At 33.6% G+C, this 72,089-nt stretch overlaps 3 protein-coding genes and 2 long non-coding RNA genes across 10 annotated transcripts; 4 read left to right on the top strand and 1 right to left on the bottom strand.

Moving 5' to 3' along the window:
- Positions 1-14,653: 14,653 nt before the first annotated feature.
- LOC140862546 (uncharacterized) lies at positions 14,654-17,119 on the bottom strand. Its single transcript, XM_073265574.1, has one exon. The coding sequence runs from the start codon at positions 17,117-17,119 to the stop codon at positions 14,654-14,656; it is 2,466 nt and encodes an 821-aa protein (XP_073121675.1).
- A 4,463-nt stretch (positions 17,120-21,582) lies between these two features.
- On the top strand, positions 21,583-25,455 carry LOC140867088 (uncharacterized). Its single transcript, XR_012145040.1, has 3 exons — positions 21,583-21,700; positions 21,805-22,416; positions 22,980-25,455. It is a non-coding gene; the product is annotated as an uncharacterized lncRNA (long non-coding RNA).
- A 9,031-nt stretch (positions 25,456-34,486) lies between these two features.
- On the top strand, positions 34,487-42,214 carry LOC140862809 (shikimate kinase, chloroplastic). 6 transcript variants are annotated; one of them, XM_073265853.1, is made up of 13 exons: positions 34,487-34,636; positions 34,728-34,848; positions 35,237-35,315; positions 35,504-35,726; positions 36,800-36,858; positions 37,097-37,151; positions 37,252-37,324; positions 37,945-38,032; positions 38,785-38,867; positions 38,960-39,089; positions 39,700-39,778; positions 39,942-40,006; positions 40,086-40,474. In XM_073265853.1, exons 4-13 carry the CDS (start codon positions 35,513-35,515, stop codon positions 40,134-40,136), a joined length of 897 nt encoding a protein of 298 aa, XP_073121954.1. In that variant the 5' UTR covers positions 34,487-34,636; positions 34,728-34,848; positions 35,237-35,315; positions 35,504-35,512; the 3' UTR covers positions 40,137-40,474. The 6 variants fall into 6 exon arrangements, with proteins under 6 accessions (XP_073121954.1, XP_073121953.1, XP_073121951.1 ...); XM_073265852.1 differs by lacking the exon at positions 35,237-35,315 and having other exon boundaries at positions 34,737-34,848; XM_073265850.1 differs by lacking the exon at positions 35,237-35,315 and having other exon boundaries at positions 34,488-34,636.
- Positions 42,215-47,573: 5,359 nt separating this feature from the next.
- Positions 47,574-48,439, top strand: LOC140894612 (uncharacterized). Its single transcript, XR_012153876.1, has 3 exons — positions 47,574-47,775; positions 47,915-48,072; positions 48,219-48,439. It is a non-coding gene; the product is annotated as an uncharacterized lncRNA (long non-coding RNA).
- A 9,357-nt stretch (positions 48,440-57,796) lies between these two features.
- LOC140862545 (uncharacterized) lies at positions 57,797-59,949 on the top strand. The gene is made up of 4 exons (XM_073265573.1): positions 57,797-57,870; positions 58,046-58,588; positions 58,946-59,039; positions 59,122-59,949. Exons 1-4 carry the CDS (start codon positions 57,797-57,799, stop codon positions 59,947-59,949), a joined length of 1,539 nt encoding a protein of 512 aa, XP_073121674.1.
- Positions 59,950-72,089: the final 12,140 nt, after the last annotated feature.

Below are 72,089 nucleotides of genomic sequence, written 5' to 3'. Positions count from 1 at the left end.
CCTTTTATTTAAATACTCCTTGTCTGATTAAATTCAATTTGCGTATATTTTAAGGGGGAATGTTGTTATCTTACTAGTTTATCCCATTGCAGTTTACCAGAAATAAGCATCATATCTTGACAGACATCAATTGGAGAACAATGGAAAACAAAGAAAAATATTTTATTTATTTAATAACGGCCCATTACAATGTCAACTTCAAACTCCATGGACATTTTCCAGAAGAACAGATGCTCTTCCAGCGGGCCATTCTCCAGCTCCTCCAATCCATGGAAAAGAGTCAACACCCTCAAATGCTTCTTCAGGAGCAGAAGCTTTATGCCCTCATGACTAAGGACATAAGCAGGGTCGTTGATTCCTAGCACCTTTTTATAATTTTCAATGCTTCACAACTCCTCAGGACCAACGGCTCCTAACCCTCAAAACTGCATCCGAAAAAGTTTTACCCATAGTTGAGCCAGTTTCTCTTCAACAAAGTTCTCATGAGCTATTCTCCAATTCTCCATTTTTTTGTTGTTGTTGTTGTTTCTTGTTTACTTGATGCATAAATGATCTAACTTTGTTTCCTTCTTATAGTGCAAAAGTTCGCCAATCGAAGCGTCTCGTACATTTAATATCCTGATTATTTTTAACTCTGCAATTTCTTTTATATCAGAAATATGAAGAGTCACTTACGTGTATTTCACGAAAATAAGACATCTTTTATGATAAAATCTCTGAAATTTGATAGCATGTAATAATTGTCTGCTATCATCGATATCCGTGATTTTTCTTACGTATTGCAGTTTACTTATGTTAAACTTAGTAGCTAAACTGAAACAGTTTAAATCAACAGTTCATAACCAAACTCAGTTTAGTAAACCTTCCCTTATTATTAAAAAGGAGTTTAAGCACAACTATTACACATGCCTAATATTCCTCCTCATGAAAAAAATCTCAAAACTCCAGTTCATCTCCCAGGCTCGAAGAGGGGCAACTGAAGGATCCATAAGCTCATCTGATGCAATGCAAACCAATGATACATACTCTTTGCCGAGCATCATTTAGACAACATTTTTATCCTTAAAAATGTCTATGGGATCAACTGAATCATGTGCTATCATGTAGTACATTTTTCTTTGAGCTATCTCTTCAGCCTCCTCAAACTTCCTTGGGGGAAACTGAGCATGATGATACATATGAAGTTCCTAAATCTTCAACCAAACCTTCATAACCTTCTCATAAACTCTTTCCTCAATCCTCTTCTTCTCAACCTCAAAGTAATTCTCTTTGCATGCCTCACATGCCACGTAGGGGTCGCGACCAAAATCGAACAAGGGAATTTTGTTACTCATTCTTTTTGCTCGAACAACTGAAATGATAAAATCTCCAAGTATTTTAGCTCATTATTTATAGTAGTAATAAGTGAAAATTTAGAGGGAAATGTATGTACTATCTCCCGCGCTGATTTGTACTATTTATTTTGAATTTCAAACTTTTATATGTGCCATGTCAGTCACTTGTCGTATTGTCCAAGTCACACTCTACACCATTTCAGTTTATTGTCAAACCTAATCTATACTAACTTCATCTAAATTTTTCTATTGATTCACAGAAACTTCTTCCATGGCTACTTCATCTACAATATACATTCTCAACGCCCTCGCTGTCGATTTTGAATCCCTATATGGGTTGAATAAACCAGGTATCACCGAAATTTGCACAGCCCTTGAACAATATGGGCTTTGGTATTTTCTGGATATCAAAGATCTGGACTTCTATAAAAAGGATTTGGCATCATTATACCACAACTGTGAGACTAAAGGCGATGGCCAACTCTTAATTTCTCTTGGAGGACATTCAGTTCAAATCAGTGAAGAATTCTTTGCCAACACCTTCAGTTTACCTACTTCAGGTACCATTGACTTCAGTGTTATATCCACTACTGATATCACTGAAATGCAAAATGCATTATCTGGCTCAACTCAACCAATATCTCTGTCTGGATTCAAACGAGTCTTAAAGCTTGAATATCAACTACTAGCTGATATTGTTGCTAAGAGTATTTTGGCCAAAGGAGGATCCTTCGCCAGGTTAACTGTTGAAAAATTCAAGGTGATGACAGCAATCATGAAAGGTGTAAAGATCAACTAGAGTAATCATTTCTTCAAAAATTTTGTTCAAATGATGACTCCTACCAAGCAGTCCTCAGGCTATGTGTTACAAGTCAGTCGAATTTTTGAAAATCTGGGAGTTACTCTTCAAGAACCCTCTCAACTGCACAAGTTTCGAGTCATGAATGTTGAATATTTGGCAAATTTTCACTCCAGGGAATCAACTGATTTAGTCATCTCAAGAGTGAAGCCCCAAACTAATCGGACAAGAACTTTACAGACAAAGGCTATCAAATCTCCCTCTAAACTAATCATTTCTGTGCTTCCCAAACAAATGGATGTGGCCTCCAATGAAGACACACACTCTTTTGATGAAGCAGTTGATGAGCAAGTTCATCAAGACAAAACTGATCTCAAGGGTAAACAACCAATGATGGCGGAACCTATTCAAAGTCTACAACCTTCTCAAGAAACTCCACCAAATAAAGATTCGGAAGACTTTGTTAAAATTAAAAAATCCCCATTGAAATCGATATCACAGCTAGTAGTCTTGCCTCCAGCCATCCCTATAGGTGGTTTATCTTCAAAACAACTTTTTGAGTGCACTCACTCAAACCTGATTTGGCAACAGGAAGTTCTCAGATTGCCTCTTATTTAGATCCTAACAGAGCTTCAAATGCAATCCAATTGCAAATAGACCTCACCATGGACGAAGTACTGGAATATGCTGAAAAACCTACCGATTAAATCTTTGATACTTGGCATAAATACAGGACTTCTACACTGGCCAGACATCTCACCAAGAAGAACGAGTTGTCTAAATTTGTTAAAATTGAAGAAATCGTGTTGAAGGTTGTCAAAACTGCCAATATTCAAGAAGCCTTGGCAAGAAGAAAATACTTCTATGATCTTTTACGGATCAAGAAACTTAGTGAAATTGTTGCTGACTTTCAAAGAAATTATGATCCACGTGCCAGAACTTCTTATGAAGATCACTCAATTTTTTCCCAACTTCAACTTGATCTTATCAATATTCAAATGGGAGTTAAGTTTTGGAAAACTAATAAAAATTTGGAGATTCCAGAAACATTTGATTGGAAAAAAACACAAATCTCATTCCAAGTCGAGATCCAAACACAAGAAAAGAAAAAAGGGTAATACTACCACTAAATCTTCCAACCATTCAGTTGATCAGGAAATTTGAAAAGCTACAAAAAGAAGCTTCAGTTGCTCAACACACAACCGACACATCCATTGAGCAGCAACTTCATACCTCAGGCACTGAAACTGCCTTACCTGAACTCCAATTAATGAACTTTGATGAAGTAATGCCTCAATTAGAAGATGAAGATCAACAACTTCCTCTCTTGACAGACACCTATTTTGAAGAAATTGTTTCTCTAAACACTCATCAAGAGGAGCTTGAAGAACCTCAACCGATCCTTGTGGAAACACCAACTCCTCAAACTCATGTACATGGAGATGAGACCTTAACTCTGTCTCATATGGAATCTGCAGAATAGCAAACTACTCCAATGGAAGATTTACCTCCTCCAAATCCTACTGCACAAGCACTGACAGAATCAAAGTAAGCTTTGGTTTCTCTGGAGATCCCATCTCAAATTGATGGCATTCCTGCTTCATCAAGTTGACTTAGGGAAGAAGTACCTCAACCATCTAGTGCAACTGTTGTTTTACCAGCTATACCTTCTCTTGTCATTGATGACCAGCTCAAAGAACCTTCAACTGAAGCACCAACACGTTCATAGAACAGCAGAGCTCTAACTCATGATGATACTGCAATTGAGATTGAGACTCAGTATCTAACTCTTGCACAAATCTGTTCACTCTGTCCCTGCCTCTTCATCACATCAACAAAAAAGAAAGGAGAAAATTGAGATAACCTCCACTTCACATTCATCTCCCCCTAAAGGTCAGAAGACAAAATTTCAATACACTAATCTTTCCTTCAGTGGAAAAGATATGCCATCCTCCAAATCCGATCAAGAAGAATATTGTTGTGAATCGATATCTCGGATGGAAGCTTCAGTCTACACTATGTCCAAAGCTATCACTGCTCTCAAAGAAAATCAACAAGAGACCACAAGCAATGTTTTTTTTTTCTGAGACAGTCAATGCATGCAGAGTTAATCAAAATTCAAGAAAACGTTGCGCTATTGGACAAAGTATTATTGGATTCTAGTCAACTGACCAGTTCATTGTCTCAACTACAACATTCTCATCAGTCTCTGGAGACAAAAGTTGACAATTTGAATGGATTTGTTCAAACTTGGCACAACTCAATTCAATACAATTTTCACGGACTCTCCAAGCAACTTACAAACTTGACCAATCTCTCTCAGAATATGTTGCGAACACAGTACGAAGCTCAAGCATCAGGATGTCACACGTCGGCAACTCATCCACCATCTCGCAGCTCTTCAATGCACAGATCATCATCCAATCTACGATGACTCATTTTGTGTCATCACACACTTCTTATGTTATCTACACTTGTATCTTCACCTCAAGATCTTTATTGTTGTTTTATCAAAAAGGGGGAAGATTTAGAAGAACTGAAACTGAATATCTTTGACAAAATATCAGTTTATATTGAATATCAGTTTATCGCGCAATATTTCAAAGTTTTGATAAACACCAAAAAGGGGAAAATTGTTGGAAAATTTAGTTTTGGTGTTTACAAATACAAAGATTAAAATAAGGTCAAACTAATCAAACAACTAAGGCGCTAAACTGATACATGGAGCTAAACTACTTCACGCTCAACTGGCCGAAGATGCTAAACTGACTTCATCAGTTTACACTCGCTAAACTATCAGTCTACTATCTTGCCACTTCTGGATAAGTTCGTCCGTACTCTGACAACCTCTGCAGAAGGTAGTGTCGCGATGCAAAGGGCAATGTCGGCTCCAAAATTTGTTGCTAATAGTGGCAAATCCAACGAAAACAATTCAAAACTCTATCTGAAGATTCAATTTGAATTTCTGACCGTTATCAATCCAAGGGTATAAATAAAGATCTTGATCAAACAAAGGAACTCTCTCACACTCTGCAATTTCGGCAATTTTACAAGAATTTCTTAAAGTCTTACACGCTCAAGAATTGATCAAGAAACTCGAAGCACAAATGCCGAAGTGTCATTCTGATCATTGAAGGATCAATTTTGTGCTAAGAAGTTCGAGTTGTAATCATATTTATTCTTTTATCAGTCTAGGACTGAAACTGAAGTGTTGTACTAGGAGTTCTTGTTTAGGCAGTGTTAAGTCCTAAACCGGATTTGGGTTTTGCAAATTGTTTGTAAAATTCAAAGTCTTCTGATGATATCCTTTCGAGGTGACAGAAGGGGTGACTTAGGAGTTGTTGAAATCTCCGAACATCCATAAACAATTGATTGCGTTATTTCAGTTTACCCACCATCATCACCTAACCTAAACTGATATCTACTCAGTGTTCAAATCTGTAATTTGACATATTTCCGCACATATTTTGTTTGTCAAATTACATCAGACACTAAGATAATCCTCGAACTCAGTCACTAAACCGATCGAGTTCAATTATTCTTACTAAACTGCTTGAAAGTATATTCACCCCCTCTACACTTTCAACTGATCCTAACAATTTCCAAATCACATAATATTTTCTAAATTAAAATAGTTTTTTTTTTAATATAGGTTTATTATAAAACTATTTTCGTATATGTATAACTCGAAACATTATGTTTATAATTATACTCGTTTCGGTAATTTTGTCAATAAAAAGATATCATAATACAAAACATATTAATATCTTTAAATTGTTTAAAATAAGTTTACCCAAACAATTATTTTTAAAATAAGTTCTAACAACTTATAAGAACATAAAACAACTTTTAAGATCTTTTTATTAAGTTTAGTCAAACACACTCTTAATCATTTGCACAAATAATATTGATGTTGCTGAAAAATGTGATATCTTGGTTAAGCTGAATGCTTCTTCCGACTCGATATTGGCTGAGGCCGTGCTGAGCGGAATGTAGATTCCTGACCTAGGGGTGGCCTAAAATTATGAGCAAGAGTGTTAGAAGGGGACCGAAAAATATTTCTGGCGTATCTCCTCTGACGCTCAAGTCAGGTATGGGAATAGGGAGATCAACAAGTGTTGTGTGAATGAGAGGTGAGATCCCTAACAATGAAATCAAACCTGATATTATATGAGATCTTGATTGAATTCTCCCGTAAAGATGGAAGGTTAAATCCTCCAAATGATTTTGCAGGGACGAAGCTAGAAATAAATTAAATAGTGGCTAAAATTTTTTAAATATCAATGTATTTATAAAATTTATATCATATATCAAAAATAATAAATCAATATAAGCTGAGAAATAATCATTTTAAGCTAAAGACATAAAGAATTTGTTTTAAAAAAACAAGATATATATCTAGTTTGAGCCAAAGCATGTCTGAGCTGTAATTTGGTTTAAAAAACAAGATATATATCTAATTTGGGCCAAATCAGGCCTGGGCTACAGTCCAGGCCTGCCACCCCCTCCATCCGCCCATGTGATTTTGTATCATTCATCTGACCTGAGACCCTAGCCGACTTGATAAGTGGCGACCTACCATCCAGTTAACCTAAGAACTTGTTAGTGCGGCCGTGTGGGAGCTATGTTAACATGCTGTTAGAACCTTATGGGGGGAAATTTAGTTTCTATTGACAACTTTAGCAATTTAAAGTGATTATGCAAGCACGCAAGTGGAATAGTACATAAAGCAATCAAAATAAATGCGGTAAATAAATGCGTAAATTAAATAAAGCGGTAAAGTGATAAGAGTTGTTTATGAAAGTTCGACGATAAATCGTCTACGTCTCCCCTTTTTGGTTAAGGTCGATTAACCAAGGATCCACTAGCACTTCAACGTCTTGGCCTTGATGGCTCCAAGGATAGCCGTACAACAACACTATCACCACGCCGATAACTTTACAACTCCTCATTATTTCGTTAAAATTTCTGGATATGTGCTGATAACCCGCATCTCTTAGCCCTTATACTCCCAAATACATAAATTGTTTATACCATTTTAAAAACATCCTTCTTACAAAGTAAGATCATATATTTCAAATTACTTCACTCCAAAACATGTTAAATATGTCATATCATAGATGTTAAAAGCGCGCACATTGCACTGGGGTATGACACAAGGCCTGGTGATAGTGCCCTTGTACCTCTAAGAACCATGTTAATTGACCAAATATAAAAGAGCAATACTTCAAATTCACGGACACATTGTAACGTACACAGCACAAGAAGTGGACAAGAGCCGACAATATACTATTCTAATTCACAAAAAATCAGTGAGTTGATAAAATTTTTCAAGGGAGTTCTACAACACAAGTTAATGAGAGGGAGACAAATTTGATGACGAAATTCTTGCAACTCAAAAGACAAACATGCATCCCTCCGATTGGTATCCTTAACTATGTCCAACATAAAAAGTTTCACCAAATTGAAGATGAATATTGATGATGTCGAAATTTTACCTCGGGTTCGGTCTGGTAGAATGGATCCTCCAATTCTTTTATATAGCAGGTCGGGTCGGGTATGACGGAACTGCACAAGCAACAGCTAGGTCAAAGGGACGCCGAAGGTGTTTTCGGCGTGACCCCTCCGATGCCTAAGTCAGTGTCTTGAAGGCAGAGGGTGTGATTAATGCGAAAACTGAGAGTTATGAGTGTGTGAATGTAAAAGTGAGTAATGAATAATTAATAAAACCATAGCAGCACCTGTATTTATAGGAGAAAATAGAATAAGTTACCTAGTAGAATTATAACACATCCTGGACTAGGACTCTTCATCTATTGGACCCTTCTTAAGTTTATCTCTATCTTGTGAATATTTGAGAAGATCCAGACTTATCCCACATGTATCAGAGTCTCACTCGAATTATAAAAGAGATGCGTACAGCATACCGGGCCCAGCACTGGTCGGCCCATTGAAACATAACCTAGCTCGGCCCCTTATGACCATCCCAGGTCATGACGAAGCCCAACATAGCTTTGGACTGGACTGGACCCTACCACCTTGGGCTATGCTAGGTAAACCCGTTATAAACGGGCTCAGGTAGAAATATTTTATCGGGGTAACAATAGTACCTCCCTAACTGGTCTAAAAGAAGAATGAGTTTAGACCAATTACTCAGTCATGACCCCGTGCTATACAAGCTTTGTACAGACAGCCAGGAATTGAATCCACGAGATGTGTTTCTTTGAACGGTCCAGATCAAGATCCGCGTGATGTGCTTTTAATGGACGACTCAGATGTCGTAGGATGGTTCATCTCCCGAAGCCTTAGTGGCTCTGACCTGTCCCGTCCCGAACCGTAGATCAAGAAACTAATCGACGGCTTAGATCATCTCACCTCCTCTATAAATAGGTCAGTAAAAATTTTGTTTTTTACTTTTCACTTTTGTACTGTCACGCTGCCAAAATTTCAAGAGCTTCCCCGACCCGGACTACTTGCTCCCGACCTGCTTATTTTCTTACCGAGCTTCAAATTTCCCACCTGTAAGTCTTCCTTTCACTAGATTAGTTAACATGTCTTCCCCAGATGAGACCTCTATTAGAGAAATAGTAGAATTTGTTGACGCACCCAGCTCTCCCCTTAACAACCCCGAGTCCTCCGACTCGGATAATCCAAGCTCCGACCTGGATCTGTCGGAGACTCGTATAGAAAAATTAAAACGATTGCACAAACTCAGGTCGGATGAGGCCCGATTATCTGCCAAAGGGAAACAATGGTATGAAGTCCTGGCCTCCCATCTAAGTCCAGACCTAGGTCCATTCATTAGGGAGAGATTGGGCATGCCCGATACCTACGATCTTATAATCCCAGTCCGTAAAGACCGGGCTCACAGACCCCCTCCTAATTTCTTGAGCTTCAGCCTAGATCAAATCAAGATGGGTTTAAGATTTCCAGTCCCGAACTGCATTTCCTACTTATGTCAATATTTTTGTGTGTGCCCGAGTCAATTATCCCCGAACTCTTTTAGTTCAATTCTATCATTAGGTGTACTTTTCTGCTTCTTCCGAATTCCCTTAGACATAGGAAATTTCACTTACTTCTTGCAAATTAAGAAAACCGCCCCGGGCCGCTTCTATATTTCCATGCGACCCGAATACCCCTTTTTGAAGGGTAAGCCGAGCTCCCACAAAGGCTGGACAAACAGATACTTTTTTGTCAACCCCAACCAGCCATGGGAATGCCGGTCTAACTGGGCTATGAACTTTACCAGTCCTGAACTGCCAGCTTTACCTACTCATAACTTTACCAATTTTATCAATATCATGTCTGCGCAAACCTTTGATATTGAGAGCCTGATTGAAGAGGATCTGCTCTGTCATTATGGCTTCAGTGGGAAGGGAGTAGAGATCCAAGGGGATATAGGTAGTACCCCTGTACCCATGCTATCCTTATCTTAGACTGATTCCCCTTATTCCTTTGATTTACCGTATTTTTATCTATGTATACATTTTTCATTTTCAGACGACAGGATCAAATCTGCCGCTATGCCTGCCAACTTTAGAGCTGCACTGAAGAACTTGAAGAGGAATAAAACAGAGGACAGTGAGGCCAGAGCTCATCCCGAACCTCCTCCCCCTAAACAGTCAAAAAAGAAAGCTTCCAAAACCAAGGAAAAGCCCAGCGCCAATCTTCCCGAGCTTGAGCAGCCGTCCATTGTTTCCTCGTCCAGAGCCCGTGGCAAAGAACCCATAATCGAGTTCGGGTCCTTACCTGACGCTGAACCTCAAGGAATGCCAGATCAGCCCGGGGTCCCAGAGATGTCATTTTTCTCAAAGCCCGACCCCCAAGGGTGCCTCGGCATTATGCAGAACCTGATTTCTCGTTCTGATTTAAAAATCCTTCAAGGAGTGCCTACCTTGGAGGCTGAACAGAACTTCGCCCTTGCATCCCTGCAGGTTTTTTGCATTTTTTGATCTTACCTTATATACGAGCTGTCATGTACCGAGCTGGGTTTTAACCTTCATGTTTTCACAGGATCTAGCTTGGGGAGGGGAGATCACCAGCCGAGCTTTCAAAGACCGGGAGGAACACAACCTGAACCAGGAGGCCTTCGTTGCTCGGATTTCTGAGCTCACACGAAAAACCCGGGAAATGAAGGCTGATCATGATGAAAAGGTGACCGAGATGAGGGTGGAGACTGAATCCATACGGGATGCTCTGGAGGCTGCTCATAAAAAGACTGCCGAGCTGGAAGTGGACAAGATTGAATTAAAAAACCAAGTACGGGCCCTGACTCGGGAACTTGAGGCTGCGAAGGAGGTCGGGAAAAGAGAATTCTTGAATTCCGTTGATTTTGCGAACGCCGTAGCTGAGAAGGCAGCTACTTTTTTTGACGAGGGTTTTAAGGGGTGCTTAGCCCAGTTCAGGGCTAACGGGTATTCAGAGACCGAGCACCCCGCCCTTTTCCTGGACTGTTCCAAGGCCCTAGATGACATGCCCGATGAGGATTCCGAGGAGGCCGAGCCGGAGAGAACAACAAGTCCCGGCCAGAGCTCGAGGCCACAGGATGCCCCCACCCCTTGATTATTTCTTCTTCTTGTCTAAAAACATGATATGAATGATACCCTGCGTGGTCATCAATTTTTGTTATTGCCCAGGTCGGGCTGATACATTGTTGCTATGAATGAACGTTTATTTCTTATTCTCTTTTTAGTTCGGGTTTCTTTACGAAATGCAAGAAATTTTACCAAGTCCGACTGTTTTAAGGCCCCGATCTGCGTGTGCCCGGACTGTTCTAATAACTGAAACCAAACTTATCATGCAAGTTTATAAGGTCCCGACCTATATATGCCCGAACTGACTTAATAACTGAGCAAACTTATGCAAGTTTATGAAATCCCGGCCTATATATGCCCGAACTGACTTAATTACGACAGGGCGATAATGAATTTGTTCAACCTTAATTCAGCCCTTGAGATCGATTCCTATTTAAACTTTTAAGTTCTAAGTACCGTTAATGGAAATTGTTTTGATGCTAGACCTGCTTACTACCGAAGTAGTTGATGTGCTGGATCTGCTCAGCTATTAGGCTTTGAGACCACTGATGTGGATTTTGAGTGCCAGACCTGCCTGGGCTTTGAGACCACTGATGTGGATTTTGAGTGCCAGACCTGCCTGGGCTTTGAGACCACTGATGTGGATTTTGAGTGCCAGACCTGCCTGGGCTTTGAGACCACTGATGTGCATTTTGAGTGCCAGACCTGCCTGGGCTTTGAGACCACTGATGTGGATTTTGAGTGCCAGACCTGCCTAGGCTTTGAGACCACTGATGTGGATTTTGAGTGCCAGACCTGCCTGGGCTTTGAGACCACTGATGTGGATTTTGAGTGCCAGACCTGCCTGGGCTTTGAGACCACTGATGTGGATTTTGAGTGCCATACCTGCCTGGGCTTTGAGACCACTGATGTGGATTTTGAGTGCCAGACCTGCCTGGGCTTTGAGACCACTGATGTGGATTTTGAGTGCCAGACCTGCCTGGGCTTTGAGACCACTGATGTGGATTTTGAGTGCCAGACCTGCCTGGGCTTTGAGACCACTGATGTGGATTTTGAGTGCCAGACCTGCCTGGGCTTTGAGACCACTGATGTGGATTTTGAGTGCCAGACCTGCCTGGGCTTTGAGACCACTGATGTGGATTTTGAGTGCCAGACCTGCCTGGGCTTTGCAAGGTATGTTTCAAAAAATTGTTTTATAAAAAACAGACCAAAACTTTTCAGCGCCATATTTCCAAAATAAAATTGACACTAGACAGGAATGATCCTAATGTAAACAAGAAAACTTCAAAAATATAAATAACTGGTTAAGTGCCAGTTTAGTGAAAAATAGATAACATGATGAGGCCCGAACTGCGCTGTTAGGGATAATATTTTTTCAAGTGCTGCGCGTTCCATGGCCTTTTTCCCTTTTTACCTTGAGCATCTTCCAAGTAATATGCGGCTACTCCGGCTTTTCCTATCACTTTGAATGGACCTTCATACTTAGCTTCTAACTTTCCTCGTTCCCCTTGATGTTGTATTTTTCGCATAACTAGGTCTCCCTCTTGGAAAACCTTGGGGTATACTCTTTTGTTGTATGCTTGGGTCATTCGTTTGCGATAGGCTGCTAGCCTAATTGCAGCTCGGGACCTATTTTATTCGAGTAAATCTAGATCCATTGCTCGTAATTCTTGATTGTTTTCCCCATACGCCATGATTCTTGCACTCTCTTGCCCTATCTCTGCTGGGAGCACAGCTTCAGTCCCGTATACCATGCTAAAAGGGGTTTCACCTGTACCGGACCGAGTTGTAGTTCGGTAGGACCACAATACGGAAGGGAGCTCATCTGCCCACTTGCCCTTAGCCGCATCCAGTCGTGTCTTGAGAGCTTGGACTATCGTTCTATTGGTAACTTTGACCTATCCATTCCCCTGTGGATACGCGACCGAGGTGAAAACCTGTTCAATCTTCATTTCTTGACACCATGCTCGGACTTTAGATCCACAGAACTGTCGCCCATTGTCTGATACTAGCCTGCGAGGGATCCCAAAGTGACATACTATATTTTTCCATAAAAAATTGAGCACTTCATTCTCCGTAATCTTCGCAAGGGGTTCGGCCTCCACCCATTTGGAAAAGTAATCGACTGCGACCAACAAGAATTTCCTTTGTCCTGTGCTAACAGGGAATGGCCCTACTATGTCCATCCCCCATTGGTCAAAAGGGCAAGCAGCCACCACTGCCTTCATGTATTCTGCAGGTCTCCACTGTAAGTTAGCGTGTCTTTGGCAATTATAGCACGAATGAACCAGATCTGAAGAGTCTTTGCGCATAGTAGGCCAGAAGAAACCAGCAAGAAGAGCTTTGCGAGCTAGGGCCAGACTGCCCAGGTGACTTCCGCAAGATCCCTCATGAATTTCTCGTAATACGTAATTTGCCTCGTCAGGGCCTAAACACTTTAACAAGGGCTGAGAGAAAGATCTCTTGAACAAAATTTGATCGATCATGACGAAGCGAAGAGCCCTTCTTTTTACTTCCTTGGCCTTTTTGTTATCATTTGGTAATTCCTTTTTAGTCAGATATGTGTGTATGTCATATCTCCAATCCCCTTCTGGTACTTGAGTTAGCATATCATCCAGAGTCTCCAACTGAGACACAAGTTCCCGACCTGCAACAATGGGATCAGGTCGATCATTCAATGCACTAGCTAGGCGAGCCAAATGGTCTGCCTTGATGTTCTCAGCTCGGGAGATTAGCTCTAAATTCAGCTCGGTGAATCCTTCCTTAGCTGTGTCTAATGCCTTAGCATATTTCCTCATTTTATCATCTTTGATCTCAAACTTTCCGTTGCTCTGCTGAATAGCTAGTTGGGAATCGGAATATAGAGTAGCCTGGGAGATACCCAAATTCCGTGCTGCCTTAAGTCTGAGTAGCAATGCCTCATATTCTGCTTCATTGTTAGAGGCTCTGAAGTCCAATCTGATTGATATATTAGTTTCTTCACCCCAAGGTGAGATGATCACGATTCCAGCTCCGCTCCCTGACTGACATGATGACCCATCTACAAAAATCTTCCATAGCTCTTCTTGTTCTAGCTGGACTGTCTCTGCCAAGAAGTCAGCCAGGGCTTGAGCTTTTATAGTTGTTCGAGGCTCAAACTTGAGATCGTACTCACTCAATTCTGTGATCCATCTGACCAGTCTACCTGATGCATCTGGATTAGTTGCAATTTTTCCCAGGACGCTATTGGTGAGCACGGTGATGGGATGCGACAGGAAGTAAGGCCGTAATTTTCTTGCGGTGATTACCAGAGCTAAGGCAAGTTTTTCTTGGGTTAAATAATTGAGCTCGGGTCCCTTCAAGACATGACTCACAAAATAAACAGGCTGATGATTTGCCCCGTCCTTCTTGACCAGGACTGAACTGGCTGCTCGGGGTGTGACTGCCAGATATAGGAACAACTCTTCCCCTGGAATAGGCTTATTCAGCACGGGCAATTGTTTTAAATAGGTCTTCAAATCCTGGAAGGCCTTCTCACTTTCCTCATTCCATTCGAAATTTTTGGTCTTTCGCAATGCCTTGAAGAAGGATAAACTTTTATCTGCTGATCTGCTTATAAACCGGGCTAATGCGGTAATTCTTCCTGTTAGCCTTTGTACTTCCTGTACATTTCTGGGCGAGCTCATAGAAATGATAGCTTGGACTTTTTCAGGATTTTCCTCAATTCCCCTTCTCGTAACCATATAACCTAGGAATTTACCAGCCCGGACTCCAAAAGTACACTTGCTAGGGTTTAGCTTCAATTGATAATTTCTCAATGTCTGGAATGTCTGAGCCAGGTCGGTGATGAACTGGCCTGCCGTTCAGGTTTTGATCAGGATATCATCAACGTATACCTCAATGGTTTTCCCAATTTGTTGCTCGAACACTTTGTCTATTAGTCTCTGATATGTTGCCCCGGCATTTTTTAGTCCAAACGGCATGACCACATAGCAATAAGTTCCAGTTTATGTGACAAAACTCACTTTGTCTTTGTCCTCTTTTGCCAAGGGAATTTGGTGATATCCCTGATAAGCATCCAAAAAACTGAGTAATTCATGCCCTGCAGTTGAATCAACCAGCTGATCGATTCTAGGTAGGGGGTAACAATCTTTAGGGCATGCTTTATTCAAATCTCGAAAATCTACACACATGCGCCATTTTCCCGTAGGCTTTGGAACTAGGACTATGTTGGACAACCAGGTCGGGAAGTGGATTTCTTCAATGTTCCCCGCCTTGAGTAACTCGTCCACCTGCTCCTTTATTACTGCATCCTTTTCAGGACCGAAGTATCGCTTCTTTTGAATAATAGGGCGATAACCCTTTATCACATTGAGCTTGTGTTCTGATATTTCCCGACGGACCCCTACCAGGTCTGAAACTGACCATGCAAAGATGTCTTTATTTTTTTGTAAGCATTCCAACAGTGTTCGCTTCAACTCTGTTTCCAGGGTTCGAGCAATTTTTACTACCCCGAAAGGAGGGTATATTATTACTTCTGCAGTTTCTTCTTCAGTGGTGACAGATGTATCTTCTATCAAGTTGATTTTTTCCATGCCAGAAATTCCAGGTCGGTCGACGTTATCAGTCCTAGCTACTTTTTGCTCTATTCTGACCTCCTCCACATAACACTTGCGCGAAATAACTTGATCACCTTGCATCTCCCCAACCTCATTACCCACTGAGAATTTAATTTTCTGATGCAGAGCTGATGCCACAGCCATGAAAGTGGTCATGGCAGGCCTGCCTAGTATAGCATTATAAGCGGATGGGGCGTCCACTATAATGAAACTTACAATTCGGGTTTTGCGAGTGTTGTTTTTTCCAAGAGTTAAGGGTAGGTGGACTAATCCAACAGGTTGGATGGCATGACCCGTGAAACCAAAGAGTGATGTTACCACAGGCTCCATCTTGTACTGTCCCAAATCCATTTGATTTATTGCTTCTTGGAATAAAACATTGACTGAACTGCCTGAATCCACGAATATCCGAGCTACGTCATAGTTTGCGACTATGGCCCTTATTACCAGCGCATCGTTATGGTTGCTGGAAACCCCTTTCAAATCTTCTGGACCAAAGGAGAGGGTTGGGCCAGTATGGAAGATTTGATTCCCAATCTCCATATTTATTAATTTTCTACTGCTAGTTTTCCTAGCTCGATTGGAATCTCCGTCAGTAGGGCCTCCAGAAATCATGTTTATAATTCCTCTAGCCGGCGGAGCTGGTCTTTGATGAGCTCGGTCATCGTCGGGCTGGCCCTGATTCGGGTGATTGAAATCTTCATGGGGAGGAGCAGTCCTGGCTCTTGGCCTCGGTCTTTCTTGCTGTCTCTTGTTCGGGCGATATCCCTCTTGACGGGTCAATATATTTTTTAACTCAGCATGTTGTTGTATTATTCTTTCAATCTCTTGATCTAATTGACGATAGTTCTCAGTAATATGCCCATACTCATTATGAAAGAGACAATATTTATCTGGCTCCCTGTTCCGAGGTCCCTTCTCAGTCCATGGAGGCCTTTGTGTGAGCTTCCGATCATCACAAATTTGGAGGGCTCGAACTTTACTCATGCGCAAAGGAGTGAAAGAGCTGAATTCTCCCAACAGAGCAGGTCGGAATGGTTGTCCCATTCCTGTCCCATTGCTCGGAACCCTATTGCCCTTTGGACTTTTTGGTCGCTCCCTCTTCACAGCTGCTCGCGAGACCTGAATCTCTTCCATGTTGACATATTTCTCAGCTCGGGCAAGTAATTCCTCATACGTCTCCGGCGACCTTTTTATTAAAGATTTAAGAAAATCTTTTGTATCCAGCCCTTGCATGAATGCGCTGATGAGCAGGTCTGGGGTAGCCATGGGTACCTCGAGAGCCAAGGCACTAAACCTTCGAATATATGCCCTCAAATTTTCATGTTCCCGTTGTTTGATTGCAAAGAGACTGAAAGTAGTGGTAGGATGCTTTTTGCTACTAGCAAAGTGATGCAAAAAGGATTTGCTAAAATCCTTGAATTCCTTGATCTCCCCAGCGCGTAACGTATTGAACCATTGCTGGGCTGGTCCTATGAGAGTAGTAAGGAAAGCCCTACACTTGATCGGATCCGAATATTTATGCAGCAGCGCTGCATTCTCGAAGCGTGCTAAATGTTCCTCTGGATCGCCTTTACCATCGTACTCCCCGACGTGGGGCAATTTAAATTTTTTGGGAAGGTCAGCGTCCAATATCTCCTGAGTAAAAGGAATGTTTCTGATTGTGGTAGCTAGGTACCCGGCCTGCTTCTTCCTGAGCTGCTCCATTTCTTCCTTCAATTTTTTGATCTCCTCAAGGTGGGCATTATGATCGGGGTGCGGAATATTTGCCTCATCCCTCTCTGCCAAAGCCCTCTGAACAGCCTGAGCTATTAACAACTCTAAATTAGGATGATTTCCATTCTGATCAGCCATCGAAACTCTTTTTCTTCAAATTCCCACAGACGGCGCCAATTGATCATGTCGAAATTTTACCTCGGGTTCGGTCTGGTAGAATGGATCCTCCAATTCTTTTATATAGCAGGTCGGGTCGGGTATGACGGAACTGCACAAGCAACAGCTAGGTCAAAGGGACGCCGAAAGTGTTTTCGGCGTGACCCCTCCGATGCCTAAGTCAGTGTCTTGAAGGCAGAGGGTGTGATTAATGCGAAAACTGAGAGTTATGAGTGTGTGAATGTAAAAGTGAGTAATGAATAATTAATAAAACCATAGCAGCACCTGTATTTATAGGAGAAAATAGAATAAGTTACCTAGTAGAATTATAACACATCCTGGACTAGGACTCTTCATCTATTGGACCCTTCTTAAGTTTATCTCTATCTTGTGAATATTTGAGAAGATCCAGACTTATCCCACATGTATCAGAGTCTCACTCGAATTATAAAAGAGATGCGTACAGCATACCGGGCCCAGCACTGGTCGGCCCATTGAAACATAACCTAGCTCGGCCCCTTATGACCAGCCCAGGTCATGACGAAGCCCAACATAGCTTTGGACTGGACTGGACCCTACCACCTTGGGCTATGCTAGGTAAACCCGTTTTAAACGGGCTCAGGTAGAAATATTTTATCGGGGTAACAAATATCATTCAGGCCACTTTGAATGGTAGATAAATATGCAAGATTCAATTTAGGAATCTGATACTGGTGCAAAATTACAACGTACCTGCTTTAGATGATGTGGATATGGAGTTCGCTTAAGTAGAAATGTAATAAACAATAACTGATAGGTGCAAAGGATTGATTTTCTCCATTAACAAGGTTAAAGATAAGAAAAGTACAACTGAAGACATGGAAACATGATATCTTTTCATCAGAATTTTTTATTAAAAGACGACGTTGACAAGCATGATATGATGTACTTTCAGTAAGCCCAGATGATGGGCGGTTGCTTTGTTCTTCTGAGTCATTGCCTTCTGAAATGCGGAGAGGAAATACATTTTTCCAGTTCTTAAAACGCCATGAATATTATAATAAAATTGGCCCAAAACAAAACATACGAAAACAAGTCAAATATTTAACTTTCCAACCCTGAGTCGTCCAACCCACCTAAAAATAACTATCTAATGAAGAAAAATTCAGAGTGAACCCCACTCAGTAAAAGTTGGATAAGAGTACATAATTGTGAGTCTATCTCTGAATATCACATTATCAGTAGCAACACAGAGAAATTCAGTTAAACTGGTGTTCATATTTCATCAAGAGGATTGATAAACACAAAGCCGATCCTAATAATTTTTGGGCCTGAGTCTAACTTTTAAAAGAGGCCCCTAAATCGTAATGTGGTTCATATTTTTTTAAACTAATAACAAATTTTTCGATTTAAAAAATGTGCAATAGTCAAAATATTTCTATTTTAATTGAGTAATAAGATCAAACACGTACAAAATGATTACTATAAAACAATTCGTCTAACAGTTTAGAGCTAACATATTGATCCAATTGTTCAGAGATCCTTTTTCTCAATTAATAACATAACCAATTTATTCAATCTTTTCTTGTGACATGATATATTGAGAAAATGTTTTGAAAAGCTTTATATTTGAAAAATTTTGTTTTGCCCTTATAACTATAAAAATTATAGTCAACAAGATTTTATATTGAGAAATATCTATACAGTGTTTTCATAACCGGACCGGTGATCGAACCGGTCTATCTAAAAAAAATGGTCCAACCGGTCGGACCGTTTTAACCGGACGGTCGAACCGAAAAACCGTTTATATAATATAATCTAATAAATAATATATTTTGAATTTTAAAAACTCAAAAATATATATAAATAGACAAAAAATATATATATTTGTCATAGTTTGAAAGCTAAATAAATATGTAAATATACTCAAAATGTCAATTAACTTCTAAATTATTTAATTTTTAAAAAATCAATAATTATTAAAATAATTTTTTAATGAAATACAAATTCCAAATAATCATGTATATATATAAAAATATATTAAATTTAAAGTTTTTAAAATAAAAAAATTCAAATTTTCAAAAAAAAAATAAAAAAAATTGAAAAACCGGTTGAACCGGTTGAACCGGTTTTCCTGTTATTGACCGGTCCAACCGGTTCTTGACCGGTTGGACCGGTTTTACGGTTCCCGGTGAAGTTCCAGACCGGACCGACGATCGGTTCCCGGTCGAACCGATCGAACCGGCCGGTCCGGTCCGGTTTTAATAACATTGTATCTATATATATTTTTCAAGTAATTCACTACATCCATTGCCGATTTTGTTTTTTTTGGTAATGAAAACTTCAAAAAATTCAACTTCGAAAATAAATCGTCCTCATTAATATCAGAACAACCCTTATGAGTCATAAAATATGTTTTTATATTGGTCCAATTACACTAATATATAATAAATATAGAGAATAAAAAATGTTTTTTGTTTATATTGGGCAGGAAAAAATTAATTTATATTTGAAAAAAATTATCATGAGACCTTGGAATAATAAACTTCATAAATAAATTTATCAATAGACCCACAAATAATAAAAAAAAGTTTATATTATGCAATAGATAAGGGAAAAAATAATTTCCTGAAATATGAATGAAAAAAACCCAAAAAGAATTAATTATTTATTGGATCAATTTACACTTTTATATAATAATTTTTTTTCAAAATTATGGCCCAAAAAAAAATGGGCTCGAGTCGGACGACTCTTCTGCCTCCAAATATGAACGACCTGGATAAACATCAAGTGAATGCTAAATAATAATATCTGAGAAAAATCAACCTTACATTGAACAATTACATAGTCGCATCGATTTTTCAGCCTCGCTTCGCTAATAACACAAAAATCTACGAATTTCTTTCTCACATATCACAAATAAAATCAGCTAAAAGACCAAGAAAAAAACGAAACCACTTCCTTAAGTAAAAAGACGCAAACATCGATTGAAAAATGATTTTTACAAAAATCTCGATCATTTGCTTCTCATAAGCATTTCAATTACCTCATCTTCGACGTCTTTGATCTTTTGCATGATAGTGGCCATTGTTTCCGCCAAGATAGGAAATGAGGAGCTGCAAACGATGACGTACAGGCTCTGGGCGGTGCGAATAAGCCCTCAAATCGGAGCTGATACCTTGTGCTTTGCCGGAGTTGGGGAAAGCAAAAGAAACCCAAATTCTTCTCAGCTTGGGCTGGGCTGGGAGACTCGATTGGGCCTGTTATTTATTGTGCTCTACTTTATGGGCCTATGCCGACCTTTTCGGACGAATGATTTCCATTTAAAAAACACACAGATCTATGTTATATTGATTAAACATTGACACATATGATTGATCGGTTGGATCCTTATAATAATTTAAAGGAGATAATTTTTTTCCAAAACAATAAAATAGAAATAAAAAAATATGAAATATTAGTGGGATGGTTGAGAACATACTAATAATTTAAAAAACTTATCAAAAGTTTATTGTTAGGAGTTTAACTTTAATCAATAAAATATTTATGATAAATTATGCTGTAAATGGCCACCTAACGCTTGGAATTGGATGATATTGTGTAAGACTTGAGATTGGATTTGAGACAGCTTGAAGACCACAACTATGTATTATAAAATTGAAAAATGATTCCAATTGATAAGGTTGGTGAAATTTAACATCAGAGATTTAAATTTCATGATTAAATCAGATGGATTAAAAATAAATAAATTATTAACGTAGTTTTTGTGCTTAATATGTATTTTATTGAAGTACGGTTATGTTGAGTTGATTAAATTGACTCAGCCTCAACCCCATTTTTAAGAGTAATTTCTCTAAAACAACAACAACAAAAAAACTCTTGTGAAATGGATTTAACGGATTAATTTTGTGAGGAATCTATTATTTGGGTTAATCGTAAAAAAACTATTAAATTCATGATAAAACTATTACTATTATAAATATGGACAAAATTTTCTCATCTATAGAAAAATTGATGGATGTATCGCAAGAGACTTACTCCTAAAACCATGCTTAAATAATTAAAGTTTGAAATCCATAAAATATTATATGATCCTTTTTTATTTACATGGGAGGTAATTTTTTGGAGACGAAAAATAGAATAGAAGTGAGGGAAAAGAAAAATGTTGATGCCATCGAACAAATACATGTGATAATAAAGGAGAGATGTTTATTGTTTACTGGGTTATTATGGTCCGCTTGATAGGTGTGACGAGATTAATAATATTAAGATTATGAACGAGATTGCAATGTGCTAAATAAGAATATTTAGTACAACTCAAAGATAGCATACATGTTTGGTTCGTGTGTTTGTAACTCGGACAAGGAGTGTGTAATATAAACAAATTTTCATATTTGTCCCTTGACCAATTCTATTTTACTAAATAACTGTGGTTCAACACATAACAAAAGAGAATGCAGATGTCCATTCGACAGCATTTCTTCATTCCTTAGTTCCTGTCACTCGACGATGGACGTTGGAGAGTCGAAGAAGTTTGCATTTGGAACAAATCCACAGCAAATCCGTGGATTACGATCGACACAGGTGAAACCCCTCTACGAATTAGTATGCTTGTTACTGTAATAGTTGCAGATCTGTAAGATCTTCGAAAATTTTCTTGTTCACTCATCCTCTTCGTTATGCCTCAGATTTCTTGGTCAGTTTGTCGTTCATTCCCTGGTGGACATAGTACAAGCTGCTAGGGCACTGCAAATCAAAGGCACCCACCACCTACTCCAGTTTCAGAATGAGTCCATGGTGATTTATGTAAAAGGGGTTGGCAAGATATACCGTCATTGGCTGGATTTCAAAGAAAAATAGCCGCGACATCCATTTTTTCAACCATGCACCCATTCTCACATTTGGGACCAAACACATCGAGAAATGAGAAAACATAAGTAGGGGAAAGGGTAGTTTGGACATTACTTCTCTTTTTATCGGTATTGTTCAAAATCGGACTACTAATACATGGGGTCCTCCCTAGGATTTATTTCCCCATCTTTTCAAGGACAAACAGTGCAGATATCACGGGCCTTGGGTTATCATGAGAGAACCAAAAAACGAGTCAAACGCTGGACTATAAGCATTATCCCACCACAATCCCATGAACCAAAACACAACGTAATATGATATAAATACTTTCACCTTTGGAAGTTGGAGTTGAAATCCACCTACCACAAATTCCACGTATATAAGATATGAGCATGCTGACGGCTTCAGAGGAAATTCGCCACCAGCCGCACTGTTTCTTACAATTTCGGGTAAGTAAATGCTTCTGTATGCTTCAATTTTATGCTATATATGCTGGCATTTTCCGCCCGTGAATCTCTTGTTTGTTTCTGTATTTACATATGTGGGCGGAGCTTTTCTGTATTGACATCATTTTCTTGTAACGAAGGAGATTTTTTGTGATGTTTTGACCTGATTTGAGGAAAATTTGGTTTTGTTTTGTCGTGTTGAGTGATGGATTTTTTTGGTAAATTGGGCAACTTTTGTCTTTGGTTTTACTGCTGTTTTTCATGGGTTCATCAAACTTTTCTACTTTGGTTTTGTTTTTTAATGTTTGAATGGTGTTGATCGTGAGTGTCTTGTATATTAATTAAAATGGTGATCATTGGAGTGAAAAAATATTCGAACTTTGTAGTTTTCTAGTGATTATTTTTCTGGTGTATATTATAAAAAGTGAAATCTCTGATCGTGCGTGTCTCTAACACTGAAAGAAAATCTTGACTCAAAATTTCTTGGGATTGAGTTGTTGTATGGTGATTGGTAAATCAAAAATTTCCTTTTCTTTGAAACTGATTAGTGTATTTTGAAAAAATAGGAGAGATACATGGAGGCAAAAGTTTCTCAGAGCTTACAATTGTCTGCAAGAATAAGCTCTGAAAAGATTGCAAGAAAATCAAGTAATTATTTGCAGTTTTTGCGAAGAATTGGGGATCGAAAGTCGTATCTGGATCCTGCTTCTGTTAATCTGCTGGCTAGAGAAGGAAGAATTCAGGGCCCAATTGTGTTAAAGGTTTTGTTCTCCACTGGAAATGTTCCAGGTGATTATGAATAAATGTGTTATCATTTGGTTTGAAACTTGTATGGACCACTGTTATAACAATATTGTTTTCTTTTTGTTGCAACATCAATATTTCATAGTTTAAATTTTGCTGCTGATTGTAACTACAAAATGATTTCAATCGGATCCTTCTGGTTTTGTTGTTCAGTTAAAAGAAGATGACTTGTCTAATTATTGTAAAGTGATTCATTAAAATTGGTCAATTATGTATTCTTTTTTTTTTTTTTTATCAAAGATTACCTGAATGGTTGGCAGAGTTGATAAGATGAATAACATTTTAGTGTCATCAGTTTGAGAATTGAAGCAAACAAGTAATATATTTTCCATATATGCGCGCCTATTTTGTACCCTTCTCACGCCTGAAAAGATATTAAATCGTCTTTCAAATTATTGAAAGTAAGTGCCATTCTTTGGGGACAGTAACACATTGTATGGCTGGGAAAACAGTTTTCCCCACATTTGTTTGCTTTGAATTTCAAGCTTCAGAATTTCATCTTCTAAAATAGTAGTATTTAGAATAAAATAGTGAAATATGTGATCTTGATTTAGTAGTCAACATTTTTTATATTTTATTGAAAAAAGTCTCTGTTTTGCGGTATAGATGATATAAAAGTTAACATTTGTTTACTTCAAGCATATGTAAAGACAAATATTGCAAATATTGTGCAGTGACAATGTTATGCAGCATAGAGTCATATGACTATTACATTGTATTTCCACACATGAAAACTATATCATAGGAATGTCATGGCTGCTTGAAATTTCAAGACTGTGAACTTCATATTGTTGATATTTGGGAATAATCTTATTTGCTTGTGTCGAACCATTTCCTACGTTTTTTTTCCATCCCGCGCAGTTCTTTTATTCTCTCATAACTTAGCTCATCGTCAATGTTGAGTAAATACATAATTTTATCTTCTATTAAATTGTTCATGTATGTTGAAGTATGCTTCTATCGGATTGAATAAGAATAGAGAAGAGATCAGATCAAATAGTGCAGATCAGATGAGTTCAGTGATCAGATGAATTCATGGTCAGATCAAATACTGAGATCAGATCGAAGTGATGATCAGATGAGTCTTTGGATGAGTTCATGCAGATTGATTGCTCGAGTACTGTGACTTGGTTAGAAGTTAGGTGAAGTGTCCGAGAAGCTGGAATCTTGAAGGCAGATCAATGCAGATCGAAGTACGAGAGCAGATCAGACTGATGAATGAAGGCTTATCGAGTTGGACCATGTTGAATTTATAATTGGACCGTAAGCTGGTGTTGCCCTAAAGCCCAAGATGAAAGTCGGTTTATTTATTTATATAAGCAGATGGAAGCTGGCCGCAATGAACATAACATAAAATCAAATTCTTCAGAATATATTGAGTGAAGAAAAGAGAGATTTCGGAGGAAAAAACTTGGGCGCAGATTGAGACGGGAAAATTCAAGGATTAAAGCTTGAATCGTGTCTGTATCTAGCATTAATAGTTTTCTGTTCTATCTCTGTAATAAGCTCTGGTTATTGAGCTTGGATTTGTTCTGTTGGTGATTAATAAAGTGGTTGTGTTGCTCTCCCGTGGATGCAGACAAATTCCTTGCCGAACCACGTAAACACTTGTTTCGTTTATTTGCGTTCGCGTGAGTGTTGAGTTTGATCTGTGTGCGTTGGTTTTATCTGTTCACTGGGATTATGTTCTTGTGTATTCGTTTGTCTGGTAATTCTCGGAATATTGAACTCTTACGGATTGATTCCTAACAAGTGACGCCGTATGTGGAAAACTAAGCAAAGATGGTGGGATCAATGAAGTTTGATATTGAGAAGTTTACAGGCAAGAACGATTTCTCGCTCTGGAGAATTAAGATGCGTGCAATCCTGATACAACAAGGATTGGTGGAAGCTCTTAAGAAGAAGGAGGAGATGTCTGATGATATAAAGAAGAAGGATGAATTACTCGAGAAAGAACACAGTGCAATTATTCTCTATCTGGGTGATAGACCTCTTCGTGAGGTGGACAGAAAAGAATCTGCAACGGCGGTGTGGCTTAAACTCGAGAATTTATACATGACGAAATTCCTAGCTAACCGTCTGTACATGAAACAGAGGTTGTACTCCTTTGTGATCAAGGATGAGAAGAACCTTGAAGACCAGATCAAAGAATTCACCAAGATATTGGATAACTTGGAGAATATTGAAGTAAAGCTTGAGGATGAAGATCGGGCTTTGATACTTCTGAATGCTCTTCCAAAAGCGTATGAAAATTTCAGAGATTCTTTGCTCTATGGAAGAGAACAGACAATAACCTAATAAAACTTCTATGTGAAATAGAATAACGAAAACACAGTAAGGAGAAAAATAATGTTGAAGCCAAAATCAAACGAGCAGCACACTTCTTGATCTCCAATCTTCAAGTGTTCTACACGGCTTCAAGTTTGCACAGCTTCAACTAAGCTTCAGAGAGATCTTCAGCTTTCGCACCATGTACGTACTTAGGTTCTCACGTATTTTTCTCTCTATCAATCTCCCTTCCTTGTGTACGCCTATCTCAAATAAATAGACCAAGAATCTTTCTTCAATATGTTTTCTTGTAGGCGTAGGATTTCTTTTATTTGATCATATCAAATCTACACAAATAAAGAAAGATAAATATTAGATATGCTCATGTCCAAAAAAAACAAAAGATATTAAATAAAATCTTTTTAAAATTAAGAGATTTTAAGAAATAAAATATTCTTTTCAATTTGAATTTCAGGTTTAATTTACTGTTTCCATGACCTTGAAATAAGAAATGCCAAGATTCGTTTTTGACGTGCCCTGCCTGGATATATCTATTATAGTCATGTCCCATATCAATAGCAGTTTGTTACCTCTTAAATCTAAATCCTCTCATCTCTTGGAAACTTTAAAATAAATTTCATAGATCATGTCCACTATGCGCTCTCACTCACTTTTATGTTTCCGTTTTCGTAAGTTCCACTTGAACCCATCTGATCTATATTCTCCATGCATGAATTTTTCATCCCCTTCCTCTCTAAGCCGCACTTACACGCGCGTCAACCCCACACTCAGATTTAAAAAGCCATTTTATGTTTAAGCTTTTGATCGACTCTTTGAAGACAGTCGCAAGCAAAAAGCTCTCACCATTACTAATCACTTAACACATGTCAAATCCACTAAAAAACCTCAAGCATTTGTTCATTCCTCATATCTCATGGTTTTTCAGACACCCAAATCAGATCATTGCTTTATATCGATCCCAAGCTGCTTCTATTTGATGTTGAAAGGATTCTTAAACCAAAGCTTGTATATTTTCAAGAACTTGGTGTCTCAAGTCCTCATCTGGCTAAGTTCATTTCCAGAAACCCGCTGCTTCTTGCTAGCAGTTTGGATAAAAAGTTGAAGCCTGGTATCGAGCTCATCAAGAAAATTCTTGAGCTCAACCGATCGGACAACAGTAAATGTAATATTAAGGGAAAATAAGTTTTTTGGTCCATCAACTTGTCGTTGTTTTGGTTTTGGTCCATTAACTTTTTTGATGTGAGTTTTGGTATACTAACTTTGCATTTTAAGTGTTTTTTGGTCCAACTGCATATATGTCAATTTTTGATTGGTCCATAATGATGACGTGGACCAATCAAAAGCTGACACGTATGCAGTTGCACCAAAAAACACTTAAAATACAAAGTTAGTGTACCAAAATCCACATAAAAAAAGTTAATGGACCAAAATCCAAAGGGGGTAAAGTTACTGTACTAAAAAACTTATTTTCCCTAATATTAATGACGATCTGTTTCATATCCTCTGCGGTACTCTTTTGCGATTGGGGACAAATCAACATTGCTATCCAACATCAAGTACCTGGAAAAATGTGGTATCGTCGGATCTCAGTTGATCTCTCTTCTAAAGAATGACCCAAGGCTCTTTTCTATGTCCGAAACCAAACTCAAAGCACTCATCTCAAGGGTTACCGAACTAGGATATATTTGCCATGGGTTCGAGAATGTTGGTTTATGGTGTTTTGGCTTGTTATGGTAACTCGACTGAGACTCTCAATAAAAAGTACGACTTGTTTCAGAGCTTCGGATTCACTGAATGTGAACGCAAAGAAATGCTTGTAAAATCACCCATTCTCTTCAAATCATCAGAAGCACGGTTAAGGCGGGGAATTGAGTTCTTCTTGAATACTCTTAAGCTGAACAAATCCGTGATTTTTGGATCTCCATATTGTTTGATGTGTAGCATGGAGAAGAGAATATTACCTCGATATAGAGTTGTGCAGGTGGCGAAATCGAAGAGGCTTGTAAAAAGATTACCGAGCATGACAAATATATTACGCTGGACAGACAAGAAGATTATGGAGAAATATATTTTGAGGTTTGAGGATGATGCTAAAAAATTGATGTTAGCTTTCGAAGGATGCACAATTAATTTGCCTTTGGCTGGACATTACGGCCGTCATTCAAACGATTTATTTTAGTGCCAAAAATTTCAATCTAAATTTTGTTTCAAATATGGTTTAGAAAGAGTTTACACAAGTTATTTGTTTCATATTTTTTAGTTCAATTGTAAGCTATGACTTGGGCATTTCAAGTGGTTGAATGAATGAAAATGAGATTATTACTTCAAAAAAAAAAAAAACTGGAAGTTGTATTATATCTCTTATTTCATAATGCATCGACGTTTAGAGTAATAACCATTTTGGTGGTTTTTGTATATTTTAAAAATATCCCTTTCATTCAATAAAAATGGTTATTAAAATATGTTTTAGTAAACTCTAAATATAATCAAATAATTTTTTAATCCTTAAATAGGTTGCATTTTTTTAAAAAATAAAATAAAATAATTTGTGATAACTTTTAATATTATTTAACACATTATATATTCGGACACATAAAATAAAACATGTTTCAAAAATAAATGTAATAATAATTTACATAAGAGGAGTTTCTCTTCTTATACGATTTCACGAATTTTTATATGTGGGATGAATTAATTTTATCCATATTTATAATAAAAGATTATTCTTAGTATTAAAAATAATACATTATCACGAGTGATCCAACTAAGAGATTCGTCACAAAAAATTTACTTGTGAGACCGTCTCACGAAAGATTTTGTGTAAGGTTATATACTTATTTATGAAACATATAAGAATACAAACATAATTTCTTGAATTTTTTTAATTATTTTATGATTAGTAAAATTGTAAAAGAAAAATATGATTATATAATAGATGATTTAAAAAACGACATTATGCTTTGAATGGTTTTAGAGGGTGTTTGGGAGAGATTATAAGTTTTTGAAAACAGCTTACAAGCTGTTTTAAAGCTTATAAGCTATTTTAATTTGTTTGAAAAATTTTTTGTCAAACAACTTATAAGCTGTAAAAATAAGATGTTTAACAGCTTATAAGCTGTTTTTTTTAAAAATAAGGCCATCCTTACTTTTTGTAAAAAAATTTATTTTGATATTTTACTTCTCCATATTATCCCTATATATTTTATTAAATTCTCACTACGCCCTCTTCAATTTTTTGTACATAATTTTTCAAAAAAAAATTAAAATTAAAATTAAAAATAGTTTTATTTTTTAATATATATTTAACATTTATGATAAATTTAAAACTATTTTTTTTATATATATTACTATTTAAATTACTTTCATAGTATTTTATCTATTTTGATAATTTCAATAATAAAAAGATTTTGTAATACAAAACACATCTCATCCAAATACCTTAACAATAACTTATTTTTAATAAGTTTAATCAAAAAGCAAAACGTCTCATCCAAATACCTTAACAATAACTTATTTTTAATAAGTTTAATCAAAAAGCCTCTTGCGCCAAATTTAGAAAGAAAATAATTTTTTGGTTCGTGGGTAGGGCAAAACGAGCTGCAAAAAATTCGAAGTGAAACTTGAACATGCGGCTACGGGCGCGGCCCACGTTTGCTTTCGCCACAGTTCAATCGTTTCGGGTACGTATTTTTTTCTTTATAGATTCAGAATTCCTTTGTGGATTTCTCATTTCTGTATTTATTCATTGTAAATCTTCATCTTTGTATGATGGAGTGCTGCATTTTGTCTTGGAATATGTCTGTTGAAAAATATTATGCCTTCTTGGGACTCCTCGTTCTAGGATTTCTTGTGTTTCTGGCGTAATTTATGTTGGGAGGCTCCAGAGGGTTTCTAAAATGTTTTGAGAAAATTCTGGAGTTTAGATTAATAATCCTGGATTGGTGGTTGTTCTAATTGACGGTTTCGATACATGTTCTGATCACATGAACGTTGCCGAAGAAGTTATAAACTTTGTAATCAGTGCTTGTTTCAATGTTTATGTAGTCTCGGTAGTTCTGTTTTTTTGCTCAAGTGGGAAACTTTGTGATGAAGATAAGAGTTTGCTATTCTATCTGGACAAATGGGAAATGTGGAAACTTCTAGTTTTTTCATGCTATGATGTTCTATTAGTAGTGGTCAAAGTAAGCGAATGCACCTGAGATTAAGATCTACCACTTTTAGTTAAATCATATGGGTCAGTACTAATAACTAGCTGAAAGTAGTAATGTCGTGGATTATACAAACTAGACGTCGGTTCCGACTTCCGAAATTTCATCTATGGTTTTGTTTCTAATTCTTTACACGTGGTTTGATGTATTTGTGACATTACAACTGCCCAGCTTGGTTTAAGTGGATTTTGGTTTGGACAATTTTTGAACTTAGTTGTAGCCTTTTCTTTTGGTTGTTCAGGTGATTAACGGATATTGTGCTTCTGGCAAGAGTCGAGTCTATCTTGATCCGTCGTTTCAACTTCCTATCTTTTTTACCACTTTCCATGACCTTGAAATTATAAGTATGGCTTAGCTTTGTCTTTTCTTGTGCCGAGCTTAGATTTATATTATAGTTGTATTAAGATATACCAGTTGTTAGAATCTAATTCATCTAGCTCTTGGAAACTTTGAAGTAAATTTGAGAGTTCATGTCAACTCTTCGCTCTTACTCACTTCTGCCTTCCCATTTTCGCAACTTCTGCTTGAACCCCACCAACCCATTTTTCCCTTGTATTGACTTTTTATCCTCTTTTGCTCTGAGCCGTACCTACACATCAACCACGAACTCAAACTTAGAAAACCATATTTTACTCAAATTTTTGGTCGACTCTTTGAAATGTCCCAAAGAGAGAGCTCTCACCATTACTAGCCACTTGTCACATGTAAAATCACTTGAAAAACCTCAAGCAGCTGTTCATTTCTTTAAAATTCATGGTTTTTCAAATACACAAATTAGGTTGATCATAGTTGTTAAGGGCGCAAGGCGCACTAAGGCGAAAAGGGTCCTGGAGCCTGAGGCGCAAGGCGAGGCGCGCTCCTTATCGAAGCAAGGCGCAATATTAATTTTTCAAAAAAATATATTTAATATTTAATGATATTATATGACAAAAAAAAAACTATTATTGAAATAATTAATCTAAGCAAAAATATATCATTTCACAAAAATATTTATCTATTACTTTATAGTAAACCATATATTTTGATAATGCATTAAGAAAACCTTTCATTATTCGTATATTTATGTCTTACTTTTACTTTTTTAATCCAAAATACTGATATATTATTTTTAGTATGTTGTGTGTAGTTAAGAAAACCGTTATTACTAGCAGAATTTTCTTTACTTTTATTTTTCTTTTTTACCATAATAAGTGTAGGGATTTTCTCTACTAACTTAAAATTAGATTCTAGTTTAATGAAGATTGACAATTTAAATCCTAGTTTATAGTTGTTATCAATCTATCAATAAATGTAAATTTGAATATTTTTGGAAATAGAACCTCAATTTAATGTTTTTAAATTAAAAAAGGGAAAATATATGACTTTCCTTAGGACCTTTTATTTTATTCTAGGGTTTGATGGACTTTCCTTTCTTATCTTAAAATTTAAAACACAAAAAGATTTATAAAAAACAGAAAAAAGACTGAGGCGCGCCTTAGGCACGCCTCAGGCACGCCTCAGTGGGCTTCTAAGGCGCGCCCAGGCGCAGTGGGCTTCAAAGGCGAGCCCAGGCGCGCCCAGGCGCAGGGGCTGAGCCTGGTGGCGCCTCTTGCCTTGAGGCGAGAGGCGCTCGCCTTTGACAACTATGAGGTTGATGCTCAATAGCTGACCCCAGATTCTTCTACTTGATGTCGAAAATTTTTTTAAGCCAAAGTTCATGTATTGTCAAGAACTTGGTATCCCAATACCTCATTTGGCTATGTTCATTTCCAAGAACCCAATGCTTCTTACTTGCAGTTTGGATAAAAAGCTGAAGCCTTGTATCGAGCTCATCAAGAAAGTTCTTGAGTTCATCCGATCTGATACCAATAAATCTAATATTGATGATGGCATGTTTCATATCCTTTCGAGGTACGCTTGGGTGGTTGGCAAGGATTCCAGATTGCTATCAAGCATCAAATATCTGGAAAGTTGTGGAATTGTAGGTTCTCAATTGGTCATGATTCTTAAGAACAAACCGCGGCTTGTTTATATGTCTGAGACCAAACTCAAATATCTTGTTTCAAGAGCCACCGAACATGGATTCGTTATGGGTTCAAGAATGTTGGTTTATGGGGTTTGGCTTGTTATAGTAATAGCGCTGAGACTCTCAGTAGGAAATACGAAGTGCTTCAGAGTTTTGGTTTCTCCAAATGCCAATGCACAAAAATGCTTCTCAAGTCACCCAATCTCTTCAAATCGTCAAAAGTGCGATTAAGACGTGGAATTGAGTTCTTCTTGGACACTGTTATGCTCGGAAAATCCAGGATTGTTGATTGGCCACAATATTTGGTTTTCAGCACGGAGAAGATTACTTCGATATAGAGTTTTCAATATCCTGAAGTCAAGGGGGCTTGTAGAAAAGTGACTGAGTATATCAACTTTGTTATGCTGTACAGAACAGAAGTTCATGGAAAAATATGTTATGAGGTTCCAGGATGATGCTAAAGAATTGATGTTAGCCTACGAGGGGCGCCTTTCAGGATCTCGAAAAGTATAGATATCGAATGCGAATTTTCATAACATCCAATACTGATATCAATGTGTTATTTAGGTAGTGTTTGAGAGATTTTTTAAGAAGCACTTCAAATAATAATAATAATAATAATAATAATAATAATAATAATAATAATAATAATATATCTATATATCCATTTATTATTTACGAATGATACTTGTTTTTTGCCCACAAGTTAGACTTGTTTCTTGAATTAGATAGAAGCAAAATAAATTATGAATATGCCCAACGTTTATGTTTGAATGCAAAAATTTGATTTGGACTGAGAGATTGGGATCAAAAAAATATTTTTGAAATTTTGAATAATTTTATGTTGTGTGCAATTAAATTATATTATCGGTAAATTGCTGAAAAATCTCCAATACAAACATGTTTTGCTCTGCACTTCCTAGCCACTTTTTTGTACCACAATGTTTGTTAATTTGTACCACATCTTATATGGTTTTGTACCACATGATATATGATGTTGTACCACAATTTATGACTAGGGAGCCCAAAGCAAAACATGTTTGCATTTGGGGATTTTTGGGCAAATTGCCCTTATATTATATTTGTTATGCAATAGAAGGGTTTTTTTTTTAAAAAAATATAACAAAGTATTGAAAAATCAAAAACTTTAAAGAAATAATTATGAAGGGGAAAATTAGCATTTTGGTCCTATATGTTGGCTTCTTTTTGGTTTTGATTCTGTATATTGGCTTGTTTTGGAAAAGATCCTGTAGCTCTGGATTTTTTTTTGGATTTAGTCCTACATGTTGATTGTTTTGGTTTTGGTCCTATAAGTTGGTTTACTTTTTGGTTTTGGTCCTATACAAAGTCATGTTTTGGAAAAAAAAGTACAGTAATTTGGATTTTTTTTGGATTTGGTCCTATCAGTTGACTTGCTTTTTTATTTTGGTCATGGAAAAGATACGATTTTGACCAAATTAAGCTCGATTAAGTTAGAATAAGAGTCTATGTTTTTTATTTTAAAATAATAAATTAAATTTAGAATTTAGATGTTGACTTTCCAACTTCACCGCTTAAGCTTTTAAATTTAGAATTTAGTTTTTTAGCTAATTTTGTTAATTTAGGTTGGAACTTATTTATGTCATATGATCATTAATAGGTGCTAAGTGGGAGACACTTAGTGCCAAATAAATAAAAAAATCGAAGTTACAATTGAGAACAATATAAATGAATGTTTGTTTGTTACTTTTTAAAAGAACAAAAGTATGTTACATTTAATATATTAAATTAACATATTTTAGATTTAATTAAATTATTTAGATTAAAAAAAGTTTAAGCGTAAAAAAATATTTTTTTTATTAGGTAGTTGTAATTATCTCAAACCAATAAGCAGATAAAACATGAAAGAATAAAAAAATATTTATTATAAAAATAATTAGAGATCAACTTCTAAATTTCAAAATATGATAACATACAGGACACAAACCAAAAAACAAATCAACTTACAGGACCAAAACCAAAATAAGCCAACATATAGGACTAAATCCAAAAAAAAAAAATCGAGTTACAGGATCTTTTTCAAAACAAGCCAACATACCGAACCAAAATAAAAAAGAAGCCAACATACATAACCAAAATAATAATTTTCCCAATTATGAAGCGTGGTTCAAACTTTAAAGTTCAAACCCTGCTTTCTCAAACAAATAAGGGGCTAGATTTGAAACCCGCTTTAAGCAAATCTTTTAATTTTTTTTTTGTTGTTCTTTAAATGTTTTGTAAATTATTTATATTTTATTTAAAAATGCCAGCAATAGCTTATATGTGTCTCAGAAAAATGAATTTGAAATCTCTCCTAGTTATAAAGTATATAAATACTTATAAACATCAATTGAGGATTCACACAAGTGAATTTTAAAATATAAATATAAAATCATAATTATATATTTTAATCCAAACGCAAATAATTAAACCAAATCGACCATTGTTTGTATCTGGCTAGGTTCACTATTTTATGACAATTTTTTTTAAACAAAAAATTATGTAACATTAGTCAACACCAAAAAATAGTAGTATTTTAATTTTGCAAAACAATAAGTCAAAGTCTTCTTATCTTATTTTAAAAATATTCATGTGTAAACTGCTGAAATTAATTATTGAGAAATAAATAAAACAAACTTATGCAACTCTAATCGGAATGTTCTATGGTCCACCGGGTGCCCTTCACCCGTTGAATCTTAGCCCTTCATAATGTGTGGACCCCATACCCAATAAAGAACAATGCTGCACGTGCTCTTCCGGTGAAGAGCTTCATCATGAAGCATAGAACCTGCCCCTCTAATCCGACCACACCTAATCACCGGGCAGCTTTTGCCCCAGGATATTTTCCCCAATCTCGCTTGTTTTTAACGCTGCCCGAACTGCCTCTGAGGAGATTACGGTCAGCTCACCCACCCAGAATCACCACACACACCACCGAGCTTCTTTTCCTGCAGATGCAATAATATATTTACATCTTCCTGTCTCTATAGTTTTCTCAGCTTGATCGGACGGCCCAGAATGAAAGCTGCCTCTGATCTCCGCTTCTCCGCCTTTTAATTTTCTATAAACCCTTAGATCTCCTCAACCAAACCTCAGATCTGCGCACTCCAGGTAAGATTTATCCATAAACCCTAAATTTAACTCTTTATATTTCCATTTTTACTTTCATTTCGTCTCGATATACTCAGATCTCTGTATATTTTATCACGATTTCTCTATATTTCAGCTCCGTCGGTGAGATTTCAGGTGAAATCTTTTCTATGAAATTATTTAAAGTTTTCGCACTAATTTTACTAACGCAAAATTTTTCACGTTCCATGAAATCAACGAACTTGTGTTTTTCCACAAAAAAATTATCATTAGAAAGTGGTGCTCTGTCTTCTTCTCCGATCACCTATTTTTAATTATATTAAAAATAAACATATTTTTCTTTAATTAATTAATTAATACAGTGATCTGGATACCGATCTTTCTAGATCTAACGGTCAGTATTTCGCAGGTGGGTTTTGTTTTGTTATGGAGAAGATAAACTGTGGTAAAGTGGCCGAGATAACTATGGTTAAGCAGAGCGTGCTAATGTGCGCCGGTGGTGAAGCATTAGTGATTAACTATGATTATTTCACCATATTCTAAAAAGTGAAATCTTTGATCGTGCGAGTCTCTAACACTGAAAGAAAAAAAATTTTGGGATTGAGTTGTTGTATGGTGATTGGTAAATCAAAAATTTCCTTTTTTTGAAACTGATTAGTGTATTTTGAAAAAATAGGAGAGATACATGGAGGCAAAAGTTTCTCAGAGCTTACAATTGCCGGCAAGGATAAGCTCTGAAAAGATTGCAAGAAAATCAAGTAATTCTTTGCAGTTTTTGCGAAGAATTGGGGATCCAAAGTCGCATCTGGCTCCTGATTCTGTTAATTTACCGGCTAGAAAAGGAAGAGTTCAGGGCCCAATTGTGTTAAAGGTTTTGTGCTCCACTGGAAATGTTCCAGGTGATTATATATATATGTGGTATCATTTGGTTTGAAACTTGTATGGACCACTGTTATAACAATATTGTTTTCTTTCTGTTGAAACATCAACATGTCAGTTTAAATTTTGCTGCTGATTTTAACTATAAAATGATTTCAATTGGATCCTTCTGGTTTTGTTGTCCAGTTAACAGAAGATGGCTTGTCAAATTATTGTAAAGTGATTCATTAAAATTGGTCAATTATTTCTTTTCTTTTTTTTTAAAATCAAAGATTACCTGAATGGTTAACAGAGTTGATAAGACGAATAACATTTCAGTGTCATCAGTTTGAGGACTGAAACAAACAAGTACTAGATTTTCCATATATGCGCACCTATTTTATACCCCCTCTCACATGAAAGTAAGTACCATTCTTTGGGGACACTAACACATTGTATGGCTGGGAAAACAGTTTCCCCCCCATTTGTTTGCTATCAATCTCTAGCTTCAGAATTTCATCTTCTAATATAGTAGTATTTAGAATAAAATAGTGAAATATGTACTTTTGATTTAGTGGTCAACATTTTTTTATATTTTATTGATAAAAAGTCTCTGTTTTGCGGTATAGATGATATAAAAGTTAACATTTGTTTACTTTCAAGCATGTGTAAAGACAAACATTGCAAATATTCTGCAGTGACAATGTTATGAAGTATAGAGTCATATGACTATTACATTGTATTTCCACTCATGCAAACTGCATCATAGGAATGTCATGGCTGATTGAAAGTTCAAGACTGTGAACTTCATATTGTTGATATTTGATAATAATCATTATTTGCTTATGTGTCGAAACTTTTCCTATGTTTTTTTTCATCCACGCGCAGTTCTTTCATTCTCTCATAACTTAGCTTATCGTCAATGTTGAGTAAATACATAATTTTATCTTCTATTAAATTGTCCATGTATCTATGTTCTGTCAGACTTCAATGTTTTTTGTGGAGGCGGTGGTTTGAATTTGCCATTGGTCACATACAAAGAGAACAATCGGAAAGAGTCAAGTTTCTAGCATCGTATGAGTCACTAAAATCTTTGTATGTTTCTGTCTTTCAGCTTCAATACTAGAGTCTGGAAGTCTTCCTACATCATTTGATGAATCTATAATTTTACGGGTAAGTTCATTTGGCATTTCTTGCTTTAGATTAATGTCCTAAAACTTAGCTGACCACCTCTAGTGTCATGACATTAAAAATTATGGTGTTAATGATGTCCTAAAGATGTGTGAAAGCTTTTTAGAGTGCAAGAAGCTGCCTTTCTCCTGGGACAATAATAGAACAATAAACAATTGGGCATGCTCGAGTATTTGAACAATTGGAGTCTGCTTTTAACTCTATAAAATGCATTTTGCAGAATAAATCTGAAGGAATTGAACCATATCTGAATGGACGATGTATATATCTTGTTGGTAAATGCATCCATCAGTCTTTTTGAATCTGGGTAAACTACTTTGGGTCTTTGCATTTTAACTTTTTTCTTCTTTTTTTTGTTTTGTTTTATTTATGCAGGGATGATGGGATCTGGGAAAACAACAGTGGGCAAGGTTTTGTCAGAAGGTCTTGGATATTCTTTTTGTGACTGGTTGGCACCAAAACTTCATTCTTCTTTCATAAGCGAGGAGCCTTTGAAAATTAGAAAAGTGCTATTTGAAAATGGATTTGTTGGATCCTTCGATTAGTAATTGAAAATTGCTGATTTCATCTAGTATGGTTGAGACTTGACTGTTATATTAATCACCACTGACTATTTGTGATTATATCATTCCCTCCACTAAACTCATAATTATTAGAGACATGCTAAGGTTTATGGATATTTTAGAGCCAAAATGCGAGGCGCAAGGTAAGGCACACGCTTATCAAAGTGAGGTCCTGTAAGGAATAGCGTACTATGATCTTAATACATGTAGAAAATTTAATCACATAAAGTCCAATGTGAATGATAATTAAATAGCCTATTAATTAGTCATTTAGTTAATTAAATTCTACTATTCTTCATTTTACTATAGATTCAACAAATCTACATTGAAGGTGCATTTAAAAGGTGTCTTGACCCTGTAGAATGCACCAAGGCTCGTGCTACATAGCCAAGGTGTGTGCTTTACTGAAGGCTGCGCCTTGAGCTTGGTGCATGCCTTTTGGGTTTTGATAAGTATGGCTAATCCTTGTGATACATATCAATAGTTTTGCTTGTGAATGCTTCAGTGACACGTTAATAGAACAAGCTGCTGGTGGAAACACAGTGGCTGAAATATTCAAAATATATGGTGAGAGCTTCTTCAGAGATAGTGAGGTAAGCAATAAACTTCTTTCCTTTTCAGTTGATCATTTCAGACTTTGACACCAAACAAAAGAGGCAGACATTGAGTTTTTATTGGAGCCTGTTTTTGTTAAGCCTAAGCTTATGATTATTGAATATTTTATATGCCTGTTGGTATTCAATTACATTTTGTTTTATGGTGGGTTAATTGAAAGTTAATTCATCTTTATTCTCCTAGAGAGTTGTTTAGATTAGTTATTGCTTGATTTATCTGCTTCAACCACACATAAGATTTATGCTTGTGAGTACTAGAATATCCTGTGCTTTAACGGATAGTTTTACTTAGGATAGAGTGACCAAATTTCTCAAATAGCTACACAGTCATACCTTTTTTGCATATTTACCGCGGCTTGAATGCTTTAAAAGAAACTCTGATATCTATCCAATGCGGGCTAGTGTTAAAAAAAACCAATTTCACCGTTTGGCTAGCATTTTCGAAGATTCCGTTCTTTTAATGTGATAACACCAACTATTAAAGCCGTTTTATTTTTTGATTGACATAATAACATCAGCATCATGCTCCATATGTTATTCAATTTGAGTGGGCTTCCACTCATGGTTTTGCTTATCAAAAAATTGACAGGTTAACCCAGCTATAACTCGTGGTGGGATCCACACTTCTTAACTTCTTGCTTAAAATATTTTTTATTGCAGCCAGTTGTGGTAATTATTGGAGAATGCGAAAATCTATCTGTCTCACCTACAATTGTTCTTTTGTTCTTTAGACAGAGGCATTGCAGAAACTGTCTTCGATGCATCAATTAGTTGTTTCTACCGGTGGAGGGGCAGTGATTCGACCAATCAATTGGTAATAAAGTGTGAAGGTTCTTCTGACATGTTTTAGGTGGTGCACTTGCTATTTGAACAGTGTTTAACTGGTCGTCATTTATACTTTACCAGGAGATACATGCAAAAGGGCATCAGTGTTTGGCTAGATGTACCTTTGGATGCCTTAGCACGTAGAATTACTGCTGTAGGTACCGATTCTCGACCCCTATTGGACCAAGAGTCTGGTGATCCTTATTCCAAGGTACTGCATTTTTGTTAATTTTGGAATGCTTAGTGCTGAGGCTATTGCAATTGTGAGTTGTGTTGAACTTGGACTTGAATTTATTAGGATTAAAATATGGGATGGGTTTTGGATCTCGGTAGGTTGAGCTCATTGAAAACCCAATCCAATTAGTAATAAATTTATTTTAATGAAAATTGGTGGCAGAGAAAAATGTATGCTGCATTCGCTCATAATTACTTTTATTTTCAATCATTTTGAGTTCCAGATAAAACTCATGAAAGTTGTTTGAGTATACTGGTTGTCTCGAAGTCCAAGAAATACGTACATATGTTCTTCTCACTGTTATTGTAAAGTTGGTACTTATGCTGAACTTTATTATTCTTTAGAAAATTTGTGTATTAACAATAAGAATATGGATTTATGGCTGCATATTTATGAGCTATATTGGACTAAGGTCTGGGCCAAAGGGACTCACTTACAAAAAAACCATTTTGACACACTTGTTTGATTGGCCTGTGTTACATGTAGAATATGATCCAGATGGCGATAAAAAATCAGATAAATTTTCATTCGTTGATATTTTACTGGGGGTTTCTGTTCGTTTCTTATTTGAATCGTGGTTATGTAGACCATGAGTCGATTATCTACACTTTTCAAAGAGAGGGGTGAAGCATACGCCAATGCTGATGTCTGTGTCTCCTTAGAAAGTAAGATTGCAGTATCTTATTTCATTTTTGTTAATTTTTTAAATCATTTGCTCTTCAATTTTTTGGTTCAAAATGGTGATCGCTCCCACCCCTCTGAATGTGTGCTATGAATCCATTTGCCACTTAACTTTATTGATGGATCAATGTTAATCTTTTTATCTAGATATTGTTGCAAAACTCGGATTAACGGATGTATGCAATCTCACACCTAATATAATTGCGATTGAGGTCTGCCTCCTTCCCCCCGCTCCATTCTTTTTTAAAGTAGTTTCTCTTATGAACCTAACTGGATTTTACGTGACAACAGGCGCTTTCACAAATTGAAACCTTCTTGAAGAAAAAGGAAAACAATATTTGATTCTTTCATTCTCTCCGTGGTTGAAGAGGTGAGTGCTGCGTTTCAGTTTTTCCCTGTTCAAATTACACGGCGGTTGGACAGTGGAGCTTCTTTGATTGTGTTCGAGGATGTTGTGCTATATGTTGTACATAATATTTTGTTGGATGCTATTGTGTATCCTGTCCCGTTTTTATTTATACGTACCTTTTGTTGTTTGATGGATGATGATTAATTGCTACGATACAATAGAGTGGTTGACTCTTGTAATTGTTACAACGTCGAATGTGTCAAAAACAAGGATAACAACTGTGTAACTGTAATGAGTTTTTACTTTTAAAAAAAGATACTTGTGTACGATCTCAACGCATAAACTCTAGGTAAAAATTTACATAGTCTCAGAGAGTGACTCAAATGAGAATTCCATCTCACGGAATTGATTTAGGAATTGGAATATTTAGGAATTAAATTATCTGTCGTGTTTTAATTTCATATGATTTTATTTATAAAAATGATTTCTTTCATTAGTTGGTTGGTTATTATAAGAATAGTCATAAAGCCAACGAGTTAAAATAGAAATATGTCTGACATCAAGAATCAAGATATCGAGTATAAGATTAAGTTTGAAATTGTAAAAAATTATGAACTTCTTCAATGAAAAATAACTTGAAAAAAAAAATTCCACAATCCGATTAAGTTTTTTTAAAAGAGAAAAATAAAAATGCTAATGTCATATTTATTTTGGTCTAACACAATGTTGCACATGACGAACCATTTGCAAAAATTTGCATTACAGAATCAAAACAGTTCAATGAGAGTATTGATTTTTCATCCTGCATTGTGATTTTGCAACTGCAATTTAAGCACCTATACTTTGAGTTTTGTTTGCTAATCTTCGAGGATTTCTTTTTCATCTTTTTTTTTTTTTTTTTTTCTTTTAAATCGGTTTGTATGCGTAAACATGCATTTGCCTGTATAACCTGAAGTTTTATGTTAGTTTTCATTAATTTATATTTATGTTTATTAAGAATTATACATATTACTAACCGAATTTGAGTTTTTTTTTAAAAATGCATTTCAAATAAATCATGGCCAATTTACGAGATGTATTTTATATGCATGTGACAGTAAAAACCGTAGTTAATTTTTGCGATAGATTTTAAAAAATCGTCACAAATTTCTAATTTTATATTTTATTAATATTTGGTGTCCGTTTAACTTAAACAGTCGTTAAAAACTTCAAATATCAGTCGTCGACATTTTTTTTTCTTGTTGTGCATGGTTTGACATTTTGATATGCAACGCATTCACATCTTTAATTTATATACTTTGTGTCAGCAATTCTCATTGTAAATATTGGAGAAAAAATAATTTGTAATTATTATAAAATAGTTAATTTTATTCATTGTAATTTTAAAATTTTCATAAATAAAAAATGCTTGATTAAGAATTTAAGATTATTCACAGCTCCAGCCGAAGGGATCAAAGAAAAAAAAAAGATATCCAACAGATCACCACAACACCTTTAGAAAATGAAGTTGTGATACATATTAGAATAAATACATATTTTGTATGCATAGGTGATGACGTGTATTAGGTGGATAGTATATAAGAGTTTTCCCACTGTAACTGTAATTCATTCATTCACAATTAATAAGATGAATATTTCTTCTTCCGTGCATATGCTCTGTTCGTAAAATGGTATCAGAGAGCTAGAAGGATTATACTTCTCGATCTACTTCCATGGTGAAGCCGAATCAAAATCTTCAGGTTCCGGCTGGTAATCCTCGTTTCAATTTTGAAGATTCCAGCAGTCCTTTTTTTCTTCACAATGGAGATCATCCAGGTATGATTTTGGTCTCGCATCACTTGATCGGCAATAATTACAACACTTGGAGTCGCGCGATGATTGTGGCTTTAACTGCCAAAAATAAGCTTGGTTTTGTGGATCGCACCATTGTTCAACCTTCCTCTGATGATCTACTGTATGGATCTTGGAAGCGTTGCAATAGTATGGTCATTTCGTGGATTCTCAATTCTGTTTCTTGTGATATTGCTGATAGTCTGATGTATATCTCTACTGCCTATGAGATTTGGATTGATTTGCGAGATCGTTTTCATAAGAGTAATGCACCTCGCATTTTTCAAATTAAGAAAATGTTGATTGCTCTCAATCAAGGTTCGATGGATGTGGTTTCTTATTACACTCGGATGAAAACTCTTATATACTATCCACCTAATACACGTCATCACCTATGCATACAAAATATGTATTTATTCTAATAATACATTGACAAACCTATAAATAATTTTACAGAAATATTTAAAATAAAATTCATTTAAATAACGTTTTTCAATATATATGTATAAACATATTATAAAAAATATCAATCATAACAAGAAAAGTTTAATATCTTATAACAATGAAGATCACGTCACCAAAAAAAAAAAAATAGTCAACGGAATAACCGAAAATGAAAATAAATAAGGGATGAGAATCATGCATTGATGACCAAGAACTGAAGAAAGTACGACATTAATTGAAATTGTAAAAAAATTATTAACTACTTCAATGAAAAAGACTTGAAAAGAAAATTTCTACAATCCGATGATGGTTTTTTTTAAGAGAAAAATAAAAATGCTAATGTCATATTTATTTTAGTCTAACAAAAAATGTTTCCCATGAAGAACCATTTACAATTTTTTATAGAATCGAAACAGTTCAATATCAGTATTAATTTTTCATGTTGCATATTGATGTATGCAACGAGAATTTAAGCAACATTGCTTTGAAATTGTTTGCTAATCTTCGAGAATTTCTTCTTCATTTTTTTTTAAAAAAAAATCGGGTTGTATGCGTTAACATGTGGCATTTGGCTATATATAGCAAAAAACAAAACATGACAATAGCAAAGGTTTTTCAAAAACCGTGGCCAAATTTAGCCACGGTTTTGGAAAAGTTGTTGCAAATTTGAAAATAGCCTGAAATTTATTTTAGTTTCCGCTAATTTATATATTATTTATACTATTAGCTACTGTTTGGTACATATTGGATGAAAGTGGGATGATCTACAAATTTTTCCTCATCTCATGTTTCTTTTATTTTTTTGTTAACTCAATGTCATCTCATGGCCCGGTATGATATTATATATGAGTTTGATAAAAAATCCCTTCCAACCCATGATATTAGTGGAGAATGAGTAGAAATTGGAAAGGCCAATTAAGAGATTTTATAATAATAAACACAATAATCCTATAAAATTAAAAACATACAAAACAACATATTGTTCATATCTATGTATTGCTTATCCATATTTATCATGTTTTTATCACATTTCTATTCATCTCTCATACATCACATCCATGAAACCAAACGGTATATAATAGTTTCATCCCTTATACTAAGGCTGTGTTTATTTAGTGATTGTATTAAACTAATTTTATAGGATGTTGAATAATGATGGATAAATAATCACATGTTTACTTTGATTGATCAATTTTTTGATTGATGTTATAATTAAGTGACAAGTTACAATTTTGTCCTTTACTTATAATATATAATCTTATTTTTAGTTTGTATTTATAAAATTAAGATTGTGAATTTTATTGAAGAATGTACATTATTATTAATCTACATGTAAATTATTTTAATTGACCAAAATTATTGAGTATAAATATTATTTATTTTTTAAAGAAAAAATTAATAAATTGAGTTTTAAAAAAAAGGATTTTCATAAATAAGGATAAAATCCAATGAAATGTATGAATCATATCTTAAATTATTAGAATTTTTATTCATATTTTATAATTTTAAAATGAATTTTTCATATATTAAAATCAAATAAAATGTATTAAATATATCTTCAGGTATTTGAAATTTATATTCATGTTTTACATATTTTTTTAAATGTGGTTTTCATAAATTATTTTTTTTGGAATAAAGGATATTAATATAATTTTCTTCAATTAGAAACATAATTAGTTAAAATGATTATTTATCACACCATTTATTTGTGATAAATCATCAAGGTTTAAAGTTTAAATTAGATAAGTAAGGATGTACTTTATGAGTTAATGCGGGCCCTAAAAAATCAAGTAAACATGAGATTGATAAGATTATTAATATAATCCTATAATTATGTAAACACAACCTAACCATTTTTTGTGTGTAAAATCACATCAAAAATTCTTTTCACTTTATCCCTAAATTTAACACAACTCTTATGTTAGATCTTAAATTAGTAAATATCCTCACTTTTATCTAACATCCTTATCTCATTTTATCTCTATATCCTTTTTCAAATTTCATCATTTATCTGTTCTTAATAAATTATTTACATAATTTTTTACAACTTATCTCTACTTTATATCAAAACTTCAATATTTTTTCACTATGATAATTTTTTTTGTCATTTTTTAAAAATAGTTAAATTGTCGAGCACGTGAATATCACGTACGACGGTTGCTAGTGTTTATTAAGAATTATAAATTATTACAAACCCAATTTGATTCAGAAAAAAAAAATCATTTCAAATGTATAATAAAATTATGGAAAAACTGAATTTTAGTCATTTATGTTTATCACTTTGCGATTTTGGTCCTCTATGTTTTCATATTTCAGTTTTAGTCCTGCATGTTTTGATTTTTAGAAATTTCAGTCTTTTTTATTCAAAAATGCTTACGTAGTACTATACACGTCAGCTCTACATCATAAAAAAGACTAAAATTGCCAAAAAAATAAAGATAGTGGATTAAAAATGAAATTTTAAAATATAAAGGACCAAAATTGCAAAGTGACAAACATACAGGACTAAAAAAGCAATTTTCCCTAAAATTTTTGATATGCTAACGAAGAATAAATGATGGCATGTATTGGTGTCATTCATGTGGCAAAACAAGTATTTAGTATGGAAGATCGAAAAAATATGATATAGATTTGGTATTCTTTCTATTTGATATTTTTTAAAACATCTTTCTATTTGATTTTAAGGAAAATAAAATGGAATATAAGAATCCGAAATGCAATAAACATTGAATTCTTGTTTCTAACCTAAATCGAGGAACATCTTTTTTTTTTTCCTGATTAGATTTTCTTATATTGATTTTTCGTCAGTACTATATATATGATATTCAGATTTTCTACTGCATGCAATATGTTTATCAAACTATCAAAAATGCATTAGTAAAAGTAAATTGATTCGGGCATTTCATTTATTCACTTAAATAAATATTAATTTTTTATGCAATCTTGGAAAATAATTTTTTCAATGACCTTTTTCATACATAACGCGAATTTGGGGGGAAAATCCCGGTTCAGTCCTAAATGTTTGGACATATTTCCGATTCAGTCCTAAATGTCTGAATGTTCCCGGTTTAGTCCGAAATGTTTTTCAAAAATTATCGGTTCAGTCCTAAATATTTTTATGTTCCCGGTTTGGTCCCAAATATTTTAAAAAGTTGCCGGTTCAGTCCTAAATGTTTTACGCTCCAGATTTCGTCCTAAATATTTTCCAAAAGTTCTCGATTTGGTACTTCCATCTACAAACAAAGCGTGATAAAAAAAACTTACAAACAAAAGACAAAGTTAAATAAAATAGAAGCTAATAATAATAATAATAATAATAATAATAATAATAATAATAATAATAATAATAATAATAATAATAATAATAATAATAATAATAATAAATGAACAAGAATTTCTTTCAAATGAAAATATAATATAAATTATGCAAAATAAAATTATAGAATAAAAAATTATTGAACCGTGCAATCTTATAGTTAAAAACATTATCAATCACAAACAAATAAACAAATGTTTTAGCAAATAACTAGTATTACTTATTTCACAAAATATTTGAAATTTTCATCAAATTTTTCAAGAAAAGAATACTTATGGTTAACAATTGAGAAAATATAATGAAGTATTTGACCACCGTTGAAGTAGTGATATGAAATTAAGTTTTATTTAATAATAAACTTTTTTTAAATAGTATTTTTTAAATTATAAAAAGAGTTTTAAAAAGATATATATCTTTTTCCAACTTTCAAATTTTTTCTTAAATGTGCAAACATCATGAATGAGAATATAACAAAATTAATAGAAATGTGAAATAACATCATTAAATTTTAATTCCTCAAGTTTCGTTTATTTTATTTAAGTTTTTATTTTGTAGCATCATGAATTTAATATTTTTATTTTGAATATTGTGTAAAATTGATTTAAATTTGGATAAAAACTCTAATAAATTTGTGTTTTATTTACAACTTGTTTAATGTTAAATATATATATATATAATAAATAATATAAAACTCAATTATAAATGATATAACACTACGCGATGTTGGTTTTAACACACGAGTAGATGGAAGGATCAAACCGGGAACTTTTGAGAAATATTTGACACGAAATAGACAATATAAAAATATTTAGGACTGAACCGAAAACTTTTGGAAAACATTTAGGACCAAACCGGGAACGTATAAACATTTAGGACTGAACCGGAAACTTTTGGAAAAGATTTAGGACCAAACCGGTAACATCCAAATATTTAGGACTGAACCGGAAATGTATCCAAACATTTAGGACTAAACCGGGATTTTGCCCCGCGAATTTGCCTTTAATTTGTGAACTTGCTAGAATTTAGAATCTCAATGATAATAATATATAAACATTTTATGAATATTTAATTTTGATTGTGACAATTTATTAGTATCAATTGCCCAAATTTCATAATAAATAAACAATTTAAGTTTGACAAATAAATAAAAATGCAAAGATGACCGGGAAATTAATTTTTTTAAAAAAGGCATGTATATATTGTAGTTAAGTTTTTTGGGAAAAAAAAAAAGAAGAAGAAAAGGATTAGATTTGGTGCATGCTAATGTTTATGTTTTACGTTTTAGTAAATGTTTTTGTTTATGTTTGTGTTGGATTAAGAAATTACTTCGAAATCACCTATACCAAATTCATGATTCTCAATTTATTTAATTTTTTGACTAAATCTAAATTTGGTGATTTTGTATTTAGTACTTCATATAAAATTAAGTAATTTTATTCTTAATCAGGATGAATTTCAAATCATTTCTCATTTATCGTATTCAACCATTAAAAGATAATCTAAAAAGTTAAAAATATAATTTACCGTCGTTACAAAATATATACATGGAAAATTTATGTAAGATTTACTTGTGTTTTTTATTGTTGTCAATCACTAATATTACATAATTAGATTATGAAATAACAGCAATATATATAATATTATATAATCTTTTAAATATTTATTCAAAAAACGAGAGAATTAGATTGCCCAAATAAAAAATTCAGTCTGCGCCGCACACAGACATGTGAAACCCTAAAAGTTCATGGTAATTTTCTTGCTATATAAACAGATGGTTTTTGTTTTTAGAAACTCACATCAAATAATTTATGTTTAATAACAGCAGACGGGGGAGCGGTTCCGGCGACCGCGGAGCTGCCACTGCCGTGGTGAATGTGGAGGAGGGTCTTTTTACTTTGACCTTCACTCCACTTCATTCCTTACACCATGAGGTTGACAGAATGATCTGCGGCGCAAACGAAATAAATTTTATGTGTAATTTTTCTAAAAATATGATTTTGTTTCTTCAATCGTCAGGTAACAGAAGCCATCCTAAAATTGAGGTATGTTCCCCTTTTCCATTTTGTTATTACTAATCATTTTCATCTCTTTCGGCTTCAGTTCAGCTGTCTCTCAAATTAGCCCAGTTTTTTTATATTTGTTAATGATTACTTTTTTCCATTTGAAACTATTAATTAAAAGGACATGTCACAAGATGGATCTGGAAGCTTTGCCACAAATGACATGAGCCGGCATGGCTCAAAGAAAGGGTGGACTGAGGCATTTTCGGTCGAAGAAGAGATGATTATTGCCGAGCTTTACGGAAAGCTTGCAACAAATGGGCACACATTGCCACTCGGGTTAGTAATTCTCCCTGGTTGGACCCATAATTGTTTCGTTGTTTTAATGTTTAGGTTTTCATGTTTTATGGGTATAAGACGATAAATTGTTGATTTGCTGTTATTTTTCCTCCCTGGTTGGACCAATAACGACACAAAAACTGCAGGCTCATGAACATATTTCACCTTCATCTCTTTCGGCTTCGTGTCAACTACGATATCCAAATACCGCATCTTTAATTTCTCCAATATGGTTGGATCCCCATCACTAAATGGTCCATCGCCAAGATGGTTAAAGAGATTTGGCAAGAGTTGTAGAAGTAGATGAACTAATTATTTTTTGTCGAAAGGAAGCATTTTTTGTCGACGAAGAAAGGTATTAATCTCCAAACAGATCATTGTCGCTTCGGGCTTCCTTAATCCAAGCGGTTGCAACGGGGGCTGATGTCTTCTTTCGTTATCAAATATTAGAATACCAGGATAAAGAGACAGAGAAAGCTATTGGCATGGTCTAGCAATTTCCCTTCTAGAAGTGCTCAAAAAAAAAATGGGGGTCTAATCATTTCATTGCTTTTTGGCTTCACTGTGTTAGCTACTGATCTAGGTAGTGTTTGAGAGAGTTTTTAAAAAGCATTTCTCTGCGCATTTTTTTAAAACAAAATTTTGAGAAATTTTGTTTAAAAAGAGCTGAGAAGTGTTTTCTAGAACCTTCCAAACACTGCCTTTGAAAGTTATTTAACTTGGTGAATTAACGACGGATATTTACACGGTTTAAATAAATCATGGCAAATTTACAACTTATATTTTGTACCGCTTCCATTTGCGACGGTTTTTTTAATCATATGTAATCTTTGCGACAGATTTAAAACCATAGAAAATTTCAAATTTTATATTTTTATTGATATATTGGAAAACTTTTAAGTTAAATTGTCTTGAAAATAGCAATGATTGACGTTTTTTTTTTCTTCTTATTGTGCATGGTTTGACATTTTGATATATGTCGCATTCACATCCTTAATTAATTTATAAAAAAATATTTTATGTGTCAAATGTCTTAAGATCAATGGATTGTAATTATTATAAGATAGTTAATTTTTATTTATTGTAAACTAAACAATTTTTCATAAATAAAAAATGTTTGATTAAAATTATTATACACGGACAACCGTACGTATAAACAATTTTACAAAAAAAATTTAAATAATTTTTAATATTTTTTTCAATCCATATGTTTATAATCCTACTAAATGAGTTAGTAAAACGGAACACATTACGAGCAAAACAATTAATATTTGGTTGAAAAAAATAGAAATAATCCTAATATGGAGAAAGGTGCATTTTTTGCTACGGAAGAACTTATTATTAATTAGTTTCATTGGAATCTTGGATGATTTATTTATGTATTTTTATGTGATAAATTTTTCATCATGAATATTGTAATTTACTAATTTGTTCTCGTGTATATAGTTTCATGGTAGAAAATAAACAACGAGGTTAAAAATTATTGTAATAGAAGACCGAAGAAATGCCGGTTATAAAATCCTATAGTGTGGGTATTGCCCACATTATAGATCCAATGATCATCATTGGTCCAAACATGTGGAATACATACTTGACTCCACATAAAAATAAATTTTAATCCAAAGATAGCCATTGGATTTACCATGAAACTAATATGCTCAAGTTAGGTTGAATTAAACCAAAACCTGTTTTGGATCGGATCATGTGTTGATTTGGTTCCACACGGAGGATGGGTTAATCCCGTTGAACCTATCGGTGCTGATTTGGGTATGGGACTTGGTCCGGATCATTCAGGTGCGAGAATGAGTCTCATGTCGCCCACAGGGCATAAACGAGTTGGTAAGGTTTGAGGTAACGTGAAAAAAGATTTTCCAGCATTGCGGGTTCGATCCTCATGTGGAACATATTCCCTGCTGAAATATTGTGGAGGTATGCTCTGGGGGTTGAGCCATGTTGCTCCCTCCTTCAGGTCTCTGCCGCTCGTGCACATCCCTCTATTTTTTTTTAGATATATAGCTATTTGGTGAATTAACTCGCCACAACAACATTTACATGCAATTTAAATAAATCATGGCCAATTCACGACGACATATATTTTAAACCGTCGCCATTTGAAATGGTTTTTTCTAACCCTAGTTAATTTTTGCGACAGATTTTAAAAGACCATCACAAATTTCAAATTGTATATTTTTATTAATATTTGGCGATTGTTTAAGTTAAACGGTAGTTAAAAACTTATTTTTTTGGGTGCATATATGGTTTCATTTTGATATTTTTTTGAGCATATATGGTTTCATCAGAAGTTCTGATTGTAAATATTGGAGAAAATATAATTTGTAATTATTATAAGATAGTTGATTTGTATATATCATTGTAATTTAAAAAATTTCATAAATAAAAAAGATGTTTGATTAAGATTATTTACAGCTCCAAAGGAAAAAAAAAAAAAAGGATATTCAACAGACCACAACACCTTTAGAAATGAATATGTGATACATTGGCAAACCTATAAATAATTTTACAGAAATATTTAAAATAAAATTCATTTAAATAAATTTTTTAAATATATATGAATAAACATATTATAAAAAAATCAATCATAACAAGAAAACTTTAATATCGTGTAACAATGAAGATCACGTCACACACAAAAAAAAAATGTCAACGGAATAACCGCAAATGAAAATAAATAGGGATGAGAATCACGCATTGATGACCAAGAAAGTACGACAATTGAGATTAAATATCATAAGAAAATATTTGTGTTCGCTAAAAGGAGCAAAAATAGAAAAATAAGTAATAAAATTATACAACGCATAGTAAAATACATAAAATTTAAAAGAACAAAGGTGAAAGCTTGGAAAAACCTTTTTAAGTCGGACACATATAAGCTACTAATATGAATTTAGAAAACATGTAATTAATATTTTTAATGTATACTGAGATAATTGTAAAACAAGATGATGAGATGATCTGATCTGCAACTTGTCTAAAATCATTTGGTGGGGCGAACTGACTAACCATTTGAAAACACACTTATTTGGTGGGGCGAGCCAACCCGACAAGCTAAAATTTTTTTATTTATACTAGTGAAAAATGCACACACCTTACGTGTGTAAAATAAAATTTTTTTATATGTTTTTTTTAAAGCAAAACATAGAGTGAGTGGGGTTTAGAGAGATAGTGGATTAGTGGTGGTAGTTATTTTCAAACTTGTGAGAAGAAGTTGGTTATGATAGTTATTTTTCACTAACCCATTTATCACGTTAATATAGAAGGTCTCAGATTTAATATAATAAAAAGAGATTAGACGGGTTGAGGCTGGTCGACCGACCCAAAACCTGCCTATTTGGTGAAGTGGGGTAAACCGAACATGCCCTTTTGATAGCTATAAATAGCTCATGATTTACTTAGCTCAAAACGTTGGTCGATTTAGGGTTGATCACGGTGCGGTTTGAGTGGTTTTTTTTCCACCCTAATATCAAACCAAATTTCCATGTATTCGGTTTGAAAGATTTTTGTAATTTGCGGGTTTTTAATGAAAATTTAATGCATGGTTTCGATCTGTTTAGCGTTTGTTTTTAAAAAAATAAATAAACAATTAAAAACAAAGAAGTGATATATTCAATACTCAAACATAAAAAATCAATATAAATGATTAGCAAACTCGATACCTATTCATTTTATTATAAGAATAATATAATAATAAAATTGTCAATGATAATAAGGTATACACTTATTATTATCAAAAAAAAAAGAAAAGAAAAGATATACACTTATTATCAATAGTTAATATAAATTGTGAGAATTTATTAGTCTCCGACTCTCCGTTACCCAAATTCATAATAAACTAGCGTTTCTTGCCCACGATATGTGCATATAAATAAATCTTTTTATATTAATTAATTTTCATATTATTTTTAGAACTCACATGATGAATTAAATATTCAAAATTTTTAAAAAGTGATAATTATCTAATCTAAAAAACTTTAAAATACAAACAAAGATAATAAGTGTCATTTTCGTAAATAAGATAAATTCTAATGGCTAAAAATACATAAAATTTAAAAGAACAAAGGTGAAAGCTTGGAAAAACCTTTTTAAGTCGGACACATATAAGCTACTAATATGAATTTAGAAAACATGTAATTAATATTTTTAATGTATAATAATGAGATAATTGTAAAACAAGATGATGGGATGATCTGATCTGCAACTTGTCTAAAATCATTTGGTGGGGCGAACTGACTAACATTTGAAAACACACTTATTTGGTGGGGCGAGCCAATCCGAAAAGCTAACAATTTTTTATTTATACTAGTGAAAAATGCACACACCTTGCGTGTGTAAAATAAATTTTTTTTATATGTTTTTTTTAAAGCAAAACATGGAGTGAGTGGGAGGTTTAGAGAGATAGTGGATTAGTGGTGGTAGTTATTTTCAAACTTGTGAGAAGAAGTTGGTGATGATAGTTATTTTTCACTAACCCATTTATCACGTTAATATCGAAGGTCTCAGACTTAATATAATAAAAAGAAATTAGACGGGTCGAGGCTGGTCGACCGACCCACAACCTGCCTATTTGGTGAAGTGGGGTAAACCGAACATGCCCTTTTGATAGCTATAAATAGCTCATGATTTACTTAGCTCAAACGTTAGTCGATGTAGGGTTGATCACGGTGCGGTTTGAATAGTTTTTTTTTCAACCCTAATATCAAACCGAATTTCCATGTATTCGGTTTGAAAGATTTTTGTAATTTGCGGGTTTTTAATGCATGGTTTCGATTTGTTTAGCGTTTTTTTTTAAAAAAAATAAATAAACAATTAAAAACAAAGAAGTGATATATTCAATATTCAAACATAAAAAAATCAATATAAATGATTAGTAAACTCGATACCTATTCATTTTATTATAAGAATAATATAATAATAAAATTGTCAATGATAATAAGGTATACACTTATTATTATCAAAAAAAGAAAAGAAAAGATATACACTTATTATCAATAGTTAATATAAATTGTGAGAATTTATTAGTCTCCGTTACGCAAATTCATAATAAACTAGCGTCTCTTGCATACGATATGTGCATATATATAAATTTTTTTATGTTAATTAATTTTCATATTATTTTTAGAACTAACATGATGAATTAAATATTCAAAAATTTTAAAAGTGATAATTATCTAATCTAAAAATTTTAAAATACAAACAAAGATAGCGAGTGTCATTTTCGTAAATAAGATAAATTCTAATGGCTAAAAAAAGGTGACCATGTAAAATAACTAATTTATCTAATAATTTTGGTTTAGTTGGGAATTAAATTAGGATATAATCGTAATTTTACCTCAAGTTTTATCAATTAATTGAAAGTTGATTAATTAAAAGCTCTCTACTATATTAATTAAACAAATCATAAAATATAAATTCTTGAAAAAGTTCATAATTAAAAGTGTTAGATTTGGTGTCAATATAACCATTTACACGACGGAGGTTCTAGATGCCGCAGAGCATCCGCCGTGGAGGAGGGCCCAACACTCCACTCCTTGCACCAGGAGACTGAAAGAATGGTCTGCGGCACAAACAAAATAAATTTTATGTGTAATTTTTCTAAAAATATATTTTATATCTCCAATTCTCAGAAAACCAAAGCCATGATAAAATTGAGGTATGATCCCTTTACCGTTTTGTTATTTCCCATCTAGAGGTTCAGCTGTCCCTAAAATTAGCCCACTTTTTTTAAAATTTTCCATTTGAAACTATTAGAAGGACATGGCACAAGATGGATCTGGAAGCTTATCCGTTTCGATTGTATCACCATCACCATACGATCCATTGGTACCGAACATGCTTGATAAATCATGTTCTGCTAATTATGTGATGTTTGCTCGAGACATTAAGGTGATTTTAGGCCTTCCATGCATTAATCACAAGAAATTGGAGCCTGGTACCAAAACACACCGGGTTAAAGAGATCTGAAGTGGTCGCAGAGGTGGATGAGCTACTAATTATTTGAGTCCCAATCTTGAAAAGAAAGCATTTTGTTTTTCGATGAAGAAAGACATTTTGCTTGTTCCAGGTTGCTCCAAACAGATCATTCTCGATCTTTACCTTTTTTTTTTTTCGGCCAGAGCTTATCAAGTGCGCCACTACAACAAAAATGCTCAAACACAACACTTATAAGACAACGCTTTTTGTAAAAAATGTTTTTTTTAAATTACAACGCTTTTAGTGAAAAGCGTTGTTTTATATATTTTATATTCATCAAAACAACGCTTTTTTTAAAAAGCGTTGTCTATAAGCATTTTTTTAGGTCAAAGACAACGCTTTTAAAAAAATTAAGAAATTTCGTGGATTCTCAATTCTGTTTCTCGTGATATTGCTGATAGTCTGATGTATATCTCTACTGCCTATGAGATTTGGATTGATTTGCGAGATCGTTTTCATAAGAGTAATGCACCTCGCATTTTTCAAATTAAGAAAATGTTGATTGCTCTCAATCAAGGTTCGATGGATGTGGTTTCTTATTACACTCGGATGAAAACTCTTATATACTATCCACCTAATACACGTAATCACCTATGCATAAAAAATATGTATTTATTCTAATAATACATTGACAAACCTATAAATAATTTTACAGAAATATTTAAAATAAAATTCATTTAAATAACGTTTTTCAATATATATGTATAAACATATTATAAAAAATATCAATCATAACAAGAAAAGTTTAATATCTTATAACAATGAAGATCACGTCACAAAAAAAAAAAAAAAAAGTCAACGGAATAACCGAAAATGAAAATAAATAAGGGATGAGAATCATGCATTGATGACCAAGAACTGAAGAAAGTACGACATTAATTGAAATTGTAAAAAAATTATTAACTACTTCAATGAAAAAGACTTGAAAAGAAAATTTCTACAATCCGATGATGGTTTTTTTTAAGAGAAAAATAAAAATGCTAATGTCATATTTATTTTAGTCTAACAAAAAATGTTTCCCATGAAGAACCATTTACAATTTTTTATAGAATCGAAACAGTTCAATATCAGTATTAATTTTTCATGTTGCATATTGATGTATGCAACGAGAATTTAAGCAACATTGCTTTGAAATTGTTTGCTAATCTTCGAGAATTTCTTCTTCATTTTTTTTTAAAAAAAATCGGGTTGTATGCGTTAACATGTGGCATTTGGCTATATATAGCAAAAAACAAAACATGACAATAGCAAAGGTTTTTCAAAAACCGTGGCCAAATTTAGCCACGGTTTTGGAAAAGTTGTTGCAAATTTGAAAATAGCCTGAAATTTATGTTAGTTTCCGCTAATTTATATATTATTTATACTATTAGCTACTGTTTGGTACATATTGGATGAAAGTGGGATGATCTACAAATTTTTTCTCATCTCATGTTTCTTTTATTTTTTTGTTAACTCAATGTCATCTCATGGCCCGGTATGATATTATATATGAGTTTGATAAAAAATCCCTTCCAACCCATGGTATTAGTGGAGAATGAGTAGAAATTGGAAAGGCCAATTAAGAGATTTTATAATAATAAACACAATAATCCTATAAAATTAAAAACATACAAAACAACATATTGTTCATATCTATGTATTGCTTATCCATATTTATCATGTTTTTATCACATTTCTATTCATCTCTCATACATCACATCTATGAAACCAAGCGGTATATAATAGTTTCATCCCTTATACTAAGGCTGTGTTTATTTAGTGATTGTATTAAACTAATTTTATAGGATGTTGAATAATGATGGATAAATAATCACATGTTTACTTTGATTGATCAATTTTTTGATTGATGTTATGATTAAGTGACAAGTTACAATTTTGTCCTTTACTTATAATATATAATCTTATTTTTAGTTTGTATTTATAAAATTAAGATTGTGAATTTTATTGAAGAATGTACATTATTATTAATCTACATGTAAATTATTTTAATTGACCAAAATTATTGAGTATAAATATTATTTATTTTTTAAAGAAAAAATTAATAAATTGAGTTTTAAAAAAAAGGATTTTCATAAATAAGGATAAAATCCAATGAAATGTATGAATCATATCTTAAATTATTAGAATTTTTATTCATATTTTATAATTTTAAAATGAATTTTTCATATATTAAAATCAAATAAAATGTATTAAATATATCTTCAGGTATTTGAAATTTATATTCATGTTTTACATATTTTTTTAAATGTGGTTTTCATAAATTATTTTTTTTGGAATAAAGGATATTAATATAATTTTCTTCAATTAGAAACATAATTAGTTAAAATGATTATTTATCACACCATTTATTTGTGATAAATCATCAAGGTTTAAAGTTTAAATTAGATAAGTAAGGATGTACTTTATGAGTTAATGCGGGCCCTAAAAAATCAAGTAAACATGAGATTGATAAGATTATTAATATAATCCTATAATTATGTAAACACAACCTAACCATTTTTTGTGTGTAAAATCACATCAAAAATTCTTTTCATTTTATCCCTAAATTTAACACAACTCTTATGTTAGATCTTAAATTAGTAAATATCCTCACTTTTATCTAACATCCTTATCTCATTTTATCTCTATATCCTTTTTCAAATTTCATCATTTATCTGTTCTCAATAAATTATTTACATAATTTTTTACAAGGGGGACTTGGAGTTAAATCCCCAATCCAAAACTTAATTTTTGATTCAGTACCAATGTCAGACAAATTTAGTTTTGACTTCCTAATGCATTACAAAATTTATTTCTAACTCCCTATTGACTTTTTTTTAGCTTTTTGTTCCTTTTTTATTTATTTATTCATTATTATATGTAAATATTGTATTCTCTCTCTCTCACTTCGTCATCTTCCTCCCCCAATCTCTAATGCATCGGGCCCTAACCAAAAAACTCATCCATCCATCTCATCGCTGAAGCCTACCAACGGAAGAGAAGCCATAACCAAATAACTCATCTATCTTTCTCTCTTTCTCTCCTCAGATTCTATCAACATATTTCCATTTATTCTCCTCAATGTAGGAAACCATAGAAAAACCCATGGGGCGTAAGAACCACTGGCCTGCGACAGCTATTGAAAAGTTTTGCAAGGGGCGACGACAGGAAGAAGAGATCCGAAATTAAGAAAACGAGGAAGTGGGCTTTTCTGTTCTGTTTGTCGCCTTTGTCCTATTTTTTAATGCAATTTGTGTTACATTATTTTGATCTTGATTTTATTTGTATATTTTTCATTCTTGTGTTCGTTACTGTTTTGAATTTGGTAATGTTATTGATTTTAAACTATATTAAATGGATGATTGTCATTGTTAATTTTCAAGTAAGTTTGAGAAAATCCCAAAGTAAATTTCATTTTCCAGTAGGTTTGAGAAAATCCCCAAAGTAAATTTTTTTTGAAACTAGACAAATGTTGAGCTTACATAACACTTTTTTTTTTTTTTTGTCTGAAGATAGTGGAGTCAATAGTGAAGGTGGTATGATGCTGCTAGGAAGTTGTTCTTACAGTAAGAATTTGTTTATCTTTACAATAGAGGAGGATATGAGTCTAATGCAGATGTATTTGTAACTTGGCAAAAAATGTGATCAAATCAATCCTTCTTCAACCTTCTTACAATATCTTGCACCTCACCAAAAGTTATATGTGACATTGAATAAAGATCAAGATGTTAGTAATATGATCCGATTGTTTGTCTACATGAAAGTAAACATCATTGACATGATAGCAATCCGAAAAGAAGAAATTATTTCAAGTGACAAGAATATTCTGAGGTAATTCATGTCTTTCTCTGTTTTTAGTTGTGCTACACCCGAACGATAGAAATAAATATTCCAATTTACCTTTAATTTATTCATACAGTTAGTAAGTACATTTTATTTAAGATATGGATGTTGGTATTTCAAGTGATTTACTGAAATATTTTATTGTTGTTTTTCTTTAATTAAGGAATGAGTTTGATGCGGATAATGGTTCTTCGAGTGCATCTCAATATGAAATGGTTCTACAAAGTAACTCCATTGATGCTTGGAGTCATTTGATTCGTGGAGAGGGGCAAAATTTTAAAAATGCTGATGAGTTTCGAAAGGTTCTTAAAAACTATGCTATTGCTACCATGAGATCGTTCGTGTATAAGAAAAATGACCAACAAAAGGTCTTCGTTGTTTGTAATGTCAGTGATTGTGCATGGAAAATATATGCATCCAAATATAAGGCAGATGGAACGTTTGGAATTAGAAAATGTTGTCTTCAGCACGTATGTGAAGAGGCAAATCTTCGGAGCAGAGGCCATCCAAACGCTGATTCTGTTTGGGTGGCGAATATCATTAAAGATAAATTGAGAGGAGAACCATCATACCGACCGTCCGCAATTGTAAGAGATATTCATAGGGAATATGGCGTTGAATTGAAGTACCATACAGCATGGATGGGGAAAGAAATAGCAATGCATCAACTTTATGGGACAGAGAAAGGATGTTTTGATAAATTGAGGTGGTATTGTGATGCTTTGAAACAAACAAATCCTGGTAGTTGGGCTGATTGTGAGGTTGATGAAATGAACAAATTTTGACGACTTTTTATATCTTTACATGCATGTATTGTTGGATTTGTTAAGGGATGCAGACCGTTGATTTTTTTAGATGGAACACATATAAAAAATAAATTCAAAGGTTGCATACTAAGTGCTGTGACAAAAGATGCTAATGATGACCTATTCACTTTAGCATTTGCGGTTGTGGAGGCTGAGAATGATGCTAACTGGGAATGGTTCTGTTTGAAACTGAGGGGAGTCTTGACAATGCAAAATTGTGTAGTTTTCTCACAGTTCGCTTTTTTTTTTTCTGATAGACATAGTGGTCTTGTTAAGGCAATCCCCAATATATTCGCCGGTAGTCACCATGCATATTGTCTACGACACTTGGTGGATAATTTTCGTACGCGGGTAAGTGCTATAATAGTTCATTTTATTTTAAATAATATTTTTTGTATGCGAGATTTTTAATATTGTTTTATTTAAATTTTAGATTTTGAAGAAGTATCCATTGCACAACAAAAAGTATTGGGAATCTATATTCCACAAAGCAGCATACGCGGCAACTGAGAGTGAGTTTATTGTTCATATTACTAGTATAATCCAGTCAATGCCTCTTGCAGAAGAATTTATTAAAAATTCAAAACCCGAGAATTGGGAAAATTGCTTATTTTCTGGAAAAAGATGGGGCATAATCAACAACAATCAAGCAGAATGTTGGAATAGTTGGGTTAAACCCGCAAGGTATTTGCCAATTGTATCCATGATTGATACAATACGGTTACAAATAATGAGCTTGATGAATAAAAGACGAGAGTCGTCTCTCCTAATGGTTGGAATCCTATCTCCTAAGCCAGAAAGTAGTTTGTTACAAAACTACACTAAATCTCGAAATTTGAAGGTTGATAGGTCTAGTTCATTGCTTTTTGAGGTTTTGGATGGTGATAAAAGTTGTGCAGTGGATCTGGGAAACTGGAGTTGCTCATGTAGAATCTGGAAAATTAATGGGATCCCTTGTAACCATGCTTGTGCTGCTATTGAGTCAAAGGGTTTGTCAATATATGACTTTTGTGACTCTTGCTACAAAGTTGAAAATTATCGGAGAGCTTATGCGGCAGTTGTCAATCCAATCCCTACATTTGATTTCAATGATAATTTACCACATTTTAATGGCGATATAATTAGACCTCCGGATGTCCGATCACAGCCAGGACGTAGAAGGACACAAAGATTCCCGTCTCAAGTAAAGAAACGTGTTACCAAGTGCGCACGGTGTCACAAACCAGGGCATAACCGTAGAAAATTCAAGGAAGCAATATAGCATGTGGATGGGCTGTTTTTGTTGGTCAGAATCATAGAACATGCAAAGAAGCGATATATTATGTAGATGGGCTATTTTTTTGTTACAATCACAAGACATGCAAAGAAGAAATATAGTTGCTAGACAGGGCTATTTTTGTCAGCACTCATACGCTATAGATTATATATTTTGGGTAATCATATGTCTTGATATACCTTTTGTTGTTTGCATGTTAAATGTAATGAATATGTAGCACATATTGGTGCTTATTATACCACAATTATTTTTGGTGTATTGATCGAATGCATAACTGTGTTGGTGAAGTTGGTATTGTATTTGGTAGTTTTGGTGAAGTTGATATTCTATTTGGTAATGTTGATGAAGTTGGTACTGTATCATGGATATAAGAACGCTTTTTATTTCATTTGCTACATAGTGTACTACTTATCTATGTAACTTATACTGCAAATAGGCACTATTAAACTTAATTTGGAAGCTGATGTACTACAGATCAATATACTTGGTACTACCATTTTGACGATGCACCAACACCAAAATGGAAAACGTGTGGACAATGTACTACATTGTACTAAACAGAATACCACAATCAGGACAAATTATACTTAATTTTTAAGAACACGTACTACGGATCAATATAAATGATACTGCCTTTCTGACAATGCATCAACACCACAATGAAAACATGTATTGAAGATGTACCAAATATTACTAAGTAGTATACCACATTAAGACAAATTATTGTACTTTATTTGCAAATGCTTGTACTACATATCAATAAAGTTTGTACTGTTTTTTTGCCAATGCACCAGCACCACAATGGAAAACATTTATGGAAGATGTACCACATTTAACCAATTCTTATACCACACTCAGGCATTATTGTACTTTATTTGCAAGGGCTTGTACTACATATCAATGAAGTTTGTACTGTTTTTTTGCCAATGCACCAACACCACAATGGAAAACATTTATGGACGATGTACCACATTTAACCAATGCTTATACCACAATCAGGCATTATTGTACTTTATTTGCAAGGTCTTGTACTACATATAAACATATTTTGTACTGCATTTTTGACAATGCACCATCACCACAATGAAAAACATTTGCGGATGATGTACCACATGATTAACACATGTTTATACATAAAATTTCTATTATAGTAGTTTCAGTGATGATTATCACATGTTTATGCATTTTAATGTCTAATTTATTTGCATATATGATGATTACCAAACACATGTATATGTATTCGATCATTGTATATGTTTGTAACATTTATGGTTAAAACAATCTTATCTATGTATCCATTGTCCAAAATTTGTAACATCAATGTTATTTAACACATGTTTACTTATAAAATGTCTAATATTGCAGTATCAATCATGACTATCACATGTTTATGCATTCTAATGAAGTATAATATTGTCTTATTATGGTTTGATCCTTTGTAAAATTTGGTATAATGCCTTATTGTGGTATGCTACTTCGTAATATTTTGTACATTGTCCATAAATGTTTTCCATTGTGGTGCTGGTGCATTGGCAAAAAAACAGTACAAATGTTATTGATATGTAGTACAAGACCTAGCAAATAAAGTACAATAATGCCTGAGTGTGGTATAAGCATTGGTTAAATGTGGTACATCATCCATAAATGTTTTCCATTGTGGTGCTGGTGCATTGTCAAAAAAACAGTACAAACTTTATTGATATGTAGTACAAGCCCTTGCAAATAAAGTACAATAATGTCTGGGTGTGGTATAAGAATTGGTTAAATGTGGTACATCGTCCATAAATGTTTTCCATTGTGGTGCTGGTGCATTGTAAAAATAGCAGTACAAACTTTATTGATATGTAGTAAAAGCCCTTGCAAATAAAGTACAATAATGCCTGAGTGTGGTATAAGCATTGGTTAAATGTGGTACATCGTCCATAAATGTTTTCCATTGTGGTGCTGGTGCATTGGCAAAAAAACAGTACAAACTTTATTGATATGTAGTACAAGCCCTTGCAAATAAAGTACAATAATGCCTGAGTGTGGTATAAGAATTGGTTAAATGTGGTACATCGTCCGTAAATATTTTCCATTGTGGTGCTGGTGCATTGTCAAAAATGCAGTACAAATTATATTGATATGTAGTACAAGAGCTTGCAAATAAAGTACAATAATGCCTGACTGTGGTATAAGCATTGGTTAAATGTGGTACATCGTCCATAAATGTTTTCCATTGTGGCACTGGTGCATTGGCAAAAAAACAGTACAAACTTTATTGATATGTAGTACAAGCCCTTACAAATAAAGTACAATAATGCCTGAGTGTGGTATAAGAATTGGTTAAATGTGGTACATCGTCCATAAATGTTTTCCATTGTGGTGCTGGTGCATTGGCAAAAAAACAGTACAAACTTTATTGATATGTAGTACAAACCCTTGCAAATAAAGTACAATAATGCCTGAGTGTGGTATAAGCATTGGTTAAATGTGGTACATTGTCCATACATAGATAAAAGAAACATAATATAGACGATTGGAGTAATAAAGTAGAAGAAACATGAAGCATAACATAGCCTATTTGCAGTATCAGTTACATAGATAAGTAGTACACTATGTAGCAAATCAAGTAAAAAACGTTTTTACTTCCCTGATACAGTACCAAATTCATCAACAACACAGTTATGCATCCGATCAATACACCAAAAATAGTTATGGTGTAATAAGCACCAGTATGTTCAACCAAACTACCAAATACACTAACAAAAATCATTGTCCACTCCATTATCATTTCTGTCAACTCATTTTACTCAAACCATATTCGTCACTTAGGATGGCTGCAGCAACGTATGCCCTTATACCATCTATTTTGCAATCAGTCTGATGATTCCATGTAAACGGGTCATCACGGAGGCTTCTCCATCATCCTTTGAGGTCATTTTAATAGAATCCACAATCACATCATCAACTATCTTCTTTGGTTCATTCTCAACTTCATTTTCTACTTGCATTTTATCACCTTCCTTCTCATCTAACTTTTCAAATCCATCCTCCATTTCATCAGCAACATCATTCACATTTTCATGAATTTTTGGAACTTGTGTCTCAATCTGCACACTATATAAGTCATTGAAATTTCCATCAAAATCCTTACCACCAGAATTTTTTTGACTACTAATTTTTCCAGCACCACTTTTCGAACCGTATCTGCGTTTCAAATTCTCAATCTCAGAAGACTGTTCCCTAACAATCTTCTCCAAACGAGTGACATCTATTTTCAAAATATACTCATTCGTTGTTGACATTACCTGTAATAAATCAATCACAGAATTCATCAACAAACTTTAAGAACATTACAATTAATTGGACAAAGTATAAATACGCATCACTTCACGTACCACAGCGCTGGAAGATATCTCCTCAACAAACACTCTTTCGTTAGGGAATGGAACTATAGGAACAATCTATTTATAACATAAAATTGCAAAGTTAGAACCTTATAATTATTTTGGATAATATTATATCAAAATGACATATCAAATAGGACCTTCATTCTCGTAATTGTGTTAAACAATTCTTTGGCAGAATCAGAATTGTTAGGAATTTTGCACTTCGCCCAACGAAACACACGGGGAAATTTCCTAATACTTGTCTGAATGGCAAACAAAGGTACACTCTCATACAACCATGCCTACATTGAAAGATTTTTAGATTAAGTATGTACAAGAAGAAATGTTATATATGACCAATGTATTAAGGACAATAAATACTAACCATCAACCCCACTAAACAACCATCTAGATACTTCTTTCGTTCTACTACACCTTGTTCACCACCGATATGGGCAGCCATGTTCTCGCAAAGGAATTGGTATGCAGCATCACCCCACGAGTATTCAAAGAAATGATCCAGATCATCGAGATATGGCATAATAAATCGTGGAGTTGTATAATTTCCAACCGGAAAAATCACACAATTGAATAAATACAAGATAAACATCCTCGCAAAGTCCTCGACATATTTTTTTTTCTTCGTACGTTCTAGTTCAAGAAGTTTCAAACGAATACTTGATCGGATTACCTTGCTTACACTACCCCCAAAATAACGAGTTACAAAGGAAGATTCCATTTTCAAATCAATATTCACTGGTTGTCCAACATATTTTAACCCCATAACAATGGAAAACTCTGACGATTTAAAAGGAACCGATACATTACCATCATCAAACTTGAAGGACAAAGATTGAACGTCAAACCTGCTCAACACTGCCTCAACCTTCAAACAACTAAAGCTAAGCTTTGGCATCTTCAACCATTCTGAGAATGGAGAATCATTTATCCACTGTAGTTGTCTTCTCTCAATTACAGATGAAAGTTCTTCCATTGTACTCCGAAATACTGCAGCAGAGCAGCGGCTTGGTGTCTCATATGCCCTACGGATACTACGTTTCATCTCGGATCCTACTCGTTCTCGTACTATTTCTAAATCAAAAAAAAAAACCGTGTGTCAAAAGTCATAACGATAAGATTTTGATAAACAATTTTCACGGTAACAAAACAGAAAACATAAACCGAAGGGAATATTTTTAATTTGAACTATTTGAGTTGTCTATACCTAATTCTATCCAAACAAAACATTGATAAATCTAGTTTGAACTCTCAAAACTACAAATCAAATTTTCAAAATTTCGCATACACCAATTTTAAAATTGGTTTCCACAGTTTCGAAAGATTTGTAACAACCTAGATGAAATTGAATAAAAAGTTGGACAAATTGAATAAAAATATTAGAAGATAAAAAATATCAGAAGAAACTCACTGCCTTTTTTGCTTTGCTTCTGCTCGTTTTCCATGTGACTGACAGATTTCAAAGCGACGATAGCGATTTGAAATCTGTTGCAAGCCCATGAGTTTAGCGTGGATGCTAGATGTTGGGAGAAGAGATGAATATTGGTCGAGATTGAGAGATCGTCGCTTTGAAATCTGTTGCAAGCCCGTGAGTTTAGCGTGGATGCTAGATGTTGGGAGAAGAGATGAATATTGGCCGAGATTGGGAGATAAGAGAAGATGATGAAAATTGGTGCAGGCTATTCTGTCAAAATGAGGGAAGAGAAGAAGAGAAGAAGGGCGTGAGAAGTGAGAGAAAATAATTTTCCAATTAAAAACCTAGATAAAATAATAATAATAATAATTTAAAAGGAGACAAGGGAGTGAAAAAAAATTTATTTGTTGTAGTAGGTACCTAAATCTCCAAATCTATGACATGGGTACTGAACCCAAAATCAAGTTTTTGATTGGGTATTTAACTATAATTAACCGTTTTTACAACTTATCTCTACTTTATATCAAAACTCCAATATTTTTTCACTATGATAATTTTTTTTGTCATTTTTTAAAAATAGTTAAATTGTCGAGCACGTGAATATCACGTACGACGGTTGCTAGTGTTTATTAAGAATTATAAATTATTACAAACCCAATTTGAGTCAGAAAAAAAAATCATTTCAAATGTATAATAAAATTATGGAAAAACTGAATTTTAGTCATTTATGTTTATCACTTTGCGATTTTGGTCCTCTATGTTTTCATATTTCAGTTTTAGTCCTGCATGTTTTGATTTTTAGAAATTTCAGTCTTTTTTATTCAAAAATGCTTACGTAGCACTATACACGTCAGCTCTACATCATAAAAAGGACTAAAATTGCCAAAAAAAAAATAAAGATAGTGGATTAAAAATGAAATTTTAAAATATAAAGGACCAAAATTGCAAAGTGACAAACATACAGGACTAAAAAAGCAATTTTCCCTAAAATTGTTGATATGCTAATGAAGAATAAATGATGGCATGTATTGGTGTCATTCATGTGGCAAAACAAGTATTTAGTATGGAAGATCGAAAAAATATGATATAGATTTGGTATTCTTTCTATTTGATATTTTTTAAAACATCTTTCTATTTGATTTTAAGGAAAATAAAATGGAATATAAGAATCCGAAATGCAATAAACATTGAATTCTTGTTTCTAACCTAAATCGAGGAACATCTTTTTTTTTTTCCTGATTAGATTTTCTTATATTGATTTTTCGTCAGTACTATATATATGATATCCAGATTTTCTACTGCATGCAATATGTTTATCAAACTATCAAAAATGCATTAGTAAAAGTAAATTGATTCGGGCATTTCATTTATTCACTTAAATAAATATTAATTTTTTATGCAATCTTGGAAAATAATTTTTTCAATGACCTTTTTCATACATAACGCGAATTTGGGGGGAAAATCTCGGTTCAGTCCTAAATGTTTGGACATATTTCCGATTCAGTCTTAAATGTCTGAATGTTCCCGGTTCAGTCCGAAATGTTTTTCGAAAATTCTCGGTTCAGTCCTAAATATTTTTATGTTCCCGGTTTGGTCCCAAATATTTTAAAAAGTTGCCGGTTCAGTCCTAAATGTTTTACGTTCCAGATTTCGTCCTAAATATTTTCCAAAAATTCTCGATTTGGTACTTCCATCTACAAACAAAGCGTGATAAAAAAAACTTACAAATAAAAGACAAAGTTAAATAAAATAGAAGCTAATAATAATAATAATAATAATAATAATAATAATAATAATAATAATAATAATAATAATAATAATAATAATAATAATAATAATAATAATAATAATAATAATAATAATAAATGAACAAGAATTTCTTTCAAATGAAAATATAATATATATTATGCAAAATAAAATTATAGAATAAAAAATTATTGAACCGTGCAATCTTATAGTTAAAAACATTATCAATCACAAACAAATAAACAAATGTTTTAGCAAATAACTAGTATTACTTATTTCACAAAATATTTGAAATTTTCATCAAATTTTTCAAGAAAAGAATACTTATGGTTAACAATTGAGAAAATATAATGAAGTATTTGACCACCGTTGAAGTAATGATATGAAATTAAGTTTTATTTAATAATAAACTTTTTTCAAATAGTATTTTTTAAATTATAAAAAGAGTTTTAAAAAGATATATATCTTTTTCCAACTTTCAAATTTTTTTTTAAATGTGCAAACATCATGAATGAGATATAACAAAATTAATAGAAATGTGAAATAACATCATTAAATTTTAATTCCTCAAGTTTCGTTTATTTTATTTAAGTTTTTATTTTGTAGCATCATGAATTTAATATTTTTATTTTGAATATTGTGTAAAATTGATTTAAATTTGGATAAAAACTCTAATAAATTTGTGTTTTATTTACAACTTGTTTAATGTTAAATATATATATAATAAATAATATAAAACTCAATTATAAATGATATAACACTACGCGATGTTAGTTTTAACACACGAGTAGATGGAAGGATCAAACCGGGAACTTTTGAGAAATATTTGACACAAAATGGACAATGTAAAAATATTTAGGACTGAACCGAAAACTTTTGGAAAAAATTTAGGACCAAACCGGGAACGTATAAACATTTAGGACTGAACCGGGAACTTTTGGAAAAGATTTAGGACCAAACCGGTAACATCCAAACATTTAGGACTGAACCGGAAATGTATCCAAACATTTAGGACTAAACCGGGATTTTGCCCCGCGAATTTGCCTTTAATTTGTGAACTTGCTAGAATTTAGAATCTCAATGATAATAATATATAAACATTTTATGAATATTTAATTTTGATTGTGACAATTTATTAGTATCAATTGCCCAAATTTCATAATAAATAAACAATTTAAGTTTGACAAATAAATAAAAATGCAAAGATGACCGGGAAATTAATTTTTTTAAAAAAGGCATGTATATATTGTAGTTAAATTTTTTGGGAAAAAAAAAGAAGAAGAAAAGGATTAGATTTGGTGCATGCTAATGTTTATGTTTTACGTTTTAGTAAATGTTTTTGTTTATGTTTGTGTTGGATTAAGAAATTACTTCGAAATCACCTATACCAAATTCATGATTCTCAATTTATTTAATTTTTTGACTAAATCTAAATTTGGTGATTTTGTATTTAGTACTTCATATAAAATTAAGTAATTTTATTCTTAATCAGGATGAATTTCAAATCATTTCTCATTTATCGTATTCAACCATTAAAAGATAATCTAAAAAGTTAAAAATATAATTTACCGTCGTTACAAAATATATACATGGAAAATTTATGTAAGATTTACTTGTGTTTTTTATTGTTGTCAATCACTAATATTACATAATTAGATTATGAAATAACAGCAATATATATAATATTATATAATCTTTTAAATATTTATTCAAAAAACGAGAGAATTAGATTGCCCAAATAAAAAATTCAGTCTGCGCCGCACACAGACATGTGAAACCCTAAAAGTTCATGGTAATTTTCTTGCTATATAAACAGATGGTTTTTGTTTTTAGAAACTCACATCAAATAATTTATGTTTAATAACAGCAGACGGGGGAGCGGTTCCGGCGACCGCAGAGCTGCCACTGCCGTGGTGAATGTGGAGGAGGGTCTTTTTACTTTGACCTTCACTCCACTTCATTCCTTACACCATGAGGTTGACAGAATGATCTGCGGCGCAAACGAAATAAATTTTATGTGTAATTTTTCTAAAAATATGATTTTGTTTCTTCAATCGTCAGGTAACAGAAGCCATCCTAAAATTGAGGTATGTTCCCCTTTTCCATTTTGTTATTACTAATCATTTTCATCTCTTTCGGCTTCAGTTCAGCTGTCTCTCAAATTAGCCCAGTTTTTTTATATTTGTTAATGATTACTTTTTTCCATTTGAAACTATTAATTAAAAGGACATGTCACAAGATAGATCTGGAAGCTTTGCCACAAATGACATGAGCCGGCATGGCTCAAAGAAAGGGTGGACTGAGGCATTTTCGGTCGAAGAAGAGATGATTATTGCCGAGCTTTACGGAAAGCTTGCAACAAATGGGCACACATTGCCACTCGGGTTAGTAATTCTCCCTGGTTGGACCCATAATTGTTTCGTTGTTTTAATGTTTAGGTTTTCATGTTTTATGGGTATAAGACGATAAATTGTTGATTTGCTGTTATTTTTCCTCCCTGGTTGGACCAATAACGACACAAAAACTGCAGGCTCATGAACATATTTCACCTTCATCTCTTTCGGCTTCGTGTCAACTACGATATCCAAATACCGCATCTTTAATTTCTCTAATATGGTTGGATCCCCATCACTAAATGGTCCATCGCCAAGATGGTTAAAGAGATTTGGCAAGAGTTGTAGAAGTAGATGAACTAATTATTTTTTGTCGAAAGGAAGCATTTTTTGTCGACGAAGAAAGGTATTAATCTCCAAACAGATCATTGTCGCTTCGGGCTTCCTTAATCCAAGCGGTTGCAACGGGGGCTGATGTCTTCTTTCGTTATCAAATATTAGAATACCAGGATAAAGAGACAGAGAAAGCTATTGGCATGGTCTAGCAATTTCCCTTCTAGAAGTGCTCAAAAAAAAATGGGGGTCTAATCATTTCATTGCTTTTTGGCTTCACTGTGTTAGCTACTGATCTAGGTAGTGTTTGAGAGAGTTTTTAAAAAGCATTTCTCTGCGCATTTTTTTAAAACAAAATTTTGAGAAATTTTGTTTAAAAAGAGCTGAGAAGTGTTTTCTAGAACCTTCCAAACACTGCCTTTGAAAGTTATTTAACTTGGTGAATTAACGACGGATATTTACACGGTTTAAATAAATCATGGCAAATTTACAACTTATATTTTGTACCGCTTCCATTTGCGACGGTTTTTTTAATCATATGTAATCTTTGCGACAGATTTAAAACCATAGAAAATTTCAAATTTTATATTTTTATTGATATATTGGAAAACTTTTAAGTTAAATTGTCTTGAAAATAGCAATGATTGACGTTTTTTTTTTCTTCTTATTGTGCATGGTTTGACATTTTGATATATGTCGCATTTACATCCTTAATTAATTTATAAAAAAATATTTTATGTGTCAAATGTCTTAAGATCAATGGATTGTAATTATTATAAGATAGTTAATTTTTATTTATTGTAAACTAAACAATTTTTCATAAATAAAAAATGTTTGATTAAAATTATTATACACGGACAACCGTACGTATAAACAATTTTACAAAAAAAATTTAAATAATTTTTAATATTTTTTTCAATCCATATGTTTATAATCCTACTAAATGAGTTAGTAAAACGGAACACATTACGAGCAAAACAATTAATATTTGGTTGAAAAAAATAGAAATAATCCTAATATGGAGAAAGGTGCATTTTTTGCTACGGAAGAACTTATTATTAATTAGTTTCATTGGAATCTTGGATGATTTATTTATGTATTTTTATGTGATAAATTTTTCATCATGAATATTGTAATTTACTAATTTGTTCTCGTGTATATAGTTTCATGGTAGAAAATAAACAACGAGGTTAAAAATTATTGTAATAGAAGACCGAAGAAATGCCGGTTATAAAATCCTATAGTGTGGGTATTGCCCACATTATAGATCCAATGATCATCATTGGTCCAAACATGTGGAATACATACTTGACTCCACATAAAAATAAATTTTAATCCAAAGATAGCCATTGGATTTACCATGAAACTAATATGCTCAAGTTAGGTTGAATTAAACCAAAACCTGTTTTGGATCGGATCATGTGTTGATTTGGTTCCACACGGAGGATGGGTTAATCCCGTTGAACCTATCGGTGCTGATTTGGGTATGGGACTTGGTCCGGATCATTCAGGTGCGAGAATGAGTCTCATGTCGCCCACAGGGGCATAAACGAGTTGGTAAGGTTTGAGGTAACGTGAAAAAAGATTTTCCAGCATTGCGGGTTCGATCCTCATGTGGAACATATTCCCTGCTGAAATATTGTGGAGGTATGCTCTGGGGGTTGAGCCATGTTGCTCCCTCCTTCAGGTCTCTGCCGCTCGTGCACATCCCTCTATTTTTTTTTAGATATATAGCTATTTGGTGAATTAACTCGCCACAACAACATTTACATGCAATTTAAATAAATCATGGCCAATTCACGACGACATATATTTTAAACCGTCGCCATTTGAAATGGTTTTTTCTAACCCTAGTTAATTTTTGCGACAGATTTTAAAAGACCATCACAAATTTCAAATTGTATATTTTTATTAATATTTGGCGATTGTTTAAGTTAAACGGTAGTTAAAAACTTATTATTTTTTTGGGTGCATATATGGTTTCATTTTGATATTTTTTTGAGCATATATGGTTTCATCAGAAGTTCTGATTGTAAATATTGGAGAAAATATAATTTGTAATTATTATAAGATAGTTGATTTGTATATATCATTGTAATTTAAAAAATTTCATAAATAAAAAAGATGTTTGATTAAGATTATTTACAGCTCCAAAGGAAAAAAAAAAAAAGGATATTCAACAGACCACAACACCTTTAGAAATGAATATGTGATACATTGGCAAACCTATAAATAATTTTACAGAAATATTTAAAATAAAATTCATTTAAATAAATTTTTTAAATATATATGAATAAACATATTATAAAAAAATCAATCATAACAAGAAAACTTTAATATCGTGTAACAATGAAGATCACGTCACACACAAAAAAAAAATGTCAACGGAATAACCGCAAATGAAAATAAATAGGGATGAGAATCACGCATTGATGACCAAGAAAGTACGACAATTGAGATTAAATATCATAAGAAAATATTTGTGTTCGCTAAAAGGAGCAAAAATAGAAAAATAAGTAATAAAATTATACAACGCATAGTAAAATACATAAAATTTAAAAGAACAAAGGTGAAAGCTTGGAAAAACCTTTTTAAGTCGGACACATATAAGCTACTAATATGAATTTAGAAAACATGTAATTAATATTTTTAATGTATACTGAGATAATTGTAAAACAAGATGATGAGATGATCTGATCTGCAACTTGTCTAAAATCATTTGGTGGGGCGAACTGACTAACCATTTGAAAACACACTTATTTGGTGGGGCGAGCCAACCCGACAAGCTAAAATTTTTTTATTTATACTAGTGAAAAATGCACACACCTTACGTGTGTAAAATAAAATTTTTTTATATGTTTTTTTTAAAGCAAAACATAGAGTGAGTGGGGTTTAGAGAGATAGTGGATT

This window comes from Henckelia pumila, chromosome 4 (genome assembly GCF_033568475.1).
Source record: "Henckelia pumila isolate YLH828 chromosome 4, ASM3356847v2, whole genome shotgun sequence".
Taxonomy (NCBI): domain Eukaryota; kingdom Viridiplantae; phylum Streptophyta; class Magnoliopsida; order Lamiales; family Gesneriaceae; genus Henckelia; species Henckelia pumila.
The sequence above is the reverse complement of the archived record's forward strand: the minus strand, read 5'-3'. Positions and strand labels throughout refer to the sequence as shown.

Bases quoted from the DNA above. Each gene is read 5' to 3' on its own strand.
- LOC140862546 (XM_073265574.1), bottom strand. From the start codon at position 17,119: ATGGCTGATCAGAATGGAAATCATCCTAATTTAGAGTTGTTAATAGCT.
- LOC140862809 (XM_073265854.1), top strand. From the start codon at position 35,513: ATGGAGGCAAAAGTTTCTCAGAGCTTACAATTGCCGGCAAGGATAAGC. The intron at 36,859-37,096 runs GTAAGTTCATTT...TGCATTTTGCAG, and splicing joins ATGAATCTATAATTTTACGG to AATAAATCTGAAGGAATTGA. The intron at 37,325-37,944 runs GTTGGCACCAAA...TGAATGCTTCAG, and splicing joins GGATATTCTTTTTGTGACTG to TGACACGTTAATAGAACAAG.
- LOC140862545 (XM_073265573.1), top strand. From the start codon at position 57,797: ATGAAAGTAAACATCATTGACATGATAGCAATCCGAAAAGAAGAAATT. The intron at 58,589-58,945 runs GTGGTATTGTGA...TTTTTCTGATAG, and splicing joins GGATGTTTTGATAAATTGAG to ACATAGTGGTCTTGTTAAGG. The intron at 59,040-59,121 runs GTAAGTGCTATA...TTTAAATTTTAG, and splicing joins TGGATAATTTTCGTACGCGG to ATTTTGAAGAAGTATCCATT.